General features: G+C 42.3%; 2 protein-coding genes across 4 annotated transcripts; both read right to left on the bottom strand.

Moving 5' to 3' along the window:
* Nucleotides 1–9,228: 9,228 nt before the first annotated feature.
* On the bottom strand, nucleotides 9,229–18,879 carry dact3a (dishevelled-binding antagonist of beta-catenin 3a). The gene is made up of 5 exons (XM_030792203.1): nucleotides 18,830–18,879; nucleotides 18,441–18,705; nucleotides 11,936–12,053; nucleotides 11,643–11,771; nucleotides 9,229–10,664 (listed from the first exon to the last, which is right to left on the bottom strand). Exons 1-5 carry the CDS (start codon nucleotides 18,877–18,879, stop codon nucleotides 9,229–9,231), a joined length of 1,998 nt encoding a protein of 665 aa, XP_030648063.1.
* Nucleotides 18,880–23,838: 4,959 nt separating this feature from the next.
* gramd1ba (GRAM domain containing 1Ba) lies at nucleotides 23,839–64,803 on the bottom strand. 3 transcript variants are annotated; one of them, XM_030792340.1, is made up of 22 exons: nucleotides 64,430–64,803; nucleotides 62,353–62,430; nucleotides 39,262–39,478; nucleotides 38,479–38,499; nucleotides 35,347–35,367; nucleotides 30,412–30,496; nucleotides 30,049–30,152; nucleotides 29,571–29,666; nucleotides 29,372–29,452; nucleotides 28,937–29,052; nucleotides 28,172–28,325; nucleotides 27,697–27,880; nucleotides 27,415–27,558; nucleotides 27,176–27,294; nucleotides 26,809–26,951; nucleotides 26,594–26,697; nucleotides 26,252–26,452; nucleotides 25,809–25,899; nucleotides 25,291–25,302; nucleotides 24,967–25,074; nucleotides 24,462–24,582; nucleotides 23,839–24,205 (listed from the first exon to the last, which is right to left on the bottom strand). In XM_030792340.1, the coding sequence occupies exons 1-22, from the start codon at nucleotides 64,801–64,803 to the stop codon at nucleotides 24,116–24,118; spliced, it is 2,664 nt and encodes an 887-aa protein (XP_030648200.1). In that variant the 3' UTR covers nucleotides 23,839–24,115. The 3 variants fall into 3 exon arrangements, with proteins under 3 accessions (XP_030648200.1, XP_030648201.1, XP_030648202.1); XM_030792341.1 differs by lacking the exons at nucleotides 25,291–25,302; nucleotides 38,479–38,499 and having other exon boundaries at nucleotides 62,353–62,427; nucleotides 64,430–64,701; XM_030792342.1 differs by lacking the exons at nucleotides 38,479–38,499; nucleotides 62,353–62,430; nucleotides 64,430–64,803 and having other exon boundaries at nucleotides 39,262–39,396.
* Nucleotides 64,804–72,089: the final 7,286 nt, after the last annotated feature.

Raw genomic sequence — 72,089 nt, 5'->3', positions numbered from 1 at the left:
CATTGCTAGAGTCTTAAACAATCAGTATGCTGTTCTAATGGATTGCATCTATTTCATTACTCTGAAGGAATTTAGAGTTTCAATGTGTATTACTGCACTGCAGTGGTATTGGACTGTTTTACTGTGCTGTTCAAGTTATGATATAATTCAAAATGACATGAACTCACGTTAACATTAAACTACCTATTGAATCTGTTCTAGAATAATAATAATAATCATAAAAATAATACAGTATCTATATCAACATCTCAAACTGTCAGTGAAACAACATGTATTTTAGTACCTTTTTTCCCACGGTGAAGACTCGCCCTTAAGCCCCTCCCGTTGCAGTCACGGACCACCTTGCTTTGAGGAGATGTTTATTTTATTTTATTATGAACCAAATTTCTTTTTAAATCATTTCCTCTTTATTTCAGCAATGGTCTGGTCCTCAAGTGACCCTGTGTTAACAGCGTGAGCACCCCGCACGCCCCCCCCCCCCCATTTCTTGGCTTTGACAGGTTCATACATTCCACTATGATGATGTTAAGAAAGTATGTTTTTGGTTTTAATGATCTCTGAAAGCTGAACTCATCAAGTAATGTTTACTCTTGGATGCCATTTTTATAAATGACACTTCTGGGAAAAATGGGGCGGAGGCACGTAGCCTTAAATGACATTTTGGGTGCGTCCACTGGCCGGCTGTATGACCCTGAATTGAACTAGTGCAATTGTCCCTTCCTGGATTGATTATCTTACCCATACCCATACCAGCTGGAAATGACCCATCAAACACACTTGTTTGTCTACGTTTGGAAATCCAAACAATTCTGCAGCCAATGCAATAATTTTTTATTAGTACTATTCTGACTTGACCCTGCTTATTCTCGCTGGATGGTGTTCTGCATTTCAGAGGCTTGTTCTTTGAGAGGACCATTTCCGGTGTTGGGGAATTAACAGATAAATTTAGTTTGCCTGTTCTGCTATCATCTGGGGTTTTTTTGTTTTTTGTTTTGTTTTGTTATTTTACATAATTATGTTCAGCGGGACAGAGCTGAGTGAGATGGGAGAACTGCTGCTTTTTTCTTTGTCCTTTGTTGCTGTAGTTATTTTTGTTTGTAAAAATGAAAATGTTTCTTTGCCACATTTACACAACTACTATGTAGCTATGTATCGAACTATGTTGAATGCATGCTGATTAAACAATACTTTGCACTACAGATTACAATATATGCCTTGAAGGTTGTGTTTGACTTTTGCTGCACCCTGCTCATCTGGCTTTATATATCTGGACGGCTAAGCTTTGAAGAAACATTGTAGTACATACTGAAGTCCTAAAAGGCTGATTCTTTTTGGACTGGAGAATTCCCAGAGCTGTGACTATTCTTTTAAGCACATCAGTGCAAGTTGTACCGACTCAGCAAAGAACAGATAACAAGGGACCTGCGATGCTATGTTTCAGAGCAGTAATTCAGTTTGCTGTCAGTTTCCTGATCTGCTTTTGGTGTTGTCACAGTGTTTAGATTCTCCACAATCCTCTGGACCTTCACTGTAATATTACAGTCACTAGAGATTTTAAAACGGCCTGTTATGAAGATGACAGTATATGGTTTTGTTGAGTCTGGTAAAAGAAATCACAGAGACTACTCTTCTTGAGACATTGCTGAGTCCTTATTCCTTAGTCATGTGACATAGGCCTCGTGCCAGGAGGCGGGGCTTTGATGACATCACACAGACCTCTTTAATTACCCGGGACACTAATCCCACAGGTTAAGCAAAGCTGGGTTGAAACACAGGGGGAGGACCAAAGTCAAAGAGTTAGACACAGGTAGAAAAAAGACATAAACAAAGAGAACAGCATTTGCCAAGAGTGGACCGTCATCCATTTGGCTGAGGGGAGGTTTTTAGATTGGAAAGACTAAGCAGAAAGGACTCTGTAGCAACTGTGACATCGCTCCTTTGGTGACAGGACAGCGACAAGGACCACTCAGACATATTACAGGTAAGACCACCCCATCCGGCCCGGCGAAATAAACTCCGAGCTCAGGCCGGGTCATCGTGACTGTGCTACTTTTTTTTCTGCTACGTATCCCATCTCTCCTGAACATACTTTAGATGTGTTAGACGTTGGTCTGTGTGCTAGACACATTCATTAACATCTAAAAAGTTATTAGCACTTAATAGAGAATCTAAAACAGTTTCTGTTTTAGGTTTTCACGGATGCAATATTTCTCTGGGAATCAGTTCTAGTGGTCCATTTTAAATGTGAATTTACGTGAAATGATTTATGTTAAATGCAGTGTATTCTCTTTTTGTTGGTCCAGCTTCATATGTTTTGATACATTGTAAACACGGTGGGGATAAAATGAATCATAAAGTTTATAAAAGTGGTCCTCAATTACTTTATCACAAAGTAATTGAGGACAACTGGTATAAAGCAGGTATGAGATTAATTATAGTACAGGCTGGTACTCCTCGAGGGCCTAAAGTGTCCGTGCTTTGAAATACCGGACTAGAAAACATCCTACTCAGTCTCCTGCTCTGTCATGCTTCAGTCGTTCTGAAGTACCTTTCCGCCACACTTCTGTGCTCCTTTGAAGCAACAAGGCTCTTAGGCTGGCAAACCTGTTAACTTCACCTCATTAAGGGCTTACTGGTAGGATTATGTTATGGGCAAAGCAGGCTCTTTGTACCCACCGCCCCTAGAGCAGTCACCCGTGAGTCACACAGCTTTATCCTCCCAGCACACTCCAACGGCATATAAACTCTCTGTCACAGATAACCAGCAGGAGAGACGGAATCGGAATCGTCGCGGTTCTGTCTAGACAAAGTGGAAAAAGCAGCATTTAAGACCACTGAAGCAAAGCCAGAATTCATAATATTACGTAATGAATACGTCTTGTTTTGTAAGCAGTTCAGATTTAAAGCTGAGCTTTGGTACAGAGTTGCAAAACGATGGTGTGTTCTTTTTTTTCTTTTCTTTTTTTTTTATTGTGCAGTGCTGTATCAGAGAAAAGCTCTCCCATGAACCAAAAGACAGAGGAGGGCCATTTTTTTCCTAGTAAACCGTTAACTCTCAAAATCCATAACACAGACATATAAAACTTAGTGTTCCTGTTTCAATTCCGCCAGGAGGAGGGTTAGAGCCTTTCATCTTTGAACGGGAATTATTTAAAGTCCAGATAGTCTGCCAAAAAGAGGTACTCTGCGTACCTGACCTTTGTAAAAAAGAATGAACTTTATACACCGAGTATTGTTGACATCATTCGTTCATTTATAGGGGTTATAAATGGTGAAACTATGTGTGTGTGTGTGTGTGTGTGTGTGTGTGTGTGTGTGTGTGTGTGTTCATTTGAGCATCCACAGTGTGATGGCCACTGGCCCACAAGACATCCCAATGGAGGAGGAACACGTTCAGAGGAGAGGACGCAACGGGCCATTCCAGGTAAAGAACTACATAAAGCAACTCCAAAACCGACACACTCAAATATCAACCCGCCGATATTCCCACGTTTATAAAAATATTTTATTTTTTATCTCACAGCCGGTTCTCTAATATTCTCTCCCACTTTTCCTCTTCTTCTCCTCTTCACATGCTTAGATTTTTCCGGAACCAGGGGATGAGCTAGCGGGGTACCAGGGGGAGCAAGGTGGTGACCAGCAGAAGGAGCGTCTTCCGTCTATTGTGGTCGAGACCACAGGCATGAGCGAGGAGGAGAGCGGGGAGCTGCGCTGGCCTCCCCAGGACCAGGTCTACTGTGAGGAGGATGAGGACCCCTTCCAGGACCAGTGTGTACCTCATGCTAACATCACCAACAAGGCAGAGAATGAAGAAGATACATCCGCAGAGGAGGGGTTTGTATCAGTCAAAACTTCTTCTCAAGAACGGATGTGTGCCTCATCTCTGTTGGAATCAATTCAGCTTATATATATATATATTTTTTTTCAGATTTGATGTCGTCCTAATTATATATGACTTTCTCTTTGTTGTAGATCTCTTCGTTTCAAATATACCAAAAATGCCACAATGGGGCAGCTGGATTACACTCGCCTGACTCCGCCCCCCTCTCCCACTTCCCCCGAAGTTGCCCCGCCCTCCTATCGTAACTGAGTTTTCAGTGGGAGAATGGCAGATATGAGTTATCACAAGAGGATAACTGGAAAACCGATGCAATATATAAGGCAATGGGTTTGTGCAAAAAATCGAATGCAGCGTGAAAGAGGGGAGTCGTTTCATTTATAATTTTTGCTTGGAAAGGGAATACAAAATACCAAATTTATTATATCATATAGAATAACCATACCATAAATTGAAAATGGTACGTGGATCCTTCATTTTTAGGATAAATATACTACTTGAGTTATACTGATTCCTGGAAGAGAGTGTTGGAAAGAATGAAAATGATACATTACTGTATGTCTGGCCTAAAAACTATGGATAATGTTGCAGTTTTTTCAATGGTACTTTCTTATATCTTATTATCTTATTTAGAATCTAATATATTTTCTATGAGAAAATAGCTGTAAAATAACCTGATCTAACAGATCTGTCTTCTCTCTGGCTATTTTGGAACTGCTTAAAGCGCACAATCATTTGAACAGAGATTTGTTTGACCATTTCTGAAACAGACAGACAAAAGGAGATGGATTGTGTTTAGTTTGCTTTAATTTGACTGTTTCTTTTTTTCTGATCATAAAATGTCTTTAGTGTTAAGAGCAGATCTTTGAATTTACTCAGCTAAAGCTGTTTTTAATGTCAGTTTGGACCTGCCATATGTTGAATGCATTTCCATTCTGTACTGTTGTTACAAGTTCTCAATAAAGCCACATTTCCACACAAGTCTGTCTCGTGTTTTTCCAAGCTTTTGACACGTTTCCAGAAAAAACACTTCAGTTCATGCTTTTCCTTCAGCCTTTTTTTTCCCCCTGTTGTGTTTCTCTCCCATCTTAGCACCCTTTACACTAGCAGTATAGTTTGTCCAACAAATGCATTTCTCAGCACGTCGACTATTCAAAGCATTAATGTTCATACCAATTTTACGGTATAAAGGAGCTTTAAGTGAATGCAATCAGTCCTCTTGCTCAATGAAATCTTCCAGAACACACCATTATATTGTGTGACTAAGCTACAGGCTTTTGTAGATGTGACGTGGAGGGGGGGGGGGGGGGGAGGTTTGGAGAAACAGCAGACTGCTACAGACAGACATAATGAGGGTGTTACAGTACAGTGCACCGGACAGGATGTGCCTGCTGTTCCTTCATTATCCCCCTGCATCATATATTCATTACCTGCTACACAGAAAACCGTCCTTTCAAATACACTGAAAAGACACACTAATCGGAGTGTCACACCAGTACTGTTTCCTTCAAAGTTCATCACTGTATAGACGTGAAATTTCCTTTTTGCTGTGGGACTGTGTACTGAATCGCGCAATGTGCATTAGAATGAACGTTGATATTATGCCTACTGCCATAATTTGTTGTAATTTAATCCCTGAAGTTCTGGAGCGGGGGGGAAGAAAAAAAAACCCAATTATGTTTGCCAGAGGAAGAATCTGAAAGATTAATACTGATTTGTAATTATGCAAATTGATCACACGGGGGCAGCAAAATAACTACCAATCATTCACTGATACCTCTATCAGGTCAGTGTAGTCAAAGAGCTGCTTTTCATTCAAAACCACAAAATGCAAAAAAGATGTTGGTAACATGGCCTTAAAATCTCAAAATGAATAAAGCCTTTTCTATGCGATAGCTTCTTTCACATCAAAGATAAATTAATGCTGTATGGAACTTCGCATCTTACCTCAGGCCTCCAAAGTTGCAGAGAAGTTCAATGAGTTCCCAGATAACTTTCTGAGGTCTTTTAAACAATCCATACGAACCCATGCATCAAACCAGACACCCCTAAATATAAAAAAGTGTCAGATAGATATTTGGTACTCCCAAAGACATTCACATTTACAACTGATGAGAGGAAACCAGTAGGCACTGCTGCGTTGAATAATAAGTTATTAAAGGTGATTTGGTGTTGTGTAATTATAGGTGCTGACACACAAAGGTCTAGAGACTTGGGGGGGGGGGGGGGGGGGGGGGTAGTGGGGGTTAGGAGAGCAGAGAGCAGCAGCTGTAATTCACATCTTTTCAATATAAGAATGGCATTCGAGAGAGAGACTAAATATAAAACCACTCCATGGCAACCAGGATCGAAAAATCACACCACCACTGGGGAGAGTGGTGGCATGTTCTGTATCAGCCTAAGTCAAGAGTGTTCCTCACTCAGGCCCCTGTATCAAATTCAGCATTTGCGCTATCGGGAGGACAAAAAAAAAAAAAAAAGAAAAGAAAAAACCCAAATCAACCCCAAGGTGAATTTCAATTAGATATCGATTTGGATTTTTTCACTGTGTTATCTGAGCCTGTGTTGAATAAGTAATATTTCACCCTGCTTGATATTGCTGTTGCCATGTCTCATGGAGCAGAGTATCAGAGGGGAGCAACGTGGGACCCCTGGCCCAAGCAAAGAGCCTGTCACTCATCAGACAGATCCCTCCCTCTGCCTGCCTCATGTCCCCTAGGGGGAGGAGTGGTGGGGCCCCTGGTCCAGGCGGCAGGACAGGCAGCAGCTGTCTGAAGAGTGAGTTAACCCAGGAGCCCGACTGGAGTCCTCTCTCTCTCTCTCTCTCTCTCTCTCTCTCTTCTCACACCAAGCTCCCCTCTCTAGTGCTGGCCCTGCTCCCAGACTCTGGTATGTACAGTCAAACCTACCAAGCGCCCACAACCCAAACCCCTGGGAGAGAAAGGCTACACTGCCTGATGTGTTGTCTGAAGTAGTGTGTGTGTACGTATGTGTGTGGAAGCATGCCTGAGTCTGCATGCCTGCGTGTGCGTTTGTATGTGTGTGTGTGTGTGTGTATGTGTGTGTGTGTGTGAGGGAGTGTGTGTTTGTGTGTGTAAATAACAGAGCAAGACAGAGCGAGAGTTAAGAGAAGAAGAGAAGAGGGGAGAAGGAGCACAGACAGAGAGTGAGAACGAGAGGAGGGAGCCAGCAGTTGATGTCCTCCCGAGATCTGGACAAACCTCATCAAAGTTTGAGCTCTCAGAGATAAAAAAGACCAACAGAAAAAGGAAAACTAGGTCAGCCAGTCTGTGTCTAAGGAAAAAGCCAGAAATAAAGCAACTTTTCTCTTTCTCTCTCTAAGTCTCTCTTTCTCTTCTTTCCCCCCATGTCTTACGCCACCCCTTCATACCCCTTCCTTCTCTCCTACTCTAATTGAAGCCAGATGTTGGCCTGTCTAGGTTGAACTCTTTCTCTTTTTCTCTGTCTTTCTTTTTTTCTCTTAATATTTGGTTTCTTCCTGGGTTTTCTTATACATTTCTGGCCTTGTGCTTGTCCACTGCTTCAGGTTCCACCCACCCTCTTGCCTCCCTCCGCCCCCTTCACAGGAAATGCTCCAGGTTCCTGGCCTTGAAGGAGAACATGTTTCTTTAACCATGTCCAGATGGAGGGATTGAGAAGGAAGGAGAGAAAGATACAAAGAGAGTGAGAGAGAGAAAAAGAGTGTGTGAGAGAGAGAGAGAGAGAGAGAGGTTGCCATAGCAGTGGGCCTGTGGATGTTCACTGTCCGTGCAACTGGTCGACATGACTGTCCAGCTGTGTTAGTAGAGCTGTTTCTCCTCTAACCCCACCCATTCTCCTCCTCCTCCTCCTCCTCCCTTCTCTTTCTCCCTCACTCTCCCCTCCCCACATCACTGTGCAAGAAAGAACAAAGCCAGTAAAGGAACCTTGTAAACCTTCCCAAAATCCCCTTCTGCTGTCACAGCTCTTTTGCCCTCCTATGTACATACAGTGCTTCTCTCTCAATCCTTTTCTGCTCCAGTCTCCTATCGGGACACCTTCTGTATATGGGAATGTGTTGCAGAATGTGGTTACTATTGGGTGGTTCACAGACTGTTAATGACTAAGTACTTCTTATGGCTTCCTCATGTTCATAGGGTCATAAAACATGTTAGTGAGACCATATGATGAGTGTATATGTGTAAGGAAAGAGTGAGTAAGAAAAGGAAAGAGGCGAGAAAAAGAACACGTGAGCAAGAACGACTGAAAACGAGAAAGAGAATGCAGAGAGAATTATGATACAGCTGAGGCTAATTATCTTATTAGTCTTCCTGAGGGAGAGCTGATTAAGTGTTTATGTGAACGTGCTTTCCTTTGGCCTGGAGGCCTGTTGGAGATGTGCCAGGCTGGACCTGGATGACAAAAACCGTATGCAGATAGCATCGCTCTGCCACTAGCTCAACTTCCTCTCTCCACATAAGAACCAACGCTCACTTCAATGGGTGGCCCGAGTTCCGTGTGTGTTCTCCCACTAGGGAGTCTACAGTATACCGTTGTGAGAAGGCTGCGCTGGAACACCCAAAGAGATGCTCTTCCCTTCCTCCAGGACAGACAACCTACGCAATTTTATTAAACAGCGTGTTCTGAGCCAACTGCATAATGTTTACTTAAGTATGTTTGTCCAGGCACCAGTTATTAATATCCTTCCCCCCCCCCTTCTCTTTGTCTCTTGTCGTGTTCTTCAGATCTCTTTAATCAACAGTATTTGGCTTCTTTCCTAAGTTCACTGAGAAAGGAACTTTCTGTGCTGCTTTTGTGTGGCAAACAGTGGGGGAAATTAACCTGAAGCAGTAATTATGAACTACGGCAGATGGACTTTAATGAGCTGCTAATTGGTCTTTCAGTTCTGGCCCCACACTACCAGTCCCAAAACCCTCTTAGACAACACTCTCTGCTCTCTGAATCTGAAAAATGGGCTTGAGCAATTTCATGGTCCCAGATTTTTATTTACAGAAAACTTCATAAATACAAACACCCTCATGGAGACAAGTCCAGGAATGGCATTTCCATATTCATGGATGTCCAATTTTTATGATGTTATTTGTCCTACTAGGTTTGAGTGAGATTCATCCAGTCTGTTCTGCCTGGGCCCAGTATTGGGTCCTGTTGTCAGTCTCAGCCACCAGCTGCTTAGTAACTGATCAGGAATCAGCGGTGTGCTCAAGCTAAGATTTACATCCTCAGTAATTTATTTGGCCAGCTGAACTGAAACAGATTTCTGGCGCACAGTATACTGGGTTGATGAGGTTGTGGCTGAAGGATGAGAAAGAGTTCTTGGGTTGGGGAGGGGGATCAGGATCAGAGCACCTCCACATGTATCCTCTTTAAGGACAGCTTTATGGCCGTCTCTCTCAGACGGTGGTCATGACCTTGAGGGAACCTGTGCGGAAGCGAAGGATCTTCTTCTTGAGAGCGTGGGAGGCCTTGATCTTGACAAAGGCTTTGGGCTGCAGTGGTGCTCCAGATGGTGCAGAGGGTGATTGAGAGGCTAGTTGAGGAGGCAACTGCTGAGGCCACACAAGCCCACCACTCTCATCAGAGTCACTGGAAAGTGAACTGGAGCCTGGAGAGTCCGCTTCACTGAGGCTGGACTCCGAGTCACCCGGGGGAGGGTGTCCGTAGCCGTCCTCAGGTCGGCAGATGGGAGCGCGCTCGAGGTAATCTGCCTGATGGTGTGGAGTGTGGTGGTGATGGTGGTGGTGATGGGGATGGTGAGCTGGTCCTTGGACATACGTGTAGGGTGGGGGCGCGGGACGAGGCTTGCGAGAGCGTCGGGAACTTTGCTCCGCCGGGGGCTCGGCTTCATCCTGGCTGAGCTCCAAAGTGGAGCGCCAACGTCGGTATCCTGTAGTACCTGCCGGTGGCCGTTTGGCTTTAGGTTGGCTGGGCCGGACGCCGTCCCTCTCTACCGTGTTATATTTGCGTTCCGACACTCCGCGTTGGCCCAGCAGACTGTTCTCGGACTGGGATCGGCAGGCTTTGCGGCCGGGTTTCTTGCCGGCCGCTCGCTCCTCTGTGAATCTACATTTCTTCGACATGACCCGCGGCTTCGGCGGAGCTCTCTCAGGGGAGTAGGTGTTGCGGCTGCATTTGAGGGGTGCCTGAGATCTGTGAGTTGTGGCTCTGGTTGGGGCATGGCAGGGCTGAGCTGGGATGTACTGGGCGTTAACCAACTGCTCGTCCGAGGATGGTGAGTGGGGGGTCGGATAGCTCTGGAAACGTTGGGGTGAATCAGCCTCGCTGCCGCTCGGATCTGCCGGTCCTCCGCATGGAAAGTCGAGGGAAGCGGAACGTATTCCAGCCATCACAGCCTGTCGGGGCCTGGGGTACCGCACAGAAAGCTGGTCCTCATGGGCGTGAGCCATGCTACTGTAGTGCTCTTCATCAAGGCTGGTTGACGCCCAGGTGGAGCCCTCTGGGTTGGGAGAAGCATTGCGGTGCTCTTGTGTGAAGGGGGGCTCCTTGCGGCAGAGGCTGCTCTGACGGACCACGCCTCGAACCTCTGGGCCTAAACTGGTGCGGGGTTTACTGGGCCTTACCGGTAGTGAGCGGCGCTGGATCAGACCCAGGATGTAGGATTCCACACGATGTGCCTGCCGATAATCCTCAGCTGTGGGTTCTCCTTCCACACCCGACACGTCACTGGGGTCCCAAGGCCATGACTCATCCTCCCCAACCCCCTCGGCAATGCCCTCCAACGAGGGATATGGTGCAGAGAAGGAGCGAGGGACCATGGAACGAGCCCCTGATTCAAGAGATCCCTCACGGTTGGCCACAAAGACATCACCTACAGACACAGACAAAAACACTTCCAGTTCAAAAACAGAGGGCTGAGAGGTAAGCTCAATGAACATGACATCTACAAACAGGCAAAAACGCTGCAGTTACAGAAGCTGCCCAGTGTGTGCAAACCTAATTCTGTCATGTCTAGTGCAAACACTAAGGAATGTAGCACATTCGACAGTAGGGTGCCATGCACACAGCTACAGACAAAACACCACGATCCACAGCAATGCTGATTACAGCCATTTCATATGGCTAAAGTATTTAGGTCTTCTCTTTCTCTCTTCCTCCCTCTTGCCAAGGCTCGATTTCCACAAAGGCGTTGCTTAAACGACTTGTTCTAAGAAGAGTCGAAGTGAAAAGCAATGAACTGACATTAGATCTCGCCACTTCATAATTTTCTGTTTCACTGTGTGCTCATATGTGAAAGTTTGAGATGGCTGGAACTTTTAGACATGTGTGAATAGACATATATGTGTGAATACTGTGTGTGTGTGTGTGTGTGTCTGTGTGACTAAGGTCTAGAGACACAGAAGGCCTTTCTCTGATTCCGTCTTGGGCATGTGCGTATTCACAGTAAAGCCTTATAAGTCTCATGACTCAAAGCGGAGGTCTATGCGTAATCACCGCGGGACACTTCCCTGATGAAATTACAGAGTGTCACAGCAGTGCCTCACTTAACTCTTTCACTGAGTCACAGTTGGCCTCATGCAAAATCTGAAGCACTGAAAGCATTCTTTCTGCAGCATGTTTTCAGACAGATACTCAAAAGGCAATATAAATACAATACAATACAAATTCCAACACATCACAAACTGAAAATTGGTGAAATCGGCTTGAGTCCTGTCTCAAGCTCTGTTAAAGTCTAAGGAGACAGCTGGCAAGTATGGTGTGGATTACTGAAACAAGCTCTGCGTAATGATTGATGGTAAGAGCAGGTTGGAAGGATGAGTGTGGGTAGATGGATTGGTGGATTACTCACCCACTGATTTGGGTCTGTCGTTAGCGTAGGCGAGGCGAATAGCGCGGGCGTTGCAGGGGGAGATGTCCACAAAGCCAGACGAGTCAGACAGACCCACTGGAGACTGGCCCTCACTCAGCTCATAGAAGCCTGAGATCAGATAAACAATTCGTTAAATAATTTATGAAGCAAAGAACATCACTATTTCCTCCTTGGAATAGTTGAGTATTACCTAGGGAGGTTTTACTTTAAACATCTTTTTAAGGACGAACGGAGGAATTAATTTGGCGGGGGCAATGGAAATGGCAATGTACCTGAACTTGGTCGGCTGTCCTCCACATCAGTAGGGGGCTCCACTGAGGCTGACTCTGCGTCCACTCTCAGTTCCCCGACCTGTTGCTCCAGTGATGACATCAGCCCCCATGGTGTACACTGCAAGCTGTTCTATAAGACACAAATACAAGCACTCAATACCCGGCAATATATCACCCTACACCTAATACTAACTAATGCATACACAAGCTTTATGTTCTGACCTACTTAAGTGTTCTACACTTACTGTTATTCTAATTCAAGCACAATACCCCCCTCCCCCCCCCTTAACTACCCCATAAAAGGCACTGTTATGAAAACAATTAGAATACAGATATATCTGTGTTGAAAACTAGCGCCAATTTAATGTAATGCAGGCAGCAGAAAAATAGAATTAAATTAGTCAAAAGAATAAAGAAAGCGCCTGTAACAACATGGACAAACTGAATTAAAGCGGATGAAAACGTACTTTAATTCCATTACAGCATATACTTTGCTCAACCTCATTAATGTCCCACAGTTTACAGCAGGAAGCTGCGAACCTTGAGCCCATAAGAGAACAACTTTCTTTCCCAGGTTATTTATATAATTTTTCTTTCAGTGTACTCAGAATAAGTTCACCAGAGGTTAACCTTATTTATATATTTAGATGTCTTATACATCATATTTTTTGGCAAGCTTGTAAGATGGACAGCTTGGTCTCTGGTAGTCTGCATTAGAAGAACAGTCTGTTCTCTTTGCTGGTCTTAAACAGCAGGTCTGTACGTTGTGAACAGTGTGGAGCCAACACTCAAGATTGCTGGGGCTGACCGTCAAATGAACTAGAGGTGAAAGATGATGCACAATGGACGCAGCAAAAGCTGTCAAAATAAAATGACTCAAGCTCCATCTATGCAGCAGAAAACACTGCATACATTATGCTGTGAAAAGGGAAATGAGACAAGCTGCATTTTAATGCAGCTCTGAAGAAAGAGAAAGCTAAAAGAATGTTCAGGAAAAGAGAGAGAGAACGATAAGATGAAGATGACAGGGGTGAAAAGAGACCAACCAAATTTAGAAAGTGTCAATAACAAAGATTTCTACAGTCGATGGATCAATATCTTTGATCAATGAGGCCTATTCACTTCATGAAGTGTAGTCTTCACATTGGTAATGAAGTGAGGGAGGGAGGGAGAGAGAAAGGGAGAGAGAGAGAAAGAGGGGAGAGAGAGAGAGAGTGGGGAGAGAGAGAGAGCAGGGAGAGAGAGGGAGAGAGAAAGAGAGAGAGAGAGAGAAAGAGAGAGAAAGAAAGAGGGGGGCAGAGGGAAAAGAAGAGATATCCGAAGAGATACACTCGGAGCAGTCAGCTGATTCTAGAGAATGGTTGAACATGATTAGAATCTGAGACAAGATCAGAGCCTGCTATAAATACCCTCGCTGGAACAGTAAACTCTTAAACACGCAGACACTGGTTAGTTCATGACCTAGAACGTTTCTGTAGATGTCTTTGAGACATGAAGGGTTCCACTGAAATATGTCTGAGAGACAAGCAGAGACTATGAATGGGCTGTGAATCAGAGATGCCTTACATTGCTGAGTTATACAAGCAGAGGATATCTGGGAAATGAACTAATGAACATAATGTTCCATGTTTAACTCAGTAAGTGGAAAGATTGAGGTAACTGAAGTAAAATGTTATATTTTGCTTTATAGCATGTAAACAAACACATTTGAAGATTTATACTAGCACGGTCATTAAAAACGATTTAAAAAAAAAAAAATTCTGTTACAGTTTAAATGATTCACCAGACTTTTTTGATTCATCTGCAATTTTGCAGAACAAAGATATCGAAGTTTGCTGGGTCTGCAAAAGGCAAAAAGAATTTTTGCTCAGTGCCGGTTCCTGCTGTCAGGCCTGAATGCTGGTTGTCATTCAGGCTTGTCAACTATTTGAAAACTGCTCCACAGGGAGACAAACACTGCTTTAAATGTCCCCTTTTCGCCAGTAGATGTATTATTACTGACCGAGCATGACCGAGTCTTGCACTTTGAACCTCCACGATGGACAGGCCATCAGAGAGAGGGAGGCAGTAAGGCTCAGAAGGAAAGGAAAAGAGAATGGGTAGAGAAGGAGGAAGGAGAGAGAGAGAGAGAGAGAGAGAGAGAGAGAGACCCAAGGAAGGTTCAGTTCTACTCCCAGCTTAAAATGGGCTTACAGGTGTCCTGAGGCACCTCTTCAGTGTCCCAGAGGTGCTGGAAGACTAAGCTCTGGCAGAGAGCTTAACATTCAATGTGAATAACGTAAACAAAAAAGGAATTTCCAAAAACGAATGTTACATGCTGACGGTCTTCATTTTTCACACACTGGACAGAGAGGTCATGCATGGACAGGAGAGACACACAGAGCAGATTTATACAACCTTATACAGCAAGCAGATCTATACAACGTAAACTTGACTATATGTTGGCAGCCATGTCTGAGATAAGCATAAGAGTCCTATGGGGAATGGTTAGACTTAGAGTTGGAAATACATATGACCTGTTATATTAATAATCTCACGAGGAAAAAAATCAATGAACAGATTTACACCAAATCAGATTTTAATCTACTACTAATAAGGCTTTGATGACTATTCCATGCATGCACCAATAACCTGCAAGTTTTAAGGGCTGTGTGTGTGTCTGTGTGTGCATGTATGTGTGCATACATGTGTGTGTGTGTGAGCATAGGCATGTGAGTGTGTGTGTATGTGTGTGTGCATGTCTGTATGTGTGAGATTAACTAGGCTAATGTCATCCATGCAGTCACTAAAGGGGCTGTGTGCGGCCGGTGGCCTACTCATGTGAGACCACACTGACTGAATGGTTATTTGTTCCTCCGGAGCTCAGGCTGAGCAGGAACCCAGAGAGCAGAGCTCTGTGGAACTGCTTTATCCCAAGCCCATTCAATACTGTGGAGGTCAAGCGCTCATTTTATCTCACACAAGGTAATACAGAAAGCGTGGCATTAGAAATCATTCGTTTGTGAGCACGAAGCTGGAGAACTGCTCTTTATCTCTTATACTGAAAGTACACATTTGTTTAAAAAAAAAAAAAAAAAAAAAAAAGAAATCAACAGCTTCAAAGCATATTTATGAACAAATATCAATACTGTGTTGCTTCAGCAAGACCTCTTAATAACAACTGGATAGGATGCCCCCCCCCACACACACACACACACAATCTGCTGGTGCATGAAACCACAGCCCAAACCACAGCCAAAATGATGCCACACACTGAGGGTGGTGGGGTGTGATTTTTTGGAGGGGGGTTGGGGGGGGGTAAGAGGGAGGGGCGTTGGTAAAATAGCAGGGGTCTGTGCAGCCATTACTCCTGACAGGTCAAATCACAGCAGTGTGTTTGTGTTTGCATTAACTGATGAGACCCCTCCACCCCCGCCCCCGAACCTCCTCAAATAAAATCTACCTCAAAGCTTGTTAGCTAAACTGGATGTTACCAAACATTGTCATGGCAACAAAGAGTAATCGTCTCTAAGAGGGTTTTGAGGCGGAGATTGAGTGGAAGACAGATAGATTTAATCAATCGTTGAGAGCGTTTCACCATCAATTATTCAGCCTGATCACTCTGTTTTTCTCACAGGCATTCTCACACAAAACTAACCATCAAACACAATGTTTCACACTCCAACAGTGTACCATATGGCTACTAACTGAGACTATGTCACAGTACTACACAGACATTTAACTGTTGGGCTTTCTGCAAAATTTGAAACTTGTCTCCATTCCCGTGTCTGTCCTTGGGCAGCACTCCTGTGCAATTAAACCTTTTGTTCTTATCAATTATTCACACACATGCGAGCACACACACACACACACACACACACACACACACACACACACACACACATGCATCTTGGCAACGACATTCCTTTGAATGGTGTAATTATCATCCCTCTGGCACCATGACTCTTGGAGTACCGCTGTGCCAGCCTGCCAGGGTGCCCAATGGCATGGAACAGAAGCTGCTAATTACTGCTGCACACCACTTTAGCTGCAGTCTCATCTATAGCCAGCTATTCAAGAGTGTCCTATTGCCTTTATCTCTCTCTCTCTCTCTCTCTCTCTCTCTCACACACACACACATACTTGCACAACTATGCACACATGTCATTTTTACAAACACACACAGACACACACCCACAAGCGTTACACTTCAGTGTGTTTACACACAGGCGCGTGTGAAACACCCACTCTCTCACATACACACAAACACACACACACACACACACACAAACACACACAAATACACACACAAATACACACACACAAACACACACACACACACACACACACATACTACCCCTCTGATTGAGAGTAATCTCTGTTTGAGGTGTGTGAGAGTGGGACACGGTGACAGAGGGAGGCGCAGGTGACACATGCCACACACACACACACACACACACACACACACACACACACCCCCACACACATTCATTCCTCTCCTAACACATGAAAACACACACTCCCATGGAATGAGGACAGTGTGGGGTGTGCTTTCCCAGCTGTTGCTGACTGTCAGATTACTGTCAGCATCTCGGCGCCAGGAATAAACCTTGATGGCCTTTGGGCTTGCTCTGTTTAATAGTGACAAGGCATTGAAGTGTGGGCAGTTGTAGCCAATGTCTCATACTAGTTCAGGGTCCCAAAATCCCAATTTACAACACATGGCAGTATATTTCCATATCCCCCAACCTCCCCAAACACACACACACACACACACACACACACGCACACACAGAGGAGAGAGAGAGAGAGAGAGAGAGAGAGAGAGAGACACACACACACACACTTCCCAATAGAGACACTGTGTACAGCTGGGACTCTAAACTAGAACACTGATACAGCAGGATTACAGTGGTTTTATGTCTAATCCCTATCCCCTCCTTCTCTGTGCGCCTCAGGAAAAAGCCAAATAAACCCACACCCCCACCAGGTTGAACTCTCACATTCAGAGAGGTGAGAAATAGGGAACAAAACACTGGCTTTGAACGTACAGCCTTATAAATGGTTCAGGACCCTGGTTTGAACAGCCAAGCTTCATGGTTCACATCCTAATGGTCTATTGATTATTTGACCTGCATGCTAACCTTTGATTCCCTTGCTTATTTGAAAACTGCTTACACTGCAGCACATCTAGAATCCCAATAACCTGACATCATACCAAACGACCCAACTTTAAATAAAATATGGCTTAAATTAAATAATTTAAGAAGATAATAAATTGTCACAAAAACAGTGGAATACAAATTTCACTGAAAGCCCACACAGAATCTGGGCCGATCAGCGTATGTGTTATCCCCAAGTGTTCGCAAACATCTTTCGAACATTTCATACCACGACACGCACGGCCGAATGGTCCTGCAGTGGTGGCAGATCTGTTAGTATTCTGCACGACTCCCTGCTATTGTTTGGATCAGCGTGGGGAGGGGGGAAGGGAGAGTGGGGATGGAGGGCACGCTCATTTAATTTCTATCACCAATTCAAATAAACCCCCACTGCGGCGGGGTCGTGTGCAAGGTCCTGGACCACTCTCTCTCTCGCTCTCTCTCTCTTTGAAACCGCACTGAGACTTTGCGAGCTGTTGCTCCCTAACATCATGGCAGTGGCTACTAATTCGCGCTTGTTGCTGTTTGCAAACGTGCGGGCGTCCATGAATACTCAACTTAGATTCAAATTAGGCATACTTTGGTTCATGCGTTCATTTTAACATAATTTGGTGTAAGGAGCATTTGTGTCGCACATATGCGTATAATTCAAAATTAACTGAACTGACTTTGCATCACCTACAACAAGATTTCTTCTTGAATCGCACGGAAACGCGCTCTGAGATTTCAATGATGTATTACGTATTCAAAAACTAAATTGTGGGAAATCAACTCATCTTGATTTTCTACTGCTAGTTAATCCGAGCTCTGAATTACAGACCCATCTGCAACACAATATACACGGCAATCAGATCCAAACGATAATATCTCTTTGTTTAATTTTTTCAGCAATCCCGTAGGGCATGGAAACTATGTAAAAGTCATTTGGTCCAGCTCGTCCATAGACTTTAGTTTTGATACTATCTGGAAGCCAGTAGCCTACTTTTGAAGACAAAGAGTTCATTAATCATTTCAACGGCGCTGATGAACAGCCGCATTATCTTAGTTTTTCGCCGTTCATTGGAACCAAATTCTCAAAGTTTGCCATAAATGGTCACGCGCTCACTGCGCAGCTCTGAAGAAGCTATCTGGTTGTTTTTTTTTTCTTGTTCCGTTATTCTTTGCTGAGGTAAACCAAATGGCTGTCAAGTATTAATAGCGGTATTATGTTGGACTGTTACCCAAATAATAGCAAACTTTACTGTGTGCCCGAAAAATCTCGCTACTTTAATGGAAGTACTCAATAATCTCTGTAAACTAAATAACCACTATTTCCACGCATGCAGAAGCTTGGGAGACACTTTTTCTTTTGAACAGACCCTTACCAGCTGGCGCCTCAAAGTCAAGTCGTCTTGCCCCCGGTTTGGTGCGTTTGGGGGAGATCGCGGAGGCTGGAGGTCACCCCATGCCGGACGCCCCGGAACAGTGTCCCCGAGGGATAAAGCGTTTAGAACAAGGCACTCCTGGCGCTGTTTCAACAATTCCAGTTCAAAAAGCCCGGCTAAGCTTGCCTCTAATCGCTCCTTATTTCGACTCCTTTCCGCTGTCATTGGAAATGAGAATGCGCGGTGCATCGCTGATAATCCCTTTCTTTGAAAAACATCCAATTAATTAAACAAAATAAAGAAAACTCCGTTGGTCCACGTCAGTTTTACCCCAGAAATGTGTTCTCTTCTGAGTAGCACACACCGGATACTGTGATATCCATGTTTACCTCGGAATAACGGTATCTTCAGTTTTCGCTAGACTACGTCTAGTCCCCATCCCTTCTCTTTTCCCTCTCCTTGCTTGGATTTCCATTTCGCAGCTGTCAAACATTTATTTGCATAACCTAGTAATTCCTGCCTTCTATTGGTGATTCTGATTGCGGCTTTGTTAATATTCATATATACTCCCGCCTTCCTAAAGTCCGAGCTGACTGGATTGGTTGTGAAACAGGCCACTAAATTCGATATGCAAATATAGTGAGGTTGGTTAATAAATTTGGGCGTTGGTGTCAATGGAACTTTAATTGCAGGTGGAGATTGCTGCCAGCGGTCGGCGAAAGCCTTGTGTTGCAAGGTAACTGTTTTCTCAGCTATCTTATCCCCCTATGCGATAATTTACTCTGTTTTTTATAAATGATGCTCAACTCTAAGCTGAAGTTTTGGGCGACAAAAAGGTGCTTTTGTATAAGAAAGTACGGTAAAGAGGATTTATCCTCCATTGTTCTTCACGATATAAAAATTATTGACGTTCCATATAATTAATGGCGAATGGGTTATGTTCTATATGTAAGGATGTGATCAAAAGCCGAGCTGGCAAATGGGGCAAAGTCGCAGTAATATAGAAAATCGTGTGTGATTTTTCCACGGGCGGTAGTACAAAAAATAGTGCAAAGGCGCCCCCTAATGTTGAAGCTAAGTCTAGACAAACATAATTGAGATTAGCGGGAGTTGCAGCGTGATGGTAACCGCAGGTAACGTTGTAACATCAAATATTTTGGTAATATAGCTTCCGTACGTTCCGTTGTACGGTTTATTATTATTCTTTTGCTATAATAAATTGCCGCACTTTTTGTTAAATTATTTGAGAACGTTGACCATTTTCAGTGAATCAAAGATTTGCATTCATATATATATATATATATATATATATATATATATATATATATATATGAGATGGGTAGGCTAGACAAAACCTCGTACAATTGTAGTTATTCACATGTCTACATCATGAACCACCCACAGCATCAAAACTCATTATTCATTATTTTTATTCATTTCCATCATTTCTAGTTCACAAGAACTGTATAGTCATTAGATTTGATTTCTCTCTTAGTCGGTGAAGAATCCCAGTCTGCGCCCAGCACAAACTGGTTTTCTTGCTTTGTATACACAGGAGCTATACACAACATATAGATACATTATCTTATATGTATAAATATTTTAGACTTACATCTGGAGATTAAAACAGTAATAAAAAACATCAGGTATTTTATGCACATACATTAGTTATACAATGCCACAATATTTGTTTTATGTAGTCCTTTTGCCACTCCATCGTTTTTTTTTTTAGGCTGGAATAAAGGATGTAACACAACTGAGGTCAAAGTTGTTTGCCTTGTTGACATGGAAACATTTTTAAAACACAACTTATCATATCCTCTCCATCTTCAACTAAAGAAACTGAAGGTAACCTCACATAAATGTAAAAGATGGATAAAGATTCTATGGTGACTTCATATAGGATTGTGAACTACATCCTTTTGGCAATTGTTGAACATGTTAGACAATTGCTTTGCCTAGCAGAGTTCAGCTTAGTAATACCTGTATGATTCACATGTTTTGTTGGGATTTCTTGTCACAGATGCAAACAATTTGATTTCCATTTGAATTCTGAAAGCAAAGTACCCAAATAAAGTACGAGTATGAGAGGTGACACCTGTTGAGCTCTCTTTAGAGTGTTGACCAAAACAGTCATAGCCATGGCAAATAGCCCACTAACAATCTCATTTAGCAATGGAGAGCATCAATGAATGTGAACCTTGCTGAAAAAGATTTACGCAAACCAGAACAACCAGGAAGAATTTCCCCAAAAGCTTTTGATATTTTCGCCTCTCGGTTTACATATCCAAGGTCCCACTTCGCACAATCTGATAGTATGCATGCGTCAAAATGTCATATTAAAAGGGAATATGGGACAAGTCTTGGTATTTCGCACAAAACTGTAAAAAGGGGCTGAACTAAAAGCTTGCTGTGTTTCTTCCTTGAAGTAATAATAATACTAATAAAAAGAAAATGATTTCACCCTTTATCCATCAGTGCATGGAAAAGATGTTTGCAGAGAATGGCAGCATGCATAGAGAGACCTGCTGAGGTTGAGGTTTCCACAAGCTTGACATCATCTGAATTTTTTTTTTTTTTTTTTTAAACAGTGACCAACCCTCAACCTCCAGATAAGATCCAAATATCACAGGTAACAAACTCTAATTAAGGCTACTCCTAAATGCTAGGAAATACATTCACAAATATGCATGCATGCTTCATGTAAAGGGCACAAGATTGGTGTGTGTGTGTGTGTGTGTGTGTGTGTGCGAGAGAGAGAGACAGACTAATATTTGAGCCCAGTAAGATGACTGACAAAACCTCTAACCACTGCCCTGTCAACATAATGACCATGTCTTACTGTTTACCAACATCCACTCCATTCGACCCAAATCAGTACATTTCAGCTCATACGCTATGGATCTGTGGAAAATCTCACTACAGTAAATTCCACATCAGTTCCACACATACACATCGCTTTGTCTTCAATTTGCATATGATTGTTTTTCTTGAAGTTTAAAGGTATTAATTCATTATGCAGGGAACATACACAACTATTGCTCAAACAAGAGCGGTGGCTACTATCCAAGCCATGGAAACCTTTCAGATTAGAGTTCAAATAATATCAATAATTTCAAATAATATTGATAAGTGCAACACTCTCAGGACCCTCCTAAGTTTCTTTTCGTTTTCTTTTTTTTTGAGGAGAAAGACATTAGGAAAATTGCTGATTATGAACTGTTGGAAACCTTCACGAGCAGTTTCCTGACACGTGGATGTAGAGACACTGCGTATTCATGAGGAGGGAGTAGTCACCACAACGTTGACTTTTCCAGCCCTCTGTTTGTCACTGTGTCAGTGATTCGCCGTTTTATGCTTCTGTCCCAATTAAGCACCATAGCAGAACCTACAAGGGTCCTGGCTTGAAACTGAGATGAGCATAACTAAGATATTACACTCGAAAAAGGGTTTCTTTTTGTTTTTACAGCTGTCACAACATATCCAAGAGAATGTGTAATATTCAGATCATGAGATTCAGAATGCAGTGGCTCACCACGTAATTTCACACCAGTTTAACACTGAGAATTGAATATCTGACAGGGTCAAAATCACACAGACAAACATGGCTGCTGCATTGCTACCAGATTTTTTTTCATGCTCTTCATAATGTCCTTGAGTATAATAATTCATTTTCATGACAAATGTGAGAAGACAAATCAAGACTTGGAATTCAACCTATAACGTTAATGCGATGGCAAGGAAGTGTGAACACAGTGTTCTGCTTTCTAAAGGACTGTTATGATAGAAATGTTCTTTTTGCATGAACAGAAATACACGAGGCTCCAAAAAGCTTATGTTCAACATGGGCTGAAAGGCATTTTGGCCAAAAGTTAAATGTTTTTTGGGCATTGAAATGGGAAGACACAAAATAAACATTTAATACATCTCGCTCCGGCTTGCGGCACGTTGGGTTCACGGAAGAAACAGAAATATCTTCTTTCCCCTAAAGCTCTTCACATTTCTTACACTGCACATAAATAATCAATAACTATCTGTTTCTGAATACTGTACATCTGATATAATTATTGTTGGTTTTTCCAAACCTCAAGCATATAAATAGATTTGTTCACAGTTTAGTCATCACACACACACACACACACACACGCACGCACACGCACACACACACTTTCCTTTGGTCCTGCTGCAGTATCCCTTTAGAATAAGTTTTCCTCTTCACTTCAGTAGCTAGGCCATAGAAGGATAACAAGATCTTAATGGTTCTTCAAAATCTCCAACCCTAACCTGTTCTTCAGTCTGTTTTATACTCTCCATACAATCAGGGCTTTGCAAAATTTTCCGTGACACAGTATAATATGTCCAAAACACCCAGGGAATGCTGTTTAAATAAAAGAATACTAATACCTCAACAACATCCATGACTTGAAAAACAAAAATGACATGGAAAACTTGGCAATGTAGGAATGATAACAGAAAGCCTTCAGGATGTAATACATAGACCTGAAGAAGAGATGCAAACATTTCTGAGACCCCCCCCCCCACCCCCCCAAAAAAAACAACCAATCATAATAACTTAACTGTATCACTGTCGGCATTAAATAAACTGTAACGAGAATACAACCTGGTTTGCTGGGGAGGATCTTTCGAGCATCCAGTGCAACAGCAAGTAGCTTCACAGCACACATAAGGTTTCGATTACAGTATAACAGATTCTGGTAAACCATGCAGAGATCCAAAAACAATAACAAAGCATTCCAATTCCCCTGTGCATCCTCAATTCCTCGGTTTTTGTTAACTTCCTGTAAAGACTAAGTTAATATTATGAACTATACCATGGCACAAGCTATCAGGGAACCAGCCCCGATTTACCATGGGAGCCTGATAAAATTTGCTCTGGCAACAAATATATCTCTACTTAAAAATGTCATAACTTTATGCATCAGGACAGTATACAGTGATTCCACATTCTCCTGCTCTAAGAAATGAACGTTTGTTTGCACCGAACAGCTCTTATTATTTCTGATATCTTCTCACACCAGATGAGTCCAAAGGCTTAGAAAAGGGATACTGCAGCCGTGACATGGCTGCCCACCTCTACAGCCGAGATTAAAATCCATAAACCCACGAATCCAAAGAAATCTACTATCTCGTTTTCTTTTCTTTTCTTTTCTTTTCCTTTCTTTTCTTTTCTTTTCTTTTCTCACGCTGCGGGAGCAGAAAGTGAAACGTGAACCTTCCTGTCGAGATCTCACACGAGGATCAAAATGCACGCTGCATGTTCTTCCTCATAAATTTACTGCTGCTGCTGTTTTCCCTTACGCAGCGAATAAAACATTCTTGAGAAAAGGAGAGGTGTGGGGCGGGGGTGGGGGGGGGGTTTGAAAGGAGAAGAGACGAAGAGACAAAGACGGAGCGATCCCACTGTCCTCCGTTTGAGCCCGAAGGTCTGGCTCGAGGCAGCGGAGATGGGATTCGCTCCGAGTAGCCGGGTCGAAAAAGTGAAAGGGTAAAAAAAAAAATAGATATTAGGGCCCTTGTTCATAGGTTCATAGGCTCTCGGTCACATCCGTCACAGCTCTCGTCTCCTCCCTGTAACACGATGATGATGGGTGTCGTAATAACTATTGCACTGCGTGTCCTTTCGGCCGAGGGGGGGGGGGGTGGATGTGTGTGTGTCAGTGATAACGACTCCTTTTTTCCTCTGTTTCTGAATTGTAGTCCCTTAAGCCAATGCCCTTCTGGAGGCTCATCAGAGAATCTCTCAACTGGAACACACACAAAAACGCACATTGTCAATCAAGCCATTGTATGACAACAGACACATGTCAGAAAGGACAAAACCTATGCCCTGTCTGCTAATGTACTTTAGAAGTGACAAGTGAGGAATCATCCAGGGGGTGTGTATTGTTGACTGACATAGTTTAGGTTTATATATGACAATGGGAATTCAATTTTAGTCGCACAGTATGGCACACAGTGGCCACATTTAGAGGAAAGGCCATGTCTCTAGTTTGTACGTGCCTCATCTAACAATAGGACAGAGGACTTGATTATCTCCCGCCATTTCTGGAGCTCGTCGTCATGGTAACGCTGCTGGGACTCAAGCAGCTGTGCCCACTCCATCTTTGTCTGTGGAAGTTTACTGTAATACACAAACATTTACACACACACGCACACACGCACAGGCACGCACACACACACACACGCACGCGCACACACATACACATACACATACACACAGAAAGTTAATTAAAAATACACCCACGCATGCATACGCGCACGTACTCCACTGACGCTACTTTGCTTATCAATATGTTATGCAACTAAAAGAAGTTACTCTGGGAATGTTCGAGCTGAAACTACTGGTCATGCACTCTTCACTATTGTTTTTACATGACAAAGTGTAACACTAAATGAGTTTAGCATAAAAACAGAAGAAACAGTTTGTACAAGGTCAGACTGAGCGATGACGTCTATAGCGATAATACTGGGCTGTGTGGTTGGATCATTGCCTTAGACAGAATACCTCTCATGGGGTCTCAGGCCATGCCAAGACGTGAGGCTCTGGGCCGTGGACTCCAGCATCCACAGTTTGTAGAACAACATCACGTTCAGAAACACCAGCAGCACCAGACTGTGGAACACAAGACAGAAACCGTTAAATTACGTACACTACACGACCGCATACGAAGCCGCTGAAGAATTCTCTACGTATGCAGTCTATAACACCTCTAAATTTGGATTTTCATGAAATAGTTCACAATATTTAGATTGCCCTGACATCTGGAGCCTGATTGTAAGTTTATATTCTTTTTTTAATTTGATTTGTGCGATTAAAAGAGTTGGATACCTTACACAGATCCTACAGACGGCAATGAGGACAATGAACGACGAGGAAGAAAGACAAAGAGAGAGAGAGAGAGAGAGAGGGAGAGAGAGAGAGATTACAAGAGAAGTGTAAAGGAAAAGAGGTTTGACTTTTTCATTCCCTTAATGCTAAATCCCGCTGATCTACTTTTACTTTGAAACCGTGAGGAGAGGCAGTGAGAAACAATGGATATTAAATATTGACTATTCACAAAGGAAAAGCAGCTTAATTCTGCAGCTCTGTGGGCTGAAATGAAACAGATGAAACTCACTCTGAACTGAAACCAATATGATCCAGACCGAATCACAACAAGCATGTGAATGAAACCTGCACTAGTGCACACTGAACTTTCATCGCTGTCGCCATGGAGATATGAACAATGAAAAGATATCTTTGCACATTATGGAGGTATAGAACACCGTGATCAACAGTAGTCTACTGAACTGAATTTGTTTAATCGCTACGTTAAGGACGTTACCGCCTGAGTTAGTTGTACTCACACAAAGCTGATGATGAGAAGTAACTTAGATACACTGTATAGAGCTAAGCCTCCTGGGACATGGTCAGGGATGTGTCTGGTCTGTGTGGATCCTATAGGGTCAATGCAAAGATTTCACATTTAGCAGAAGTGAAAATGACAATAAGGCATAAAAAAGATAATGAAACCCCGTTGGCTAAAAAAGTGTTGCTTTAAACAATGGGTTGCTCTATAATTCTTTGGCCAGCTGCCTCAGATTTGTAGAATGATCCTTTCTTTTTTTAGTTTACAGAGAGGCAAATCAACTGAGGAAGAGAGAAGTTAGTTTCTGGCATCCTGCTTAAGAGCGCATCGCGGTACATCATTCAAAATGTATGATTTTTCATAAATGATATCCAAATGATGCGTGAAACTGTCTGATCGGTTTTCATGTTTAATGAGCGTGGGTTTAAGGCGTAGTCAGACCTGCGACATGTTTGCTGCGGCGAATGACCTCTTCCTCGTCGGGCGTAGTGACAGGACTGAGGGCCTCGTCAAGGTGTTGCGGTCGCAGGTGGGTTAAAGGTCGTTTTCTGCGGCGACCCGTGGACGTCCTGACGGCTTTGGCTTTCGGAGACTGTCTGTGAGGTTCTCTGAGCACCCCCTCTACTTTATTCAGCTCCAGCTCTGAACACACACACAACAAACATTATAATCATACATTATAATCCCACAAAAGCTGTGGTGAAGAAATCTTGTATTTTAAATGAAAAAAACAAAAACAAAAAACAAACAAAGAAACAAAAAAAAACCCACTCAAATTCTCACCCAGATGTCTGAAGTATTCATCCAGGCCGCTCCAGAAGTTTCTCTCGATGAAGCCCTTGACCAGCCCCCAGGGCTGCTTCCTGTACCTCAGCTCAGTTGACACCCTATACAAAAATGTAGCGGAGGGCATGTAGATTGGTCATTTCAACAGAAACAAATTTTGTACAAACTGTCTAACATGAAAAGTGCATCGTGCGCAGGTATAACAGCTTTACCTCAAGCGGCACTTGTTCTTGGCGACCCTGGTGAGCATGTAGCGGTTGAGGGTGTAGAAGTAGTCGTGATATGGAACATCGTGGGCGATGACCTCTGCGTCAATAATGTAGCACCCCCCCTCCTGACTCGCTTTGTACAAGGTCTAGTATATAAACAGAGTACAATGAGTGGGGGTGTAGTAGAGAGAAAGAGAGAGAGAAACGGAGAGAAAGAAAAAGAGAGACTGAGGGAGAACGAGATAGAGAGAGAGAAACAGGGAGAGAAAGAGAGAAACAGAGAGAGAAAGAAAGAGAGAGAGGGAGTGAGAGAAAACGAGAGAGAGAGAGAGAGAGAGAGAGAGAGAAAGAGAGAGTGCTGGCTGCAAACCTGTGTTTCTGTGACTGTGGCAGTTTTGGGGGCCAGGGGGTTGGTGAGAGCAATGGTGTACATGATCTCCCTCGTCTGGTTGCCAGTTTCCTCTTTCCTCCAAGGATGATAGACCACATCTGCAGAGTGTGAGCAGAGTGTGAGTGAGTGAGTGAGTAAATGAGTGAGTGAGTGAGTGTGCAAGGAAAAGAAAAGCAGTATGGTCATGCATTAGATGGGAACTCCTCTTTAATGCTTACCTGAGAATCGCCGCTGCTCTAAAAAGTCCCTCATAAACTGGGACTCAGTGAAGAGGATATCATACAGTTTGTCCACGCTGAATTTGTACACTTCATTAATGTACTGCTTCCCATTCAGATCTTCATGGAAGGCCTGCACCTCTCCTGCTAGACACACATACACACAAACTCACATCAGACCATTATCTACTGTGCAGTGTTGTAGGACCCAGGGAATTAAGGCCTACAGAAAGTTCTTAAACAAAGTGATCAAAATGTGGTTTGAAAAAAAAAAATATATACCTTCATCGTGCGTTTCAGAGGAGTCACTGAGCTCAGTGGGGATGTCCTCATTGTCGTTGAAGTCGAGAGACGGGGAGGGAACTGGGACACTGGACTCTGAGATCTTGTTGTCCGTCAGGGGCAGGTTTAGGAGATCTTCAGGAAGACAGCCAGAAAATTCCTCCTCCACAGGGGGTATGTCATACTGTTCCAAAGAACAGAAAAAAACCCCCACAATCATAGCTGATCAAAGCAAAATGGTTCAGATCAAAATGACATACACTCACAAATTGTTTACAAACTTACTGAACGAAAGAATCATGCACGGGCGTAAAATCGCTGATTGGTCTTCACAGACAGTGCAATGAGAGACGTACAAAACCTGCTGACTGCTCTAACATTGAACTACTACATCCTCATGACTTTAAATCTTTGCGGTATATTCACGGCACGTTGTACACCTCTTATAATCCACGCCTTAGTCTCCGGTACTCACAGGGACCGGCGTCTCTGTGCTGCCCGTCGAGGGAAGGCTGTTGTTGGGGAAGCTCTTTTTGGGGAGCTGCGGACTGACGTCTGGCTTAGCCTCGGGGGTCTTGGAGCAGTTGTCGTTGGCCTCGCTCTCCTCGGCAGGCATCTCCTCGCAGTACCTGCACCACGGGGAGGGGCAACAGCTGGAGGTCAAGATTATCAGCTCGAGGAGCAGAAGCTGCACTCTGGTATGGATGGTAATGGAGTGTGGAGTATATGGTGGGTATCGGTAAGAGGAGTATTTATATAAGCTGGGTTGCCTAGGAACACTGCGGTGTCGAGAGCACTGTGAGAACGCTGGGCGGAAAATGCTCTTGTTATTGTTAAAATATAATACGACAGAATGTTGACTGCTCAGCAACCCCCAAAAAAGTTAGCGTAGTTAAAGACTGCCTCCAGAAAAATGACATGAGAACCGAAAAAAAAGCAGTATTTTAAAGCAAATTGGTTAAGAATCTCGTCTTTTTTTTTTTTTTTTTTAAATCTAAAATCGTCCCCTCAAATTTATTTGTTTATATTACTTTTTATACCTTTATGGTGTATATAAAGAATGAATGACTCCCCCCCCCAAAAATATGTGTTGATGCGTGCTGACTTTGGTTCGAACCTTGTGCGTGAGCAGCCTAAGTAGAAACGTTTTGTTCCATCAGATAGGATGGAGATGAACTCCGTAAGATAAAAGCAATCCTTTCCATTGACGCGGTGCATGTGAAAGAGGAGCATGACTCACCCCATGGTGTTGAAGTCGTCGTCAGGAGGGACGTAATCCTCGTCGTCGCTGGTCAGGCCCAGTTCACTACCGTAGCACTGGTGCACAAAGTGCCACAACTCTTTGGGACATAACGGCTGTAATGAAAGAAGGAGCAGAGAGGAACTGAGTGGCGACAGCTTCGCACGGATAACAGACCTGCCGACCTTGTAAAACCTTTGACCTTGACCATAACAGCCTGCCACACGCCGCCGACATCAAAGCTGTTTTTTTTTTTTGTTTATAGTCAACAATTCCAAAACATTCCCTTTTTGGCCATGTTTTGGGTTAGGATTTTTTTTTTTTTTTGGGACTATTTCAGCTTTGGTCAACAGTCATCTCTTAGGTAGGTTCCAGCGGAGAAAACAGATGTGACAGAGTGGAGTCCGTGAGGGGACAGGTGAAGCAGGATCTTACCTTGTCCAGCAGAGCGTTCTGCCACAGCCTGAACATCATCATGTAAGTGCGGTCCCGCGCCCCAAACGAGGTAAAAAAGTGCTGTAGAGAAATACAAGACAACAATTACAGGACTGGAAGTGTGTGTGCGTGTGTGTGTGTGTGTGAGTGTGTGTGTGTGAGTGTGATGTATTGATTGTTTTTATGGTCCAGTTCTGACCTTTTCATTGTCAGTGCACAGTTGGATGGCATTGGGGATGAGACGGGCCGTCTTCTCCTTTGTCATGGAGCAAACGTCCTTTAGCCGGACTGTCAGCTACACACACACACACACACACACACACACGCACATGCATGCACACGCATACGCACACACAATTGTAAGAGAGAAAAAGAGTGAGAAATCAAATGCGTGGCAACACAGAGCACATATAACATCTCAGACAGCAGAAATGGCTATGACACATGGAAAAGCAGATATTACGTTGGGAGGACACGCTCTACCAAAATAATGTTAAAAACACTAATTAAATAATAAATAAATACGTTAATAAATAAACATGGAAAGTCAATCAGAAGTTTAATATGTATGCATACACACATATATATTTATTTGTTAATACTTCATGCATTCATTTTTCAAATTTGAATTCATTAATTCCTTTGGTCAATTATTTATCCTTCATTAAAATCCATACCAGTGTTTCCCAGCGGAAAATGTTGCTATAGAAACAGATCCAGTTTTCGGAGAGGTAGAGTCGTCCCTGCAGGAGGATGTCTCTCTGCAGGGCGCAGGAGTAGTCTGTGAGGAGAGGAGAAGGTCAAAGATTATCTGTGAGAGGCCAGTAACTTTAAGCCATTCTGTATCTGTTACATCCTAATGGAGTAAAAAGTGAAAAATGAAATGCTTTGACACGGGGTATTGCAAATTTTGGCCACATATTGTAGAAATGTGAGGACATGTACAGGATACAAGGCAGTGCCAGAAAACACCCAACAATGCCCATTTTGGCCACCTTGACGTCAGTAGCAGAGTCCCTGACATCCTCTTTCTAACTCACCCACGATAAGCCGCTCCGTGTCAGGCAGCTGCTTGAAGAGCTTCCTGAAGTCTTCATTACGCTGTTTGTATGTGGGGCTCAAGACCTGCCGGAAAAAAAAAAAAGAAAAGAAAAGGAAAAGAGGAAAGTTTACAATTCTGACTGGACCGCTCTGAAAGTTTCAGTGCCAAAAAAACACACAAAAGCATAAGGTCGTATCACAAAAGCAAAGCAGGTCTGTGAATCTGAAATTCAGAGCTTGATAAGATGTGCTACTGCATCTTTTTCAAACTTTCAAATGAATGACAAAAATAACATTAAGGACTGTCAAATTGCAATGTACACATAACCCAATTGAAAAAGAAAGTGAAAATTTATTTTGCATAAGAACACCCGAATATGCTACATTTTACATACATGTAACGACTCGTAACAACTTGGCGGTAAGGACTGGGTGAAAGCAATTTATCGACTCAACACAGTTAAGCCTGTCTGTCTTAAACAGCAAAAACAGTGCATTCCTATGTCTACACACTGAAAACATCCCTGTCTGCGTTTATTAAAAGTCACTTAAACCAGATTACAAAGACATGTGAAATCCTCAGAGGAAACCACCCAAAGAATTGAAATTCCTCTTACTCAGACCACTTTCTGTCAAACACAGCAGTTTTGATCATGAACACTCTCGAGGTCCCCAGTACTTTACTGATAAGACTTTCCGGGCAGCCGGACCCTTTCATTATTCTCCATTAAACTGTTGGCTTTACAGAGCTTACACAGATGAGCTCAAAGCATGGCTAAGGTTCTGCTATGGACTTTGGCTGATCATCAGCGAAAGCCAGACACGCCCTTATCTAGAGCTCTGGGATTGAAAACTTACAGCTGGAAGTCTTTCTGATTCCCAGTCCCAGTCTGTCCAGTCATACTGGGACTCATCAGGTTGAAGGATTGCTTCCCACTCAGAAAATGAATCAGTCTCGGTTTCCATACTTAATGGCTCCAGCGGTTAACCAAAAGTACAAAGACCTACAGAGTTCTCAGGTAAAAGGTCTCTCCTTTAATGGATGAAGACAGCTGTTTGGAGATTTCTTACTTCCAACTGTAGTGATGGTAGTTCCTCACACAGTGTGAGCAGTGGGTGGGTTCAGGTCTTGCCTCTTAACTCCAGAGTTAACCGAAAGTAACCCCCTCTCTCGGGGGACACATCATTTTTCATCACCCCCTCAAGGTTTTCAGCGTAACAGCAGACAGTGGTCCAAAAGCCACCCCACAAAGAGGCCCTGAAACACCAAGGCTGACACGGAAAAACTATCCCCAATAATAAGACAAGGTTTCACCATATTATAAAAGTGTGCTACGAAACCCTAAAAATAGTCATGAAACTGGTTTGGTGTTTTTTAAGATACATCACTGGTGGAAATGACTGGAAATATGCAAATCCATTCTCTCCCAAGTTGCAATGTTCTCTCTAGAGTAAACTCAGGTTAACAGATCCACTGATTCAGATGGTATTTTAGACCGCTGACAAGAACCTTCCTTTTCTGTTATGAATTCACACTCAAACTGATGTTGGTGAAGTGATCTGCCAAGATTCTGTTTGCCAGGACGTTTTCACTTTGAGAGTAGATGCAAATGAGCTCTATGAGTCTTCATGGGTCTGTCACAGAGGAACAGCCAAACAAACCTTTCTCTGTATTTTAAGTGAGAAAATCAAGCACTTGAAAATGGATATCTATAAATCTGAAGATTGCCTCATGTAGGGTGTTAAGTCCTTTGCGGGGTCCGAATGTACCCAGACACAGTAGAGATTCCAAAAAAAGAAGCTGCTTCACATCCAGCCGTTACCATGGTATGGTAAGAACTTTGGTCACCAAAAGCCAAAAGCAATGAAGTGTCCTGACAAAAAAAAAAAAAACTCCAAACCCTATTCCTCCATTTGAAAAGTCCTCCTTTTGAAACAAAGCTCCTCTTGTCAAAGATAAAGGCAATCCTCTATTAATTGCAGAGAAATATATTAAGGTCTGGTTTAGAACCAGAGACAACACTGCGTTTAACCAATATGTCCACCACAACACACTGACACCACAACATCAACACAGCAGAGTTCACTCTGCTTCTTCTCGGCTTCCTAGAAAACAAGTTTAGAGTGTGGTGTAGGAGGAGTGTGAGAGAGGGTGTTTGTGTGTAAAAGAAAGAGAGGGGGAAAGAGAGGAGGGGATTTGGGAGTGAATAAGCCAATGAGGTGTAGGGTAGAAGGGGGGAGAGGAGGAGCGTGTAGTGGTTTAGTGAGCCTTTTGCTCCAGGCAGTGCCAAAAATTGAAGGGCTGTCAGATTTGGTATTTATGAGGTCACGTTGCCCACGACAACTCCCCCTTAAATTCAAAAACTTATCTTTTTCCTCTCTCTGTTTTGTTTTTGTTTTTTTTTTATCACATACTCCCTGTTCATGAACCTCACGCAGCGTCACTATCGATACCACCCCATGACAACTAAAGAAAATAACACACAACCAAACGACCCCATATGAAGCCTGCTGACGAATGCAAACTTTCCTCTTTTTTTCACCCAACGTAAATTTCAAGAATGAAGAGCAGTACAAATATTTGAAGTATGTCTATGGCAAATGCAGGGCACTGAGCACTCTAGACTAAGAATGGGGAAAAAATTGATTCAAAAGCTCTGTGGACGCACTCATACACACACACACACACACAAACAGTGAGCCATTGTGTGCAAGTCACTCTGTGATGTAAACATTGCAGGATGGCCAAGGACAATGTCCCTGTTCGATCTCTCTCTCTCTCTCTCTCTCTCTCTCTCTCTCTCTCTCCTCCCCTTTCCTCTCCTTATGCTCCCACTCTCTTTAGGGTGAATGAACTCCAGTGAACTCCTCTCTGGGTTGAACAGGGGAAGGTGGGAGGGAGGAACAAGGAGGAGGGGTACATACCAAAAAGGTGAATCAGAGTCCAAAAAGCCCAACAGCCCCTCATTCCTATCCCCGAGCAAAACATCTGCCTAAAAAACCCTCAGGCGTGTGTGTGTGTGTGTGTGTATGTGTGAAGGCAGAAAACACCACACACCAGTCTGTGTTAATTCGGTGAGTAGTAGCACCGTTTGCGTGGATGATGACTGGCCGTCCAGCCAACGGGTAACACCTCAGTCTCGTTAAGGCTTTGCGGCCGAGGTGAGACCGGCCGCGGACCGCTTTGTGGCACTCACGTGGAGCGGTTTCTCTTCCCGCTCCCTGGCAGAGTGTTTCTCTCAGCCTCAGTGCTTAAGCTGTGACCACCCTGCATGCTAACATTCAGTCATAAAGAGGGCAAACGACCATAATCCATAATTTATGCTCCCACGAGGAAGCTTGTTTTACAGCTCACTGAAAACCCTGCCTCAGCTGAAAACAAACTCCTCTCGGAGAAGCTGACCGGGAGTGCCAAGACATAGCGCCTCAGAGCAAGGTAAGACTTCACAGATACAACTGGCTTGGAGAAGGCAGAGTTACTGTTGGGTAAGGCCTGACTGACTACACATGCAGTCAGTCCTATCTGGGTGAGACAATCATTGAATTCATTAAATCTGGCTCCTATTGTGTCAGTCATTCAGGGCATAGCATGACAGGATGTCCATTGGAGGACAAGCATCCACACAAACAGGCACAATAATAGGCACACAGTTAACTGTCACTGTTTCCTATGCATTTCCACAAACAGGAAATGAGAAAACTAATGTAATCTCTATCTCATGCAGTCAAAATCATAAAAGGTTCTTTTTTTGTCTGTGTTTCTTTCTTTCTTTCTTTCTTTCTTTCTGTGTGTGTGTGTGTGTGTGTGTGTGTGTGTGTGTGTCTTTTGGCTCCCTGAACTTCAATGCTATTGTTGCAATATTTCAATAAATGAGAAAGAACTACAAGTTGTTGGTTTGGCACGCAATGTTTTATCAGCTCTCTGGACAAAGGGTCAGGAGAAATTTCCTGACTCTGGTAAACGTGGCCAAGTTCAACTGAACCAGTTGAAGCAGTATAAGAAAACAGTTCAGTCAAACATGTTAACTTACAATATTAAAAACACTCACACAGTGTCCTGCCTTGTTTAATATGTTTAATATGTACACACAGGCAACAGCTTCAGAGCTCATGTGAAGGTAATGACGAGAGCAGCCAATCTCCCTACAGCACAACGCATTCATATTATCTGGGAAAATGTAAAGAATCAGGAGCTGACTAAGCAGCACAAAGCTGTACACACACACACACACACACACACACACACACACACACACACAAAACCTTTCCTCTGTGAGATGTACTTCTTGCATTTGACATTTCCCATGGGAAAACTCCACTGAATAATAGTTCTAACTGATGGTTCCATGTCTTGGCATGCATGCTGCTACAGCCTACAGAGAAATCTGTACAGATCTTCTATGAATTAGCAAATTTCCAACATTTTTTAGCTCTGTCTCAAAAACATCAATCAAGTGTCATACCCCAGTTAATCTATCTAATTCTATTTTTTCCCAGTATAATAAAAATCACATAATATAATATAATATAATATAGTATAATATAATATAATATAATATAATACTCCGAGTCATACAACTTAAGTTGTTCCAAATGTTTTTCTTGAAGGCAAAATTACTTTGTCATCATTACGGCCATCAAACTAATTCAGACAAAACTCAGACGACACATGGAGACATCTCCTCAATTCAGATTAACAGTGTCCTGGCCACAGCCTTCACTCCATGTCACCTGAAACCAGCTATTCACAAATCATGTCCCATCTGCAACTAAGGCACACAGACCGAAACACGAGGAAAGACTGACCGCAGATCGAAAACATGTGCAGGGGACACATGTGATCTGCCACACTTTCCAACAGCCCCCCCCCCCCCCCCCCCCCGACCCCCCCCCCCAAAAAAGAGAGAGAGGGATGTAGAGAGAGTGTTACTTACATTGTACCAGCTCTGGCTTTTCTGTAGATGCAGGGACGATCGCGCATTCAAAGAGACAAAAATGAAAAGAGTTATTAATGAGGCATTAGACATTTTTTTCCCCCCAGAATGTAGCGTGTTAGACAGATACATATGCAGGGCACAGTAGAGAGTGCTGTTGTAACTCAGTAGCATGTATACCTGTGTGTTAATGTGGAGGCGACGCGTTTGGTAAGAAACGCTACACGGTGATTGAATTGTTACCAGGCACTGGGGTTCGCAGTATCTTTAATTACACACGTGTGATAAACATAATTTAGTTTTGAAGAAACTGCCAACCTCAGCAAAACAGGTTAGAGCAGGGCCCAGCAAGGCACAGGTATAGATGCAAAACTGCAAACTACAGCTCAAGGGGGGTTAAAAAGAGTGTGAGGGACACACTGAAAAGGAAGTTTGACATATGCTTTAAAAACAATCTTTTAAAATAGCTTCTAGATGTAAACAAATGTAAACAACGTCGGTGTTGTACCCACAAGTCCGTTGCCTTGGACAATCTGTGTATTTGAATTCATGTGTAAATATTTAGTTTGATATGATTTCAAAGCTGAGTGTGAGGAGAACACATTTAATGAGCGGGGCAGTTTTACTGACTCATTCAGTAATCAAAGTTTAAATAAACAAAGGCATTTTAAATTTAGAAACTAGTTCTGCCAACATGTCAGACAATGTCTAATATTGCCTTTTCACCGACACAATCGTGGCACCAATCTTCACAAACTATCTTTGTGCATGTGCTTATCTTCTACTCCACAAGGGGGCACTATTTCATCAAACGGACACTGTATACCGCAACAAAAGAATATCGTTAACTTATTAAGGGGATGTGCAACCATCCATCGGCTTGATCTCATATTAGAAATATATGCTGTAGGTGTAAAAATATCCCACCGCACAATTATACCTAGAAAGTCGTTATTAGCAGCAAAATGTGATGAATATGGATTGCACAGTAAGCGGTCCAGCAACACGACATTTAAGTAAAACCGAAACTTTTTTTGTTTGTTTGTTTGTTTATGAAATCATCTCTCATTTGATCCTGACCTCAATGCACCTGACCTCAAGCCATGGCATGTAGAGTTTTTATTAAAATGGCTGAGTTTTACATAGAGTTTGATATATATTGGCCTCTCTCTCTCTGTCTCTCTCTCTCTGTCTCTCTCTCTCTGTCTCTCTCTCTCTGCCTCTCTCTCTCTGCCTCTCTCTCTCTGCCTCTCTCTCTCTGTCTCTCTCTCTCTGCCTCTCTCTCTCTGCCTCTCTCTCTCTCTCTGTCTCTCTCTCTCTGCCTCTCTCTCTCTGTCTCTCTCTCTCTCTCCCTCTTCAGTTCCCTCTTCCTTGAACACAAACACATGTACACACTACACTGATTATGGCATATGAATGGTGGGGTGAACACATATTAGGAGAGGGAGGTTGTAAATTTGATTACTGTGACACACAGGGAAACTGACCTCTACACACTCATATACGGACATTATTTAAAAACGGAATGTTTCAGACAAAAGGAACACACAAGTTGGGGCCGGGAGGGAAATGAAAGAAAATGGATTTCTTACTTTAATAAGGTTAAGTCTGTCATACTGGAAAGAAAATTAACATAGAGTAGTGTTCACGTAACTGAGAGTGATGGATTATGTGTTAAATGAATAACATAATAGGATGATCATAAGAAATTCAGGTTAATTGGACCATTTGGGCAAATTAATCTTTTTCCATTTCCTTATTTCAAATTCTTTCACAGTATTTCCTAAGACAAATGCCTCATTCTATAATTGCTGTGTCTGTGTGTGTGTGATGTGTACATGTATGCGTGTGTGTGTGTGTGTGTGTGCACTGCTCAGTGCTCATGTGTGTGACCTGTTCACTCCCTCACTGTGTCCCTGTAGGAGCAGCGGTAGTGTACCAATCACAGCAAAAGTGTGGACAGACCACCACTGCTGCTCCACCAATCAGCAGCCAGGGCTTTGGAATGGATTACAAATATACACAGTCATTGTTGCGTGTTTGTGTGTGTGTGTGTGGGAGGGAGAGAGAGAGAGAGAGAGAGAAAGAGAGTGTGTGTGTGTGTGTGTGTAGTCCTACAGTAACGCTACCACTGATTTAATCATTTGTTTTTATTTGAATGATATGCAAAATGTGCACATTATTATCTTACCCAACCAAGGCAGACCTCCTGGACATAATTCATTGTTGTTGTAAATAGCTAGAAGTGGGTGACAATATTCTTAAAACTAAAAATGATGATTCTGTCTTTTTTTGTGGGGCAGACAATATATAAATGATAAGTAAATACAGTGGTGTTTTGTCAGTAAATAAAAAGTGGAAATGTGAAAACGTAGTTTGCAGAACTAAGCACTGACATGTGTATTCAGAATAAATGACACTGAGTAGATGATACTGAAAGTCTAGTTAATGCTGGGGATGCATTCAGTTGAATGAGGGTCATGGTTAGTAGGAGGAGTCAGCTTTAGCCCAGGTAAGGCAGCATTGACTTGGGTACAGCTATAGCATGTTAGCATTCAGCACTATGTAACATAGGCAAGTCAGGGGAACACAGAAATGTCCGGAAGGCAGAGGTTGAGTTATCTGCTATAGGAAATATTCCCATACTGTTCACATTAGGATAATTCTTGAAGCTTTGTACATTAGGATAAACTGACTTAATAAACATAAAGAATTTATACAAATACGTGGGGGGGGGGGGGGACATATAGTAAATGATATTTTTCATTGATTTAAACCCAAAAACATCTCAGGTCCTGGACATTTCTGATTTATTCTAGCTCTAGCACACGTGGTTCAAAACTGAGGGCCTGAAAATGTTAAGTGTTTCGTCAGGGGCACCAGAAAGAAGCAAAAAAAAAAAAGAATAAAAAAAAGCAAAGAACACCAGGGCGTGAGGTGACATGGATATGGTTTGGAAGGCACTGCATTAAAGCATAGCGAGAGGGCTACTTTGGGGATGTTAGGAGGGGTTTGGTAAGCCAGAGGTTTATGAGGGAAGGAGAGCAGAATACAAAATGCACAGGCATGGGCACACAGCAGGTGACAGCTTGAACAGACCACAGATAGAAAGCAGAAAAGAGTGATGCTTACTTTGGAAAGTCGCTTGTGAGACTAGCATGCATGAGAAGAAGAACAAAGAAATCAGGAAACAGATGAACGAAGAAACAAAATAAAAACTGTAAGTACCGGACCGAAAACGAAAGAAAATAAAAAAAACATAAAAGAGTTGAAATAGTTTCAGGTAAGCAACTTTTTTTGATGACTTGAAACCGAAAACGTACCATGTTAACACTGAGAGGGAAATGGGAACAGAGACATGATAAAACAAACGGTTCATCGCTCTGTATATGACAATAACTCAGTTTAAGAGGACACAGCACAAAAAAAAAAAAAACTATCTTAGTACAATGGCAAAATGGAGAGACAGAAGAGCATATGGAAATATGGAAATATAACCAAAGCATGAAAATGAACCGCCAACCGTTTGCCATAATTAGGGAATATAATCCTAATTGTAATTCTTACAAAATAAAAGAGTGAGTCATACAATGTCCTGCTTCTAATAGGACATACAGAATATTTGATTTACTTATGATAATAAGCTAAATAAGAGCACATGAGAGCATTCAAGAGGAGAGGAAAAACATAATTCAGATTCTTAACATTTCAATCTCATCAAACAAACTGTGATGTTAGATCCTAATACTACATTTAAACAGCGCTACACATAAACCGGCTCTCTAGAGAAAACAGTCATTGTCATTTTCATTGCGGTGGCTGCGTTTTACGCTGCATGCCGCGCAGTGCTGTTTTACTTATGGAAGAGGTCACCGGGCCGACGGGGTCAAGGTCATAAGGGATGCTGGCACTCACCTTGGAGTTTTTGCCTCCACTTCGGGTGGAGTGAACAGACTGGCTGTAGGTGCGTTGGACGACTTGCTCGGGGGTGGAGGGGGACTTGTCGGAGGAGTGGTCAGAGCCCTTCTCCACCATGTTCTCACCCTCCGGGCTCTGGGGGGTTGGTGAGCGAGAGCGTTTGCGGAGTACGGGCGAGCAAGCAGGCGTGCTGCGGTTTGAGTTACTGGCAGTGCTGGAGAAACAAAGGGGGGAAAAAAAGGTATGAGACAAAAAAAAAAAAAACCCGCATGTTACGTGGCCAATACAAACATGTACGCTTCCACCTCCTCCCTCCTCTAGGCAACACTCAAATGTTTCAACATATCATACCCGCTTAGCATCTGCCTGTGGTGGTAACTGTTTTTATTCCAAACAGTGTTTTCATACGGTGCCCAAGGAATAGAATTCATTCACCTTGTGATTCAAAAAGGACTGGTTCATCTTTATAGAGGTCACCAGAATTGTAGTTACTTGACATTTTAAACTTGGTGCGGTTCCATTCCGTTAAGACATGACTGGAGTAAGAACTGTGGGTGGGGTTGGGGGGGGGGGTTGATGGACGGTTACGGTCAGAGAAAGTCTACGGTTCATAAACAGTGAGGGAACAGAACAAAAAGCACACGATTACTGTCGCGCAGTCAGCTACCAGGAATGTCTGTACACTGACATTTGACTCAGGTCAGTGGACACCCAAACACCAACACACATTCACCATGTCACACTCCAGCTGGAGAAGCATGCTCAAGATCACAGGATATGCAATGTGCACTGCAGGGGCCGTTTATTAGATTGCATATGTACATGAAGACTATGGTCTTACAAGAAGATGTTATTATATCTCTGAGATAGTTAAGGTATGATGTCAGAAACAACCCAAAACAAAACAAGCTAGTTGCTGAGACAACTTTCTATTCGTCATAGGTGAGAAAAGTAATTGTTCCAACTAGGTATCACCCTAAAAATGTTTTAACCCATGGAAATGTTAGGCCCAGACTCAAGCTGAAACTTTTAAATACATTACGACTTTGAATTGTAATTTTGACCATCTTTTCTTAGGACTGCTGAGAAAATTAAGGTCAAGTAACGGTATCTGTGGTCTTAGTGGGTTCAGTTTTCCACCTGTTAAAAACCTGAAATGTATTTTGTCTGATTTTCAAAAGGAACAATGCATGTTTCATTCAGTACAATATGCAACGCCTTGTACATTAAATACAACACGTGAACAACACTCACGCCACAGGCCATATCTGGCCAGACACAAACAGGTACAATCAAACAGCTGCTGCCAGTGACATCAGAACACAAAACACAAAAAAAGAAAAGAAAAAAAAAAAAGAGAAAAAATCGAATCCCTCTCCAAACAACACCTCAGTCCATACAGTACTGAAGATTTTATGGTCTGTGGGTAAGAGAGATTCGGACTTTTTATGCACTCGTTTTTTTTTTCAAGTCTGTCGCTCCCGTTTATGAGCATCAAAGGTTTACGAGAGAGGTTTACAAAAGGGTTCTGCTGTGTTGAGTTAGAGCATTAACAGAGAACGTGAACAGAGGGTGATCAAACTGGTGACTTTAGCCAAAGGCTGGAGGAGAATCCATGGTAATGAGAGGGAGACAAAGTGTAAGCTGTATGACCGGGGCGACAAAAAAATTCAGGAACAGAAGAAATGGAGCTCCTGCTCTCTCACTCTTTCTCTCTCTCTCTCTCTGACACATGCACACGCACAAGCATACAGAATAAGGACAGTCCTTATTTTAAATGTGTTGTAAGTACTTCCCCGCTGGAAAAGCAAACAGTCCCAGACAAAAGACAGACGGGAAAAGAACGATACAGCCAAACGTGGCAGCAGAACGGAAAATACCATGCACTCTCTCTCTCTCTTTCCCTGCTGATAGCCCCCTCTCTATTCACTGATATCTGTTATCACTACCCTGGCCTAGTCTCTCGTCTGCTAAAATCACTCACAGGTCTATAGAGTGACCTTTACTTACTGATAAACAGCATCAACGCCAAACACAGCTTGTGTTCTTGCGGCTAACAGAGGGTTTTGATTTCAAATGGAGTTTTGATTAAACTACAACAATGCTGGCTTGTGTCTCTGATACCCAACACACCAGTGTATTCATGAGAGGATTGCCATCACCAGACATGTGAATACATCGTCGAAATGAAAAGCCTAGTAGTTGAACATTTTGTGGATTACATGTCATAGCGGCTGGCCAGGGTTGACAGTTTCATATTCATAATGTAGTTACACCAGTTGCTGAAATAGGATGTATGTGTCGAATCCAAATGTGTCGTGCCAGAAAAACAGCGTGCGGGAAATGGTTTAAGAGGAACTCGATGAGTTATTACCCTGTCTTAATCATGTCTTTTTTTAAAGGACCACAGGAGGCCCGGTGACACAAAACTAATTATTGGACAGAGTGGGAGGTGGCCATGTGATGTGTGTGTGTGTGTGTGTGTGTGTGTGAGAGAGAGAGAGAGAGAGAGAGAGAGAGAGAGACACACACACACACACACACAGGGGGGTGGGGGAGGATGAGCAGAGCATGAGGGTAAACTTTCACTATGACAACTCAGCAGACAACTCATTGTGCAAACCTCAGAGCTTTCCTGACCCCATTCTCAGGCCAAATGACCTCACTGAACGTTCACCCAATGTTCAACAGAGCTCTCATTTAAAAACCAACTCATTAACACTAATATCCCACATGACATGTCAATCACACACCAAAACCACGGCGTAAAATCATATTTTAAATGGCTCTCAACAGAGCTCCCCGTACAAAGATAATTAATCATATAGTGTGAGCGTGTGTGTGTGTGTGTGTGTGGGCGTGCGTGCGTATGTGTGTGTTCTTGTGTGTCAGCTTGGATGTCGCCCTTCAGCGAGAAACAAAATCAAAACCAACCACATAGTTTCATTTGCTCTATGACAATGTGTCAAAGTGGGCACAATGGAGAACAAGGGAAATTTAAACTCAAAGTTTCACATCTGTAAAACTTATCAGCGAAAAAAAATAACACGGTTCATTTTGAAGCACAGGTGACCTACAAACACCTTAACCAATCAACAACCACTTTACTTTAGTTTTGCAAAAGCTAAAAGAAAAAAAAAAACGCACTCACTGAAGCTGTCGGTGAAATTAGGCCTTAAATCCTTTCTGGCACCTTTTTCATGAATGGCACAACATTAAGAGAGCAACATGTGTTAATGGAGAGCATTATGTTCACCATTAACAAAAGTCAAATGAGACACTTTTTAAAGCACCCAGTGTCGCTTGGGAACCACTAAAATGAGCCATTTTACAATTCATTATTTTTCATCATTTAGAATAAAACCCAACAGGCTGTTTGTATCCCAATCAACTGCCACAAAATACAGATGATAGGCTAAGGCAAATGTCATTCAGCAAATGTCTACAAATGCTTGATACCCACAACGTAGCATGAGCCGCTGATCAAACTGAAAGACAGAGCATAGTTGTTTTTCTTGTTTGCCCCAATATTTGCATTAAAGCGCAAAAAAACAGTAAGCGTGCTATCTTATACACAAAAATATGAAAAACCGTTCTCAGAAAAAGAAAAAAAAAAAAACCCCACACCTTTCAAGGAACACATTTTGAAATAAAAAATCAGGCACTCATTTACAAACTGCTCAGTTGCTAACCGATAATACATTATATGCTATATCCGCATTTAAAAAAAAAAAAACGTGGAAAGTGACACCGTACAATAGCACAGAGCACGTTGTACCAACACTTCACAAGACACTTGAGGTGCTAATTTGTTTTTGTTTGTTTTTTTTCCACAGGAGCATGGTGCTAAGCTGATCTCACATCACCTATTACACATCATCTGTGTCATCACCAGTGGCTTAATACGCAGCCCAACACCTTCACCACCACCCTGAGAATCTACTATCACCTTCAGCATCCTGCAGAAGACTGAGATCTTTGGTATGACAGTAACTTATATCGGAACGACAGCACAGAGATCGCTAATGTCCATACAGAGGATGAATGGATGAAGATTACAGAGTCTTTCAGATGTTTTCGGTTGAATTCAGTAAGGTTAGGTTGATATCTCCGTTAGATTTTGACTGTGTGTGTTTACGCTGACCGGCCGGGAATGATATCACGTCGCTTAAATCACATCCAGCTCTAGGATGAGAGCCGGACTGTTGATTCTGGCAGGTTTCATATTCCAAGCCATTCCCAGTCATCTTGGGTACATCTGTGCACAGCTACCGCTGCGCATCCTAACTCCACCATCTCTACATGGAAATAAATGTATAATCATCCAAGCCAGCACAAATGAGCACATTAGAGACATATCTATCAGAGCACCACATTGTGTACGAATAGAGGCTGCTGAATCTGAAAAAGATAAATCTGTTTCTCTTGAAAAAAGCCATTTTGCATGTTACCTCACAGACATGTCCACCAAAACACACAACAACCTCACAACAACATAAAAACACGTTCAGAAACATCTGGCTAATTCTGTTCTTTAGGGACATCATGTACAAATGATAAGGTGATGGATGCAAGTGGTCTGATGTAGACGAACCTGGTAGCCATGGAGGAACTGCGCGGAAACGATGGGCTTCTCTCTCCTTCATTCATCCATCGAAGGGGTCGCAGAAAGAGAAATGGGGAGGCGGACGAGGAGGAGGAGACGCCTCCTAAAGCATCCCAGCCTGGTTTCCGACCAGTCAAGCAGAGCCTAAACCTCACAGCGGGCTTGGTAACGCCCACTCCCCTCCCTCCCTTTTTCTATCTGTTCTCTTCCTCCTCCTCCTTTCTTTTCTGCTTTTTATAGGAAGGTGTGTTTTCTCTCTCCCTTCCCCTCCTGAAATACAGGCACTTCTACTATGCCTCTCTGTTCAAGCCTCCGTCCTCCTGTGATAGGTGGTAACATGAGGGAAGTGGAGATGGCTTCCGTTTTTGCATAATGGCTTCTGCTTGCTGCAGTGAATCTACCGGCTTCTCCATTATTCATGCTTTTCATGAATGGAGCCTCTGACATCACCAACTGTCACGTCACCGAGCACCCGGCCCAGTCTCTGCTTTAGCACCCCTCCCCCAAAACCAAGCCACTCGACTCAGGACCACACCCCTTATCTCTCTCTCTTTATTTATTTTCTGGCTCTTCTCTCTAAAAACATGGGGTTTGTATCACTCTCAAACCCTGTTCATCACTGAGGGTTTTTCACAATCACACACGTATCAAGTGCAGTAGGCTCTGAATTTGAGTTGGGAAAGACTTGAAAGAGATGGACGTGTTTTACGCACCGCTTTTAAGCGTCTGTTATTTGGTCCGACGAAAAACCACAAGCAATATTCACGATTTGATTTGATTTCAAATTCCGATTGACTCAAGCAACCCCAAAAATGACCTTTTAAATGAATGATTTTTTTTTTTCTGAAAGAGGATGAATCTTTTGAAAAGAAAATGTACAGATTTAAGACCCTCATTTGGCTGATGTATGAAACTGTACTATTTCAGCAAAATGAACTAAAACATAGTTTGAATCTCAGCATCATTAGTAGCTTCAGTGTTGCTGAGAACCCAGTTGGTCATGTGCTGGGAGGGTCAGGCAGACAGAACACTCTACCACTGCACTTCAGTAACTCCTTGTGTCCGTCAGGAGCTTGGAGTGATTCCCATTGAGACACCTATGACACTGGCAGGTGAAAAGAAGCAGTTTCTGACTTCACATGGGTTTCGCAGGGGATTTGGCGTGCCGGTTCGGGAGAAGACGGGGTAAGGAAAAACAATAGTTTTTAAAAAAAATGATTTACCTTTTTTTTTATGTTCCCACTTTTGTCTCAGTTTTACGGTACGTGCAGTTCCCAGTAATGTTGCATTTCCCATTCAATGCACGACCTAGTGCACGTGTCCTCCGATACATGCAATGTCAGCTTTTCATCTGCCAGCGCACGGGCGTCTCCACGGGAACATAGCACATGTAATTCAACTGTGCCAGACTCCAGAAAACTACATTTTAAAAACCTATGGCAGTCTCTTTAGTACAGAGCTTTTTTTTTCCCAGTTAGAGGAACAAGGATTACCAGTTTCCAACCGCCACACTCTTTGACAGTTGACTGTACTGAACAACACCTATGATGACTGGTTCATCTTCTCATTTAACTAATCACTTCCTTAAAGAGGACATTATTTGTATTCTGTAGTAAAATTCAAAATCATGAGTGGTTTATGTCATTTGCCTTGTATCTACAGCAAAATAATGGACACCAGACACTCAGACCCTAACTGCTAATTGTTTCCACGTAATTTGATTAACAGAACCACCCATTTATGCACTGCCTAAAGCACTTTGCACACAGTTAGATCACAGATGTGTCTTTCACATCTACACACAGTGTACAACAACTCTGAGTCTAACGTGTCTTCTTTCTTCTACTGGAAATTTAAAAAAAAAAAAAAAACAACTACATGTCAGGAGACAAAAACAAAAACAACTACATGTCAGGAGAGCCAAACGTTGAGGGTATTTGAGCATCAGCGATTTACAGGTTTACATCAGCGGTCCAGGTTTTAGATCACACACAACCGCATTCCCAAATCTCCTCTGCTGCGCTCAGACCCGAGTCCACTTTGCTAAAATGAAAAAAAAGCAGGATGAGGGGTTCTGTGGAAACGACCTAGACAAAAGAGATCTGAAGTGGAAAGAAATACGACTGTCACAAACGTGCTGCAATTACCATTCTAAACCACATACAGACTGAAAATGTGCAGAACAGTTACCTTAATTTTACTGTCAATGTAATATCTGTAATGTACTCCTACAGACATCATGAGTACTAGTTTTGGAGGAGTTGGAATCATGCATGTCAGGGTACATGTTTTTAACAACAGATGTAAATTTGGTGCTGCACAAAGCATCGAGGAACAATCTTAACAATATCTATCTACTATGTTAGTAGTTACTGTTCAGATGCAGGGGCTTTATGGAATAATAATTAATAATTCATTAAACGATACTGGTTTACCACACACAACATAGGTACACCTTCTTTGATGACATCTCTGGTACTAATAATCAATCTAAAAAAGAGCAGCTTGCAGTGCCATTGAATGTAATGAGGGAAATCCTTTATCTCCCTTGGGTATATTACATAACATTTGACTATGATTAAAAAGTATGGATGTATGGATGTATTTACCTACAGTATGGCACATCAGGGAACAGAAGTCATACTGTGAGCTCTGATTGAATGTGCTAGTTTTATAGCTTTATCTATGCTTTTAGTCCTCTGAGATGTGTGCTCTGCACCAGTAAAATGTTAGTACCGTCTGGTAAACCCAACAGGCCTAGATGGAAAGACTTTGCCTCATCAGCACGTCTGTCCACACTGAGTGAGCTTGTTGTTACAAGTTCATCATCTTTCAAGCTTATTATTCTGCAAATTTACATGTCGCCGTCATCATCGTCATCATCATCATGATCATCATCACTGATGAAAGACTGAAACATCACATGTAAAGCCATTCCAGGCACAACTCTGCATGTAATGCAATTCTGACCATTAGTGTTTCGGGTCGGGGGAGGGGGGGACCCTGTCTCTTTACCATGAAAGTACAGAAAACAAAACACAAACCATCTTTTTTCAAAATAACATGATACATTAAGCATGCTGTATCCTGACAAATAATAATAATGAAAAAACATGCATCTTTATGGCTTTTCACTGGCACATGAATAAAGATTAAGCTGCACAGATAAAGCTGGCACCTTAGGACCATTAAATGAATGTCATGCTCTTCCATAACACAGAAACCCAGGAAGTATCACCAGAAACGAAGATTACCCATCAAAATCAACACAATCCGTCACAGTCTAAGCACTGGAAGAAGGCCAGAAAGGCAGCCCTCCTCCCAAAAAAAAAAAAAAAAAAAAAAAAAAAAAAAAGAACGACTCTTGTCTTTCAGATACCTGTTTAAGCATATGCTTCAGAGGGAGTAACTGCACTGAGGGCAGTGTGTGCTGTGGGGGTGGAGAGACTGTCAGGACTCGACTCTCGACTGTGAGGGCCAATGATCCACGAGACTGCATGCTGACATAAGCGACTATTCAATCATCCAGAGGCAAATCTGCCCTCTGGTCAATTTTAAATGGCTCTCATTTTCAGCTACATCAATGGCTGAGGTGACGCGTAGACAAAAGCGCTGTGAGCCTGCTCCGCCTCTGAAACGGTGACAGTCAATGACCCGGAGGGTGTGGGAACACAAAGTGTAACGCTCGAAAAAGCGGAACCGCTGTACTAAGTTCAGTACTTTAGCGCATCAACAACTGTGATAGCCGGATGACACTATTAGGCAAACATCACACAGCGGGACACAGACCGTAAACAGTTACGGAAATGATTTGCAACTACAGAAATAACTATACAGTATCATCTCACGCAATATGCAGTACTTATATACAGTCTTCAATAGTTTATGTCCACATATTTGTACCTTGAGCAAGTAATTATCTCTGATTTTCATATACAATGGCTTCAGAGTCTAAAATCTACATAAACAAACTGATAATAAGACACAGTCCATATCAAAGCTGTAGCAAACACAGCTGAGTGTTTCTGAACATTAAAAAAAAAAAAACAATAACAAAAAAACATGTCAGGAACTGTGAACTTTTCCAAAACGTAAAGTTGTAATGGCTGACTCTACTTGCATACTGAATTGAGTTTTCTGAGTTAAAAAAAAAAAAAAGAAAAAGTTAAAATGTGCTATGCTTGGTCTTTTCTGTACACACACTTTGAAATACCATCAGTGGGTGATGGACTGGGCTGAGTGGGCTGGGAGGGGGAGGGGACTCCTGTGTATACACATCTGCCATAAGAAACATATTCTCTGAGTGCAGCGACATGTTGTAAAGCTAAAGTAGGACACAGGGAACTGGCATCCTATTGAACACACGTCACAAATCTGGATTAATGAGTTGGTTAACCCTGCAGCCACTGGTGTGCCAATCTCAGAGACAGCGCCACACTCAAGTCTTCAAGACTGAGCCAGATTTGTCTGGCCAGCATTTATCTGCAAAGTACACACCTTTGTGCCTCAGGATACAGAGTTGGCAATAACGTGAATGCTGAAAAAAAACAACAAAACGAAACGACAAAAAAAGAAAAAAAAAACACAAAACTAGCGGTTAGCACGCTAACCATTTCAGATGCTATTGATCACTGGGGTTTCATTGCTCTGGGGAAATAATTATTTTCATTCAAACATAAACCAAAGAATTACAAAGAGCCTCTGAAGCTATTGTTGCTGAATATTTAAAGGGCCACAGAAGGCCAACGCACAAAAGGAATAATGAAAGAGCTTGCTCCACACATCAACCAAAAGCCATAGCACACAACCCCTCTCTGAGAGAAACCAAGATGCTTATCACATGATCAGTAGTTTAAGTCTGAACAATGGGCAAATGTGGCATATAACAGGACCCACAGGGATAGGATTTCTCCAAATATAAAATACAGATATCTGAAAACAGACTTTTCCTTCAGAATGACTCCAGTGAATGGTGTTGTCAGTCACAATAATCTTACCATCCTCCAGGTTTATTAGTTTTATCAGAACCCTTGATAGCTAGCACTGAGAACGGCAGGCAAGGGAACGAGGAAGGGATGGAATGAAACCATCTCTCGCTAGGACTCATACGAGCTAATCTGCTAACTATGCGAAGACTGTTTTTATGTTCTCCGTGAATAAGAGATATTTCGAGCCTTTCTAGTGGTGACGGAACCACTTCCATGAGCTTTTGAACAGTTCGGGTCTTGGCAGTTGCCAGTCAAATAGTCGGTCCTAAAAGAGTTCTTACTGTTACCTTTAGCCCAGTGTTAGCTTTAGTGATAGTCACAGGAACAGGTAGGCAGAACAGACCGTCTGTGTTACATTTTTCATAACAGATACATTCATCCCCACTGGACACGATTGAGTACCGTCTTGAGAGAGCAGACACATTCTAACTCTAGATAAATATGTAATTCTCAACATAATCAGCAATGCTAACTACTGAAAGTACTAATGTGTGATGTAGTTAAATATTTAATGCAAAAAGTCTCTTGTCTCTATTACATAAGTAGCTTAATGATGGGTCATTAAAATAATAAAATGGTACTCGTGTACTCTTCTCACACATGACAAAATATTCATAATTAGAAGCAAAACAAGTACTCCTCTCTAAATGTTCATACCACTGTCACCTTCTTCAAAAAGGTGTTACCAGAGAGCTAACAACTTATTTTACTGGTAACGTCAGTACATACCAACATACTGGATATCTAAGTTAATCAGTAAAATGACTGAATCAGGCCAGTGGGGGTTGGGGGGAGGGGGGGGGGAAGCTATTGCAACAGATGAAAGATGTATTTGCGTTGCATAACACATCCCTCAATGCTGCATCAAAGGTGTGTTATTTACAATCAAACCACTAGAGAGAACTGAGTCATTGTAATCCTCCTCTTCTCTCTCTCTCTCTGTGAGTCCAAAATAAGCTCCTTGTTTCCAAATGGGGAATAATCATTCAAGGATCTAAATGGGGCAGTGCTTTATATAACCATATGGTTAAAGACAAACTGTGCCAGTCTTGCTCCTGACAGCCCTGTAAGCGGTGTGGACAAGTACCAAGAGAGAGGTTCAGAGACAGGCTGTACCTATACATTTGTGCCTAAATAGTGTTGTGTTCCCAGGGCCTGCACCAAACCCAGGAGCTTTACACAGGGAAGGGAGCAGAAAAGCCCAGGAAAAATCAACATGCTAATCCGTACATTCTTAAGGTTTGAGCTATCCCTTTACCGTCTACGCAAAAGCACAGGAACCATAAACGGTCCCCGTCCGGGTCCACGAATGCTTGAACGTGCTTCTCTGTAAACATGTGGAAGCGTAAGGTAAGCAGAGAGAGGCGACGGTCGTAACGACCAAACAAGTGAGGCACAGAGTTTTCCCAGGGATGGAGGAGGAGGAGGTGAATGGAGAGAAGGGAGGTAGGAAAGGACAGACAACTCAGTGTGCTGCTGCTGCTGCTGCTGCTGCTGCTGCTGGCGTCTCCCGGGCCTCCTGCGGCACACTGTAACCAAACACTAAAAATATCTGCCAGAGAGAGAGAGAGAGACATAGAGAGAGAGAGAGAGAGAGAGAGAGAGCAAGCGCAGGAGGAGGAAGCGCATAAACATGCTATGGATGCAGCAGCAGGAGCAATGACACTGCAGTGCTGGAGAAGGGAGTTAAGGGGTAAAGTGATGCTCTCTCTCTCTCTCTCTCTCTCTCTCTCTCTCTCTTTCTCTTTCTCTCCAGGCTGCCATGTGACTGAGGCAGAGGGCTGGACAGCGGCGGGGAGGGGGAGGAAGGGGGGTGGTTGAGGGGTAGGTAGAGGCTGAGTCGCGTGTGCCAGGTGGATGTCTGCTGGGGCGTGTGGTGGAGGTAAGGTTAGGGTGATTTTCTTACCAGGCGAGCTTGAATCCTTTCATTAGTGCAGTAAGGGAAGTCCCATTGCCATACTGTCGTCGCCCCACTCGGACAGCCGCTCAGTCCAGGACATGTCGAGTGGCTGAGGGTATAAATCCTCGGCGGCTTTGCCTCTTCCCTCGGCACATACGCGGGAGAGGGAGAGGGAGAGTTCTGTGCAGCTCGGCGGCTCCCAGCTTTCACTCCTCTCCTCTCCTCTCCTCTCCTCTCTGTTCAACCAGGCTAACTCTAGAGCTCTGCTCACTCACGCGTAGCCCCAGCCAGTCCCAGCGTGTACGTGCGTCCGTGCAAAAACAGCAGCTGTTCACATGCACACTCTCCAAAATGCAGCAGACTCTCTACCACGCTCTCTCTCTCTCTCTTTCTAAGCTCTACTGCAGATGAGAACATGAGCTGCTCTTGCCGGGCTCTGCTGCTCACTGAGCATGCTCCAAACCCTGAAACTCCGCCTCCTCCTCATCCTCCTGCTCTGTACACTAGGCTTCCTCTCTGAGAGAAATAAGCACCCAGCCCCAGTGCCCAGTCCTATAGTCTACACTTTAGTTAAATTTCCTCTATCTCTCTCTCTCTGAGCTCCTGACACAGGGTTCACAGCTGACCCTGCTAAGGGACTTTGAGCTGGAAGAGGAGAAATGAGGAGACAGTCTTGGTGTGGAGGAGCTACGCAGAGCTCATGTCAAGCTCAGTCAGTCCAGCAGCTGGCCCTCTAATCCCTTAATGCAGGGTAGACAGTGCACTCTGGGAAATGTGTGTGTGTGTGTGTGTGTGTGTGTGTGTGTGTTGTGCAAAGCTGATCAAATGCAGATCCGTTCTTTTTGGCCTCAATGTGTGCAGGATAAAACAACCTATGGATATCAGAAGCTAACTGCTGATTATTCCAATTTATCCTTATTAACAAATCCAGCATCTGAGACATGGTTTAATATTATTACCACAAACAACACCATATGCAGTTCATCGCCTCTTTAAATATTAAAACACAAACCAGTTATGCCAACATCAGCCGTTCTAAAGATGTAATGCTATCAAATATTTACTTTCTTCCATAAAATCATCTCAGTATAGTAAGAGAAGTGAACAAAACAATGACTGTGTAATCTCAGAGGCTATTCCTGTGAACATTACGAGGATGTGTTGTGTGTTGGTTGGTGACCCCATGTTCCCGGGTATGTACCCAAGATGTTCAGTGCAACCTCCAGTTAAGGGAGGTTCTAGCTTTTTGGCGAAACTCCTGTAAACTCTGGGCTTCTCCCAGCACGATTGAGTGAGAGAGAGAGAGAGAGAGAGAGAGGGACAGAAAGAGAGGGACAAAGAGAGAGAGAGAGAGAGAGAGAGAAAGAGGGAGAGGGACAGAGAGAGAGAGAGAGAGAGAGAGGGAGTGAGAGAGAGAGAGGGACAGAGAGAGAGGGACAAAGAGAGAGAGAGAGAGAGAGAGAAAGAGGGAGAGGGACAGAGAGAGAGAGAGAGGGAGTGAGAGAGAGAGAGGGACAGAGAGAGAGGGACAGAGAGAGAGAGAGAAAGAGAGAGAGGGAGAGGGACAGAGAGAGAGAGAGAAAGAGAGAGAGGGAGAGGGACAGAGAGAGAGAGAGAAAGAGAGAGAGGGAGAGGGACAGAGAGAGAGAGAGGGAGTGAGAGAGAGAGAGGGACAGAGAGAGAGAGAGAAGTGTAAGCAGAAGAACTCACTGCCACTGCTGAGTCACTGTCCCTTCTCTGCATAGGGCCATACCCCACCATGTCACCCCTGCTGTTTCCACTGGATGCAGTGAACGTGTTACAATATCCAGGACTGAGCGGAGTGAACCTGCTTCTCTCAGAAAACTCCACCTTATGCCAACCTATGCCCAGATGGTTCGCTAATTAGCAGCTGAAATATGTTCCTATCTCACCATTAGCTATTATGCAATTCTTTTTTCATTTCAGAAAAATGGAACAAACAATGTCAGCCAAAACCTGTGTTTACCTAATTCCAGCATTACTGGGATGATGGTGTATTTCTATGGCTTATTAATCTAGATCAGAGGAGTTTTTCCTGCTCAGGCCTGTTTGACTAATGATGCTAGAGACTATGTGAGGACATGTTTAGACCAAAGGTTTTATCAACTCAACTCTCGATGATTCAGTGACTCCAGGGAGAGGAATAGAGACACATGTGCAGAGTCACTTGGTTGGTCATGCATGTCCACACACACACACACACACACGCACGCACGCACGCACACACACACACACACGCACGCACGCACGCACGCACACACACACACACACACACACACACGCATGCACGCACACACACGCACGCACACACACACACACGCGCGCACACACACACACACACACACAGACACAAAATCGCCAATGGCACACTGCACAGTTTGACCGCTTTTTAATCACAACATTAGCAATAACAACCATATAAGCTTGTGCCAGAAAGACAGCCTTATATGCAGCTTGTTGTGTTACATAAGCCAGGCTTCACGGTTAAGCACTTCATACCATTTGTAAAAAGGTCAGTTCTGGATGCTTCAATTACACAAGCCCATTACATTAATAATGCATGATTTTTGTATTTATGATTAAAAAAAAACACAGCACATCACTGTCAGAGCATGTTTATGGTCAGAGTGTATTCTTCACAATAGGATTACACTGTGGTGCTGAATGGACAGCTCCAAAGACTAGTCAATACTGCAGAGGATCCAGCTACACAGCCCCTAAGCATAAAGAGAAAAGCAAACAGAGTTTATTAAACTAAAAACAATCCGCAAAAGCTTCGTTTTCCTCCTCTCTCTGTATGAACTTTCATAAAAAAAAAAAAAAAAAAAACCCAGATGGTGTGGGGATAAATAAAGTGAAATCAAATAAATATTATTCAAATGCATTGCAAAACTGACCTGCTAACTTTATTACTTTACATTGCAATGGTGAAACGTTATGCCAAAGCGAGATGACAGGAATTCATGCAAGAACAGACATGCGAACCTTGTTTTGGACTCACACTGCAGCAGTTTTTGAGGAGGGAATTATACTGTTCAGATGATTGCTTTGGTGTTATGAAAGAGAAAAAAAATCAAATCATTATGTCAATTATGTTTAGTGAAACCAAATTGTTCCTTGCTTCGGAAAACTGCGGGAACAAAATTTAGACCCTTTTTTTTTTTATCAGAACGGTGTTTCAAAACCTTACATTTCATCGCACAAAAGCGGGGCGGATTTTTCGGTTCTGAACGCTCTGACGTTCCTCAACGGCCCCGCGCGCTGTTTCCGTTCGCTGAGCGAGGAACGTCGGAGGGACTATCGTTTTAAAAAAGAAAAAAATTATGTCTGCTTATTAATGCTTTTTTTTTCGGACTGTGCATCTCCAATTTCCCTCTGTAAGGCAACTCACAGATCTGAGCATTCAGCACTGCACATGTAATCGATTGCGTCAACTCGGTTCCCTTTGCCCTTGTGTTTGTCTCTGGAGACGCGGGCAGGAAGGAAGAGTAGCTGAGAGTGACTGCTGGGCCCATGGTTTCTGTAGTACTGCATATGATGTCCGTAGCTATTTCTGCAGATGCAGCCCTCTTTTGTTTAGCCTAGCGGCCATCCCTTTAGCGGAGAGTCACTGTGGGAGTCACAGGCCTGAACTTCACTCTCATGGAATTTTTTTTAGACACACATGGGCCTGATCCGAGCTGTCCAATGAGAGCCTAGCAAATGGGGTCAGGTGATGTGGGGGCCTGTCAGGCTGATTTAGTGTCCGTGTGGGGAGATGTGTGACTGTGCTGCTAATCCCTGTGCTAGGCCCCGCCTCCACAGACAGCGCCACAAAGCCAGATCACACCACATCACGGTGGCTTATCGGCAACACTCCTGTATAAATACTAGACATATCCAACAGGATGGCAAACACACATACACACACACACGTGTACACTGAAAGAGAAACAAAAAGACAGATAGAGAGGGAGGGAGAGAGAGAGAGAGAGAGAGAGAGAGACAGAGAGAGAGATAGATAGATAGATGAAGCAAGGGAAACGTTGATGGGGACAAAGCTGTAACCCCTTGACCTGTAAACTATGTTATCTGTCAGTCAATATTACATGACAGATACTGACAGATAACGATAGTTGGGAATTCAGCTAATAAGCAGATACTCAAACATGAAAAATGGCATTACAGTGACCTACACTATCACTATAAGATCTCTACAAGTGGCATATTGTTCTAATGAACACATACATATTTTTTCCAAATGATTTAAGAACCTTCCCAAAAAAATTATATTTTTATGGAAGAAGTGGGGCTGAAATTCTACAGTCTATTCAAGACTATCACAGAACAATGCAATTATACCTATATTATTGCACCAAAAACTAACACAGCAGATAAAAAGAACAAATACAGTCAACCTCTCATAAAGCCACATTCATACCACACTATTCACATCCTTAGATGAGCAAGTGATCATGCATCAGTGTGTAGAGTTTACGATGTAGTGCAAACTAACTGAGAACCATAATAATACAACACGAAAAGCACTTTCCCCTCCTGTACCTTCTGGGTGCTCGCTGACAACTCGAGTTGGAACGAGACCAGCAGGCTCTGCTTAACAGCTTGGCTCCCTTTGCAGAACAGTCATGGAAACAGTTACTTTCAAAAAATTTACGAATCTTTCACAAAGTGAGAAAAAGGCCAATTATCGGTTGCCCCTGGGGGAGCGGGTGACTTGTAAATAAGCGAGAGCGTAGGGTGACAGTCGTTTTAATTTACAGGGGCATACGCAGCCTAAGGTTCGACATGCTTCCAAGGGAGTCACTGAGCTTTTCAGAGGTTTAAAAAAAAAGGCTCTACAAACCTGTCTGGGACTCTAGCGTGTTCTGTTTGGGACAGTGAGAGAATGAACATGTGAGGGTGTAATAGTGCGGTGCAGAATTAGATGAAGGTCTTAGATAACACCGGTCTGCAGTTCTCTGATGATTCATCGGCCCAGGTAACATGACACTCTCCTGCAGCCACGCCGCACTCTGCAGTTACTACACCTGCAGCGTGGTGTGTTTTCCTCCTTACCTTGTCCCTCTCCAGCTGTCTTCCTTCACTAACTCTCTAACACTCATTCAATCACTCACTCCCTCTTCCTTCCCTCTCTCTCTCTCTCTCTCCCTCTCTCTCTCTCTCTCTCTCCCTCTCTCTCTAGGAACACCACTCTGTTCCTTGGGGATGCTCCTGTGTAATATCAGTGTGTGCCTGTTATCACCGCAGCTGCAACTACATTAAAAAAAAAATGTATTTGAACATTCTTCAAAGAGGACTGGCCAATTAAATTAGCACAGCAGAACAAATGAGACAGCCAAAGCCTCTCTGCTTCTCTCTCATGGCAAAACACATTAAGTTACAGTGATGGAAAATAGCCCCTATGGATACGGCACCCACAGCGACACACAAACTCCTCCCAAATATTGTGGAGTTTTACTACTGAATGTACTTAGAAATATCAAAATCACAGTTTTAAGGTGGGGAGAATTTCAGTCATTTTGAAAAACACATGACTTGGGAGGAACGTTTGGATAATAGTCTTGTGTAAATTCATTATTTATTCACTCCAAATGAATTTTAAGTTTGTAGTGTAAGCATTTAAAAAAAAAACAAAAAAAAAACTGGGAAGCAAAAGGTTAGTCTGGCAAAATTTGCTGATTGTGTCAAAATTAGTTTGTGTCCTCATCTCATACTGAAACTCAGCTATCATTGGTCATGCTAAGGAAGGAGAGTGAGAGAGAGAGAGAGAGAGAGAGAGAGAGAGAGAGACTTGTATAAATCCCATGTTAGTTGTCTCAAGACTGAGATAATTTTCACGACAGAAGCCATAAATCTATCTATATAACTGCTAATTAGTAAGATGAGCACACACACGCACACACACACACACACACACGCTCAAACTAGCAAACACACAAGCACATGCAAATGCGAACGTGCACACACACACACACACACACACACACACACAAACACACACACAGTGTTATCAAAGCCATCTGCTTCAAAAGAAGTCCATCTAATTATCCCATTAGAGGAGGGACAGAAGCCCACAGACTCTGTTTAAGAGCAGAACAGGACAACACTTCACATTGACACACATGGTCACATGACCCAGCTGTACAGACTGAGAACATGAACTCTGTTGTAGCAAAGTGCTCACAGATTCTATACAATTACATCACAACCTGTGCTGATCCTGACCATGATGGCCTCACTGTGATGGTCTGTTACACATTAGGGATGGGTAGACCCTGACATAAGGAGTGATACAGGTAGAGATTAATGGGGATGAAGTTCATCCAACATGTTTAATGCACAGTCTGAGTTCAAAGGATATTATATCTTTTGGTTCATTTCTCTTCCTGTGATCCAGTGTGTGAAAGTGTGTGTGTGTTTGTGTGTGTGTGTGAGAGACATTATCAAAGACACCCCCCCCCCCCCCCCCCAACTAACTGCACATATCCAAACCAGCATGATATCAAACTAGGACATCCATAAAACCTCAACATGTGCAAAAGAGAGCTGAATATTATCTTACATATGGACCAGGAGAATCTCATACTAGTAAAAGCAAAGTGATACAAGTAAAACCTCGCTAAATTCAACACAGGCCCAAAGCTTCTCTTACCTTGAGCATACAGTAAACCAGCATAATCTCACACCAACACACTAATGATACTTTGTAACTTTTGCTACTGGCCCAAGATTTTTCTGTCCTTACACAGAGTTCAAAATAACCTTAAACCACTGCTGCACTACTGCATTCACTGGTAAACAAACACCTTTATCCATACACTACAACAGATATAAAATACATGTAGCAGTAAAAAACAACAAAAAACTGAAATCAAACAAAACAAAAACAAAAAAATAATAATATACGACTTTCCAACCACTTTTGAAAGAAAGCAAAAAAAGAAAAAAAAAACAGATTAGGGATTGTGGAATCCATTGAAGGAATTCCATAAGTAATATGAGAATATCCATGCCACTTGGGCACTGCCAGCTTAAACGTGTCCATGCGATCTGTAGCACGGTAAGGACACGCAGAAACGGGCACTGCGTCAAGTCCTCAGGCGCACAGCATGACTTATTCATCACTCCGATCTCCTTTTCCCCAGAGACAGAGAGAGAATGTGTCAGAGTCCAGTGTCACATTCTTGGGCTGATTCTCTCCAGACGCACAGATTACGACAGCAACGCGTTCATCGTGATTCTTGATCAACCCACACTTTGCGTGATTACAATAATGTTACCAAACTCACCGAAGACTCATTCTTCAGGGGTCTAGAACAGATATGTGTCTGTAAAATAAGGGCGTTTGCTCAATTCTACACTCACTGAGGAGATTCTAAATACCTTTTCATTTATACATGTATTTGGAGGACATCATTTCAGTTACACTCAGTGTTGTTATTTACGTAACAGAAATGTATAACCTACTTCTCATGAATGGGCTGGACACGATTTTAAACCATCCGACCACAAAACACACAGATGACTATCGGTAAATCAGCTGCCGTGGTCTGTAAACACAGACAGATACCACACGCATGTACAATTCTAAAGAATTACCATGGAAGTACAAAGACAGGAAGTAGCCAAAGTATAGCTACACTTCTAAAAACGTTAGGAAACCTGATAAATCTATTTTGTTTGATCAAATTTATTCTAAACTGAAGCATGCGTACATTACCAAATAACATATTAGGTATTATCACAAATGAAGCGCTACTGAAGCAAAATTTTCTAAATAAGTCAGTAAATAAATAAATGAAGAAACAAAATAAATAAAAATTGCATAACAACGTAAGCAAAAAGATGCAGCTCATTGTTCATTTAGCATAAAAAATGAGTGGATATATGGATTGCACAGGATGACGTGTTTCATGGGTGTATAATCAGGATCATAATTATTTTTAATGGAAATAATTTGACGACAGATGACAGCTCACACCAGTCTTACGACCAATCACAGCAATATCAAGTTCTTGACTGATCATACACCAAAAGCCTTATCATAACCTACCAAATACTATCTTAATGCAAAGTAGAAACTGAACACACCAAACTAAAAAATGAACACGTCAAACCGAAGAACGCCTAAAAAAATCCATCCGATGCCAAAGTGGTGGAAATTCTTCTTCTCCATACGGGACACCGTGTAAAAAGTGAGAGCAGGGAGTTTACTTACTTGTCCCTGCGGAAATGCAGTCTCTTTCTCAGCGTGGATACCCGTGGATGGCAGCCCATCTTTACGGGTGAGGTACAGGACGCCTGTCCCAAAGCCCGGCTCTGAACCATGCTGCTCCTGGTCTCCTGAGGGCCCTGTGCGGGCCCTCTCTCTAAACCAATTCACTCTCACACAAGACCTGCTCTGTTCTGTTCTCTCCGGCTCTGGTAGAGGCTCTGCATCTCTCTCTCTCTCTCTCTCTCTCTCTCTCTCTGCACTGTGTTGCCCTCTCTTGTGATGACCTATTTACTAGGCTCTCCGTCTTAGTGGAGCTCTAGCTCATCTTCCGCACCTGTGCTGCTGTGTTTGCTGTAGTTGGTACCTGAGCTCAGGGTCCCACTAGGGACTGGAAAGTCAGCGGGTAATTTATGGGCTGCACATTGTTGGAAGGAGCTCCATGCAGTAACTAACACAACTTCACTTTGTTGCAGGGTTGTTACAGACAAGGGATAGCTGGTGAGATTGAGACAGCTTTTGCACTCAGCTCTTCGAGGCAGAGCAGAAAAGGTTGGTGCTACAGATGAGATCAAAAGAATGATCCTTGTGTGAACTCAATGGGTGCAATGAGAAAGAAACAGAGAGTAATGTGCGAATGATTAAATATGGCCCATTTCAGGTTAATGAGGCTCAATGAACGGAAAAGAAAAAAAAGAATCCATCATCTATAACGGGAGATAATTGTGCTTAATGTTACGATGTTAGAAATTCTAACACACTGATCCCAAATGTGTATAAAATGATTTACAAAATCATTTTAAATATGGAACTACTCAGAGAACTACAGTAATTCTCCCTAAATCAACCAGGCAGGGAGCAGTTAAGAATGATACTGCAGAATCATGCCAAATCATTTTTTAATTAGAGTACGTGTCTCTTTACATGACACAGAAGTTTTACATTGGCTGAGAACTATAATCTGAATCTACCATAACTCTGACTCACCTTCATCCAAACCAAAAAAGTCAAACTCCATTTTTCCCCCCAACACAGATGACTAAATGAATGTCAACAAAAATAAAGTTAAAAAACCAAAACGATCGTTTTCAAACAACAGTACTCTAGACCTGAAGGTAAGGATGACCAAGGACTACAGATTATTTATAATAAGTCATATACATGTAACCTTTAAAAGGAAAGAGAGCAAACTGATATTCTAATGCACGTACTGCACCATCCTGCCACAGCTGAGGTAGTGTAGATATAATGAATTTCACAGAAACAATGAACGCAGCTAAAAAAAAAAAAAAAAAAAAAAGAAGGCATGAGGCCTAAGAACATTTCTTACAAAAAAAAAAAAAAAAAAAAAATCTGCTTAGCTGTTAAACAAGGCATGCAGCACCTGCGCTGCACGAAGAGATGAAAAGCGGGAACCAGAAGTCCTCTGACAAAGAGGTATTCATTCTCGTACACCTCTCAGACACACATGTTGTTTTTAATCCGTTTGTGTTCTGACATAGCTTTACTGAAAACAAAACAAAACAAATAAAAAAAACAAAAATAGCAAAACGACTATGTCCAGCGTCAAGGTAACACAACAGATAATCATTTGCGATGAATGAATGTATTTCAGTGGATTTCAAAATGTACTTCAAAGAGTCGAGGGGTTACAGGCGCGTAGCTCCGTAGGCATTTGGTCTACTGCCTGCTGTTTTCATGTGTGTGTGTTTTTTTGTTTGTTTTTTTTCAAATGTAATTTGAGATATATACGTTCTACATCACACTGAAAAAAAAAAAACCCAAAACATTATGTAAGAGGAACAACTAGGGACATTTAGGCTATTTTTCATATCTAGCCCTGTGAGATTGGAACAGTGCTTGGCATGGAAGAGGGTATTAGTGGACACATTCTCGCGGTTCATTTAGGATGTGTTTGGACAGGAATGTGCTGAGCAGTGAATCACATGACAATGCTGACAACACAGTGTATGAAGCCCTTTGCCCTGTGTCTTTCCCATCAAACCCCAACCCTTTTCTCATCATTGACTGTATATCAGTTACCCAACAGCTCAAACTGTAAAGCCTAAAGGTTAACTTCAGATTAAAACCATATGCAACCTTCATGCACGACTGAGTGAATAAGCCTTACGACATTCCCTTGTGTTAGATTTTCCTTAGCGCAGGGGTTTCTTGCAAAATCAACGTACTAGATTTTAAGCCGTCAAAGACACTCGCACACCAGCATTTTATTTGATCTTTTTCGTAGAAGCGCTATTTAAGATAAGAAGTCATTTGTGTGAAATGTGAAAACAGAATTGATCCTGGTGGTTTGAAACTGTTGATGACAGTGTTTTTTGCAATACATTTAAAGCCTGCTGAAACGTGATCCGCTAGATACCAGTTTCATTTCGTTTATTTAATGTCATTGCGTTTGATATAGTGATTGTCTTACATTTGTGCCTAGGTTTCATTTAGATAAGTTTAACCATATTCATGAAGACCTTCTGTGGACTAAATGCACTTTGTGACTTTGCATATCATTCTGCATAAATTGAGTACAACCTAAAATATATAAAAATCATTTTAGAATAATCTTAAAAATCTTATTGTAGGCTTGTCTTGATTGTAGCAAGTAAATATTAGTTACTGAAGTCATGTTAGGTCTATGCAAACTCAGACTTAATAATTCAATTTAATAATGTACATTTATTTGGTTCTTGTTCAAAGCAATGAAAGCATGATGTTCTGGTGTAAAGATACCAGTGTGTCACAGTTTTACTGCATATACACACTGTGGCAAAGTAAAGCTTTCATGACATTGATGAAGCAGTGCTCTCTAGTGGACGTGTTACACGGCTGTCCGGAGATGCTGACTGTCATCAGAAAGGGAAGAGAGCTTGAACTTTTCATTCAAAATTTTGCTGGGGTAAGGAAGAGGAACACGTAGCGTTACGAGAGATATAAAGCTGACGTGCGATAATGACCAGTCTCTCACGCACAGTGAGTGAAAAACACAGTCATCCTCACCCACACACACCACAGACATAGAGGACACATAGACATGCATGTTTGTCTCAATGTCTCAGAGGGTTCTTCCTACTGACTTTCCACTGACATTTACCGTAACACCAAAAAAACAAACAAACAAAAAAAAACATTCTGTCACCTTTGCCTTTAACAACAACAACAGGAACTAACCGAGTAAATAAATAAATAAATAAATAAATAACTAAATAAAAAGGTTAACACTTGTCAGATGTTCAAATCCTTATGTGAACATTCAGTCTATACATTGCAGCAAAAATATCACACACACACACACACACACACATACACACACACACACAAACACACACATATATACATAAGGGGTAAATACCTGTCCTCTCTGACGTATGGAGTCAGAAAGCGTGAGGATTCCTCTTCATGGCTACTCTGAAGACTGCTCTGTTGACTGCTGTGAAACAGAACAGGAAAAGAAAAATCATTACCTCTGAAGAACACCACTTCCTCCCTTAGCAAGAAAAGTGAAAGCTAAGCTAGATGTAATTTCACTATGAGGATGTTATCACATGACACAAATAAAATCTCTCCAACTGTCATTCAAGAATGACCTGGCATATTTGCAAAGTAATGATGATTAAGTGGTTAAAACAATTTCTCTACAGATTATGTATTCACACATATATAAAAACATAAAAAAAACAAAAAACACAGAGACACACACACACACACACACACCTCACAAGAACCTTAAGAGCAAAAAGGGACTTTGATAGGACTTCATTAACTGATATCTTGTAACAATGTGAAGAATGCACATTCATACCACTAGAGGGCAGACTACTGAGGGACTGTTCAAAACAAGGTATTTATTTCAATATTTTCCCCCTCTTTTCAACCCCCGGGATGGATATCTGTGAGCAATCAGTAAATCAGCACAATGTCAAAAGTCACAGTGATATGTGCCCTGGGACTAGTCTCTACGATAAAATCCTCTTATTTGGATTCAAAGCCTTCGATGAAATACGATAACTGACCTGCATTCCTAATAAAACAAATAAAACACTTTTGTACTCGCTGTACCAAAAGCCTGTGTGTTCAGGCTCGTGCTATGTGGTTGCATAATCAGTCATGCATGCTAGAGTCAACACAGGTTATAAAATGTCTTTTGTCTTACACTCCAGCAGCGAGCTGCCTGTGAGGAGCATTGCAGGCCTCTGACAGAAGGGTGAAACTATCCGTGCAGTTGAATCTACATGTCTATCTTTCATATAACTGTTTTATATATAAACATTCTTGCCATTTCAGCTCACATTAGAGACAAGCAGACGGACATTACTTCGTATGACAAATAAATGACCACATACCTTATACTCACAATTAACTCAACATAAAAAAAAAATGATTATGTGTTTACTACGGTGAGTTTCGGGATGGCAGGGATCATCCGTATAGTCACGGGTTGTATTTTTAGCTAACGAACTTCTCAGAGGCAAAGCAGTGAGATTATGAATTTTTAATGCGTTTCCAGACATTCTGCTGCACAGCCTTCTGGCAGTAGAAAGGTACCTCTAGTTCCTCCTGCCTGCGCTAGAAATGTCACACATGGGATCTCAGTCCCCAAGAGAGGCCACTGTGCCAATTCACATGGTCTGCCTCTGGACGTTACTAAAGTTAGAGAGCTGCTCTCAGCAGCTCGTGCATAACCGATGAAGCGTTTCGATCACAGTAACGATAAACGGACAGCGTATCCCTGATTATCGCTGGGCTAAAGAGGAGGCTGAGTGGTTCAGACCAGCAATCTCTTTCCAGAACTCGTGTTTCAGTCTTTTTACTTACAGTTCTGCAGGGGCTGAACCATCGCTCACTGTGATAAGCTTCAGAGAGCTACAAAATATTAACGCGTCAGAAACGTCTTCGGAAAATGTGATTTAGTTTCTTATGTTGGATTTCGACTTAAAAAGCGCCGGAAAAAGATTTCCCCCTGTGCAAACCTGGGTATGATTCATGTCCATCGTACAAGCCCATTCCACTGTAGTTTGTGACCCCTGAATGACAGCCCTTTCAACACGAACAACCCAAGGTTTCCATTATACATACATTTGTACGAGCTATAGATTATGTGTTAACCCTCCTTTGTGTTGGTGAGACTGTGAAAGCAATTGTGTTTAACACAATAGGAAAAATCACTTTACTGTTCAACAAATTTCTTATCTTCCTTTTTTTTTTTTCTTTTTTGGTAAGTTCACTATAAAAACTCCACATGTAGATGTAGCCCCCTCGGAACGTGGAGTGTATGAAATTCTCTCACAGAGTGGATGACTGGCTTTAACGTTTTCTACTTACACAAATGCATACAGGCTTACCAACAGCACGTTGTGCCTATTAAATTTAGCTAACGCCTGCTGCTGGGTAGTCAGTGTGGTCTGGGCCATGCAGACAGTCATACAGACCTGCTGTCACTACCGTTCTCCTTCTTCTCGCGCACCTTCAGCCACTTCCGCAGGAGGAAGCGTTTACGCCGCGGGGAGGCGCTGGGAGTGGAACAGTTAGACCAGGCGGCGTCCTCGTCGCTGGACGGCGTGATTTCGATGGAGGGCAGCTGGAGGTACTCTTTGGAGCCCGAGCGCTGAGGCGAGCCGTTCTCCGCCTGTTCCTTCTCGCTCTCCACGTTCTTCATGCGATGCATCTTCAGGCGTTTGCGACGCAGCGAGGGGCTGGAGGAACTGGACAGAGCTGATGGTGCTTTATCTCCACCTGTCTCCTCATTCTCCCAGTCCCCTGGACCCTGCACCTGCAGGGAGGGCAGCCGGAGCGTCTCCGTCATGGTGCGCTGCATGCGAGGTCTCGTGCCGGCTCGCGAAAATCACAGACCCCCGAACAGGAAAAACGCAAGCCGTCGCCGTGAGAGCGGCGGATGATGTCGTCGCGTGTGCGGTTCCAAAAAGAGAACCTAAATGAGCATGAGGGTGTTGACCTAGCCACGCTATTCGAACACCAGTTTTCAGAAGTCCATCATTCTTCCTGTTCGACTCGGTTTCCGTTTAAGATTGAGGCACACCGACTCAGAAAAGGAAACATCACCTTCTAGTGTGGCTAGCTGTGATTTCAGAGGGTAGAGTGAGCAGAGTGACTGCCTCATCCTTTCAGATGAAACAGACAGAAACAAAGAGAAGAAGAACATCGCTCCATTTTATCCTTTCTTTAGCTGTATTTCTTTCTCTTCTGGCTTCGTCAGTGTTGGTGGACATCCAGAAAGGTGGTCCAGACATGGTATCGCTGGCTTGTTTAGATGACATAAAGGCCCTAGCGGGATCATAGTCATGGCCTCAAGGTTAGAGCAAGATCAAACGGTGTGCCAGGTGCAGCATGCTTTTACGTAAAACACACTTCACACGAGGAGACACAGAAGACACAAAATGTGAGACTGTCTTGAGTCTTACATTCTCATTAAAGATGCAGCCTGCTCAGTTTTAACTGTAGGCCAGACACTCACATCCAACTCATGTACCACTGCTATGGAGTCCAGAAAGTCACATCACTTCACAAATGTTCTCATGTGGCTTGCAACTGATTTGCTATTCAATTTTTTAAAGCATGTATGCGCTTCAAAAAACTGATCAACTGCAAACGACAACAACAACAACAACACCCCCCCCCCCTTCTCTGTAAATGGTCAGGACACATTAGGGATGCAGTGGGCGGGCAGCTCTCCGACATCCTCTAAAATGACCTGTCAATGAAACATAAAACTTATCAACTGCCTCTAAATTCTCTAAACGATACAGCCTAGATGGTCTTTAAGAAACTACAAAGACAAATAGGGTCTTTAATTAACAAACACAGCTGTAAACCTTAATGAGAGGATGTTTCTGGGTGCTTTCCAACTAGGTAATTTAGGGAGCTAAATAGCAAGCCAAATGGTGGCTGCTAAAATGGTAGCTTGTTTAAGGACCAAAGGACCCCAAAATAGACTGGTAAACATAGACCACCACATAAACATTCTAGCTTATTATTATGAGTGCCACTAAATTAGTATATGTGATAGAGGTGGGTTTAAAAAAAAAAAAACCCACACACCTACGCCACAGCTGACAGACCATAAGCTTACCCTAACCTACTGCTTTTGTACACTTTGTACACACAGCCATTACTAATGTACTTATGCTGGAGCCTTAAGCTCGTAGAACATATGTCAAAAATACTCTCCACATTCTACTCTTCACTTTATTGAAGTGGGATAAAGACAGGTTATTGTCACATTTACGTATAGGCTATAGGCTATCTGTGTACAGTAAACAGCTAACAACAAACATACCCTCATTGTGTGTGTGTGTGTTTGTGTGTGTGTGTGTGTGTGTGTGTCCACAGAGCTCTTGAATCACTTTTCCCCCACTCTTAGTCTTGAGTACTCATTGCTAGTTGTATTTGCCATAGACGTACTTTAAATATTTGAACTGCTTTTTTTTTCTTTTTTGGTGTAAATGTACGATAACTTCACTTGGGTGAAAAAGAGGAAATTGCACATTTGGCGGAAGGCTTCATATGGGGTCGTTTGACTGAGTGTTACTCTCTTTGGCTGTCATGGGCTGGTATCGACAGTGACATAAATAACACAAATTATAGTAAGCTCACCACTCTGCACAAAAATATATTCTGGTCTAGCCTGTCTGTATTTAAAATAGATTTAAGACTAACTGCAAGCAACCCAATTAAAATTCTAAGCAGTAAAATGATAATACATAAGCAAACTAGGTTCCACTCAGTGCTTTCTTTATGCTTTAGTTTAGCAAGGCCTGTGCTGGGGCTTCCATGAGAGATCTCTATTAGTGATGAGTGTGCAGCACAAACCAACTGTTTCCAAAAATTCAAACCATATAATAACAATAAACGGCAGATGTAATGAAATGAGTTTGATACTTGCATAATAAAGTCTTAATCTGCACAGTACGTTCATTCCAGAGATTAATACCAAAGACTAATACTGACTTCAGTGAGGGGACAACACTACACTTGAACGACTGTCGATTACAATACAAACAATTATGGTTGGTGAAAAGGGACTTCCTGTTGAGCACAAAACATCTCACGTTTGAAGATGGCAACACTCTCGGCAGTCTGTCTCGCAATTCCTCTAAAGATACTTTGAGTACACTTAGTGAATGGGTCAAAGGGTGTCTCTGACATTTATTAAAGCTTTTGTACTGTGAGAGACGTCAGAATGTGTTTTTGATGTGTCTCACAGTACAAAAGCTTGAATAAGTAAGTAGAGATGATATTAAAAAATTATTAGGCAGGTAGATGGTTTCATTTCAGACAACCACAATAAGCCAGTCACATTATATGGGCAGACAGCAGAGCCTTAGATATCAACAAAACTAAAACATTTTAATCTACCTTAAACAACCTGCTATCAAGTGCTGACGACAATACGACATCCAACTGAAAACGGTATGCAGAATATATGGCGTTCCACTGTTTAACGATATTGATATTTTTAAACGTTACCCTCCTTTACACCAAAAAGACAGGAGAAAAGGAGAATACAAAAGTAAAATAAATGTAAGGTTTTTATGCTTTGTTGCTACACAAGTTATCGTAGTATTTCGTTTTAAATTTTAAATGCACTTTCGAGACACAAACTTCATGGACTATATCAAGTAACACAGCTCACCGATCCACTGTAATATCAGAATGAAATCACACAGCACTAAAAACAACGCCAAAAAGTTACTCGCAGAAACCATGTGGAATCTTACCTCCATTAAAGCCCAAATGACCAGGGTGCTTTATCAAATTTCTGTAACTCATAAGTTCGTATGCATTTTTTTAATTAATTAGTCGAGCAACTGTTGTGTTTCGTTATGATTTTTGACATTTCCTTTTCCTCGGACTGATCTAAGTTTAAGAATTGGGGGAGGGGTTAAGAGGAGACTCAAAATATTCCATACTTAGAGTCAAATAAAACAAAACAAATTTAAATATAGAACACTCATATAGTTCAACTGATCACATTTATATTTGGTTCAAAAATGTTTTAATTATTCTTGCATATATTGGACAAAATCAACTCCCCTCCCTAAATCCATTTAGAACAAGCTAACAGAAGGTCCAAGCGCGATGCACAGAACCGTAAACTTGCGAGTTTGACAGGTTGTCACGACTGAAGGTAGCGGAAGGTTGAACTCCATGTGGTTGTTTATCAGGACGACAGTGTTGCTCAGGTTCAGAATAGAACATATCAGACATACCTGGTAGTACATTTGATGAAATTGGTGGGACTGGACAAATGTTGCATCCCTTCCAAGGAACTACTACAATGATCTCGTTTTCCTGGTTATAGTTTCTTTTCTTAAATCGCATCAGTGTGATTTTAGTATTCAAATCGTCCCTTGCCGGTGAATTTTCGTAATAAAAATGTAAAAAAAAAGAAAAAAAAAAAACAAATATTTATAAATCTAGGCATAACAGTGAGCTAATGAAGAGAACTGTGAATAATCTTACCATTTCATCAACGCAAAACCTCTATCTGGATATAACATTTTGCACACAAAAACGATCCTTTAACTGATCACACTCAAATAGGATACCTTAACAAACCAGACTCAAATACGTCATGTCTCGAGACAGTCAATTTTCCACAACATGCTCAATCTGATACTTTGGTCATTGTACATTTGAAATTATTTTAATTTGAGTAGCAGCTTATGTACAATGAGAAATCGCTGTGAAGCACCAATAACTGTGCACCGAGCACTATGTTTTTGGTCACAGTCAAATAATGTCTGATCCCCAGGATCAAAAGTCTGGTGATGTGAGTTATCTTCACTATGAGCCATGTACTCTGTAGTCTCTGTAGTTTTATTTTTAGCATTAGCTTGGAGGGATATAATGATATGAGCTCTTTGTAATGTGGTTTAAAGCCATATCTCAGCGCTCATATTTAGAACCCTCTTTAATTGGCAGAGGAATGACATGTCTAGGGAATTAGAATTATTCTGGATTTTGGCAGACAGCTGCCTAACAATGTCAAAATGACTTTTCCACACTGATAACGTTTCCAGTGACATTTTTCGACGTTTCATTTTGATCTAGAGATAAAAAAAAAAGAAAAAAAAAGAAAGAGGAGGCGGCATGCTGTTCTTTGGGGAAATGTATTTCTATGGCTCTTCACAAGTGGAAACTTATGTTCATTATTTTATTGTCTCAAAGGTCCCTTTTTCAGGCAGCCAGAGTCAAAAATGTTTTTTAGGTCACAGAGGAGGGAGATGTCTAAGCCCTTCTCTGTCATCTCGTGTAATCTCAGTGAATGCTGTCATATACAGGCCCGCAACATTCTCTGTCACTCACGTCTCAGATGCAATATTGTCAGGGTAAACACTGCCTATAACCACAGTGAACAATCGCACATCAAAGACAATAGGATATTCTCATTTTCCGCTGGAGTAGAGGGAAGGCTATTTCAGCTCTCTTTTCAAGTTGTTGGAGAACTTTAAAGAGGCCCTCTCTATTTCAGTTGGACAGACAGTCATGGACAAGAACTAGGGGGAGAATGGAGCTTGGCTTTTGCTAGCTGAACTTCTCACTGACCTTCACATGTGGCCATGGAACCACCACCAGAGAAGCACTGACCTTTGACAGTTTGGTTCAGATCTTTGATATTTGGTCCATTTTTTTTTCCTGCCTAAAGAAGTGAAATGTTTTCATTTCCAGATGAAGACATTCAACACTTTTCAACATTTCTTTGATTTTTTTTGTGTGTGCAAAAAGTTTGTTTTAAACTGGTTCATACAGTTACTCAGCTCCTTATTGAATGGGCATATTTTATATGAGCGCTTTGCTCCTGTGGGCATTTATTTTTTTGTTTATTTATTTATTTTGAAGATGATTCATACACGCTAATTCATAATACTTTCTTTACAGCTCTCCCACACGATTGAATTTTTCAGTCCAGTTCTGACCTTTCACACATTTTCCTTTAGAAAGGTTATGCAATGGCATTACATAAATCTAACTGCCATTCTTTTTAGTCCAGTGGTGAGGGTGTATTAACCCACTATTTACATTCATTTTTTCAAAGTAAGCAAGAAAATGAGAGTTTCAGTTGTTATACCAGTACAAAAACAAAAAAAGGTTCTTTCAACGAACCCATTATAGAGGGACTTATTGTAGCTTATTGATTAAATTGAAAAGATGTGATATTTGAGTGTAAATGCAAAAACTGCTCAAAAGCTGTGGGATACATTAGTTGTGAATTTGGTATTTCCGTTTAAAAAAAAATGTCTAAGTGAGCATGCTTTGTTTATGCCCACTCACTCATCTTCTTGAAAGCCTAATAGTATTGTGCATGCATGGGTGTTGCATTAAGGAACAGAACATCATGTTCCAGATTCAACAAAGCATTTTCACGTTACATTAAAACTAAAATAAGCCACAGTGAATTGCGCTGTTGCCACAGTAAACTGAACTGTTGCTCGAGTTCACTACAGTATTTTTTTTTTTTTATCAGTGGGATTTAAGGACCAGGGGAGATTTATGTCCTAGTGGTAGAAACTACATAGTTTTGCTTAATTTTCTGAAACAGGAGAGTAATTATGAATCACTCCACCCATACTGGACAATGTAAGTGGTGTGTTGGCTGTGTGGCTGAGTTGTGGTAACATTACGCTGGTACGTCGTGGGGCAGAGTTGGACTACATCAGGAAATCAGTCGAACAAAAATATTTTTTGTGGGATGCAATACCACGAATGTCAAATTTTAATGACAGCTAAAGTGTACAGAGTGGTAGAAGGCTGTGGTTGGTTTATGTGTATATCAGTCATGAATATGTATATTAATTTACTACCACTGCCAAACATATATTGGCCCAAAACCTTTCAATGAACCAGAAAACAATACTTCTGTAAGAGGTCTGTTTATCTGGCCATATAGTATGACAAGAGAGCATGTATAGCTGTATGAGGTTTAAATCATCGACCTCGGGGAATAGCCCTGGTGATAAAAGAGAATAACCGAAATAGCCTGAAATGAGGCTTTGCGTAACTCTTGCTGTCTCTTTGATTCTCCACAGCCGGTGAAAGGTCGACTAAGGATTTCTGTGACGGAATAAGTGTGATATGATTAGCTGACATTTGCAATGGGGCGCAGAGACCGAGCATGAAACCTATCAAGCGATTCATCAGACTCTAGCCTGTACATAACAATCATAGCAATTTCTTTTCTTTTATTTTATTTCTTCCTTCAACAGGCACACACATGTCTTAAAGAAAGGCACTCAGACCGAGTTAACAAACGCCTTCTGACAACTGCGTTTCTTTAGGAGACACCATGATATCCTACTGCTTTTATCTTTCCGCTCACTGTAGGCAGCGTAGAACAGCGACTGAAAGTGAGAAGCGTGAAAAACTCTCCAGTAGAAAAGAATGTCAGTTTGTTAAATGAAATTTCCAGTAGAACCATCGGGGGGATGTTGTCAATGAATATTTCATATCAGAGCCACAAAAGAGAGCTTTGAGCTTTTAAAAGTCTGAGGTCAAACATCCTCATGTGTTTATGTGAGCAAAGTGTAAGAGGTAAAACACCATGGATGGCTGAGCATACAATCATTCTGCCTGGAGCAGATATGTACCAACATATCTAACATGTTAGGTCTTACATAAGATGACACTGTGCATTACTCAGGACTGTCGTAGCCAATACAGAGTGGGAGGTTCGCTGTATTCAGTTTGAGATTTCCAATAAAGATCAAACATTCAAAGAAGCGTTACTCAATTCATAAGATAAAGGCATCTTTACATCGGAAACAAAGTTAAAAAAAAATAATAATAAGCAGCTATTTCAGCCCACCTCTGTTAGTAACGCAAGGTAGTTTTCACCATTAGGCAAATGGTCTATGCATCCGTTTGTATCACTGCAACTTCTCCGTGTCTAAGCAGTTTGATTAGGGGCAGATGTAGGAATCTCACACACACACTGTATATTAAAAACACAAGCTTCAACACTAACTATTCTTAACTCACACAACACAGAGAGCGAGAGAAAAATAATGGGTTCTGATTTTTATATTAGGTTCAGTTATATAAGTATTCACTTAACAACAATACTCTTTTAGT

Source organism: Chanos chanos, chromosome 15 (genome assembly GCF_902362185.1).
Source record: "Chanos chanos chromosome 15, fChaCha1.1, whole genome shotgun sequence".
Classification (NCBI taxonomy): Eukaryota; Metazoa; Chordata; class Actinopteri; order Gonorynchiformes; family Chanidae; genus Chanos; species Chanos chanos.
This window is presented reverse-complemented; position numbering and strand designations above follow the sequence as displayed.

Excerpts from the sequence above, each read along its gene's own strand:
- dact3a (XM_030792203.1), bottom strand. The coding sequence starts at position 18,879 with ATGGGGACTAGACGTAGTCTAGCGAAAACTGAAGATACCGTTATTCCG. Across the intron at positions 12,054-18,440 it reads TGACTTTGAGGCGCCAGCTG|TGTACACCATGGGGGCTGAT; the intron begins GTAAGGGTCTGT and ends AACAGCTTGCAG. Across the intron at positions 11,772-11,935 it reads GGACAGCCGACCAAGTTCAG|GCTTCTATGAGCTGAGTGAG; the intron begins GTACATTGCCAT and ends ATCTGATCTCAG.
- gramd1ba (XM_030792340.1), bottom strand. The coding sequence starts at position 64,803 with ATGACGGAGACGCTCCGGCTGCCCTCCCTGCAGGTGCAGGGTCCAGGG. Across the intron at positions 30,153-30,411 it reads CACGGAGCGGCTTATCGTGG|ACTACTCCTGCGCCCTGCAG; the intron begins GTGAGTTAGAAA and ends CTCTCCTCACAG. Across the intron at positions 29,453-29,570 it reads TGTGCACTGACAATGAAAAG|CACTTTTTTACCTCGTTTGG; the intron begins GTCAGAACTGGA and ends ATTTCTCTACAG.